The 72,089-nt window shown below is 42.4% G+C and overlaps 3 protein-coding genes across 4 annotated transcripts in view; 2 read left to right on the top strand and 1 right to left on the bottom strand.

Annotated features, from left to right (window-relative positions):
- Nucleotides 1-24,611: 24,611 nt before the first annotated feature.
- cdk12 (cyclin dependent kinase 12) lies at nucleotides 24,612-41,629 on the bottom strand. The gene is made up of 15 exons (XM_030793969.1): nucleotides 39,913-41,629; nucleotides 36,032-36,760; nucleotides 35,560-35,739; nucleotides 35,300-35,439; nucleotides 33,643-33,813; nucleotides 33,216-33,405; nucleotides 32,919-32,975; nucleotides 32,004-32,105; nucleotides 31,507-31,584; nucleotides 31,152-31,268; nucleotides 30,792-30,923; nucleotides 30,289-30,506; nucleotides 30,046-30,159; nucleotides 29,647-29,961; nucleotides 24,612-25,024 (listed from the first exon to the last, which is right to left on the bottom strand). The coding sequence occupies exons 1-15, from the start codon at nucleotides 41,154-41,156 to the stop codon at nucleotides 24,612-24,614; spliced, it is 4,200 nt and encodes a 1,399-aa protein (XP_030649829.1). The 5' UTR covers nucleotides 41,157-41,629.
- Nucleotides 41,630-46,844: 5,215 nt separating this feature from the next.
- On the top strand, nucleotides 46,845-60,636 carry fbxl20 (F-box and leucine-rich repeat protein 20). Of its 2 annotated transcripts, XM_030793595.1 has the most exons (15): nucleotides 46,845-47,092; nucleotides 50,483-50,544; nucleotides 51,222-51,276; nucleotides 51,755-51,829; nucleotides 52,071-52,165; nucleotides 52,743-52,811; nucleotides 53,058-53,153; nucleotides 54,730-54,856; nucleotides 55,102-55,176; nucleotides 56,036-56,166; nucleotides 56,903-56,963; nucleotides 57,160-57,204; nucleotides 57,621-57,677; nucleotides 58,174-58,386; nucleotides 58,699-60,636. In XM_030793595.1, exons 1-15 carry the CDS (start codon nucleotides 47,051-47,053, stop codon nucleotides 58,804-58,806), a joined length of 1,311 nt encoding a protein of 436 aa, XP_030649455.1. In that variant the 5' UTR covers nucleotides 46,845-47,050; the 3' UTR covers nucleotides 58,807-60,636. The 2 variants fall into 2 exon arrangements, with proteins under 2 accessions (XP_030649455.1, XP_030649456.1); XM_030793596.1 differs by lacking the exon at nucleotides 53,058-53,153.
- Nucleotides 60,637-66,256: 5,620 nt separating this feature from the next.
- Nucleotides 66,257-72,089, top strand: part of LOC115829804 (SH3 and cysteine-rich domain-containing protein 2-like) — a 16,568-nt gene continuing 10,735 nt past the window's right edge. The window contains exon 1 of the mRNA XM_030793968.1: nucleotides 66,257-66,346. Within this exon, the coding sequence (XP_030649828.1) occupies nucleotides 66,257-66,346 (90 nt within the window). The remainder of the gene's footprint in view (nucleotides 66,347-72,089) is intronic.

Raw genomic sequence — 72,089 nt, 5'->3', positions numbered from 1 at the left:
AAGAGAGCGAGACAGGCTCAGTTTCAGACATACCACACTCCTTGACCACGGGAGAGGATTTGGAAAGGATGACTGAAGACATTTCCATTCCACTGAGGCCTTCAATTATTCATTTTTGCCCAGAGGAAAGATATTCAAATCCATGATGTCACAATAGAAGTAAAAGCAAGATCACTACCTGAAAAGCCTGCATACATCTGCCTTGAATATAATGCCCTTTATTCAATGTTTATTTAATATTCCTCCTTCATGCACTTTATTCACTCAGTATTTTTTCATCCACATTTTTAATTACACAGTCTCTGTAGAGTAGGTCAAGTTTACATTTCACCACATGCTGTATCATTGTGTATGTGACGAGTAACCAATCTTGCATGTTGAAGCATCCACAAGGTTCTTCATCAACCATAAAGGAAAGCATCCAAGAAAGAGGTTGTAGCTGCTGAGTTCTGTGTGCAAGTTTGACCCATTGGTCATTTTGTTTGGCCTACGCCAGTTTATTGTTTGCATGACGGAGTTTTGGCTTATTCAAACTGTACATGTTGGCCTGTTGGCTGCTTTGACCTATTGGTCACTGATTGTCAAATACACTATATTGCCAAAAGTATGGGGATACTCCTTCAAATTAATGGATTTGGCTAGTCATCGTCATTGTATTAAAGAGACATCTCAATACTACAGCATGCAATGACATTCTAGGAAATTGTATGTCCAGTTTTGTTGGATCAACTCCATCTAGATGGTCATGGGTTTGAAAGTAAATTATAAACAAGCACAAATTGTCAGGCTTGGTGGAAGAGGCTGGATGCATGTGCAGGTCACTTGATTAAGGTCAAATAAGATTACAAAAATTTACAAACTGAAGAACTGGCAAATAGAATAGACACCCTCCACAGAATAGCAAACAACACAAGACAAAGAAACAGGAAAACCAAGGAGTATTTATGCAAAACTAAACGAGGCTTCATGAAGTAAAGACAGGTGAAAACTGAACTGAACTTAACGGGGCTAAACCAAAAAGAGACTAAAGGGACCAACAGGACTGAACCAAAACCCAAGTGTACAACAGAACCAAAACTGGCCACTAGAGGGAGAAGAAACGACAAAACACAAGAACAAAAGAGACAGGGCGTGACACAAATAAGTATGGCGTTCAGGTGTCCATATACTTTTGGCCATGTAACAGTAATAGCCCAGGGATTTTACAAGGAAAAAAAAATCTGTGGTTTAACATTCATGTTGTGTTTTCAGTTCGTTAATCGATCCATTGGCAAACGTAGGTACCTATGAGCGTAAATGACTACGAAACTAGAGGTAACAGCGCTTGTGATAAAGTTTCAACCTTAACAACATACAGATCAGTCAGATTTTAAGCTGACTTTTGCTATTTTACAGAACAAAGTTTGACGCCTTTATATGTGAAGAGAATTTGCTTGTTGTGTGTGCTCTTTTTTTCATTCTTTTCTTGAACAATAATTATACATTTCTTGAGAATGACAGACCGTGGAGACCAGGGAGCAAAATGGACAGTACAGACAATGCAGCACAACAAGCAGCACGATTCCAGCAGCTGGGGCATTTTAGTGTTGATGGTAAAGCGTTTTGTACAGATGTTGTAGGCATTGATACGCAACTGAAATGACTGTTACCCGCTAAAATGCCGTTTCGTGGTTTGCAAAAGATTATCCCGAGAGGGGAGACGTCAGTGCTGTCCAGACACCTCCACAAGCTGTTAACAATGCACGATTTGAAGTAGCTTGTGCATTGCTGCAGAGTAGAGATCAGTGGCATCAAACACTGCATGAAAGCAGTGCCATCAAAAAGATTTTCTTAATCAGAATCTATGCACATTCCATCAACACAGACACAAAGGTGTTGGAATTTACCATCAGTCTGTATCATGTACTTTAAAGCTATTACAAAGAGTCCTTAACACTGCTGAACAAGTTCAAACGAGGATGCTTTTTTTCATGGTTAAACATTTATTACACTAAAATCATTAAAGTCTTTCAGGCAGTTTTAAAGAAAATATCAAATGCTTAGCATTGTAAGGCAGAAAGCGTTCTGAATCTTGACAATGAGCATCCAAATTCTTGTATTTGACCATGGGGGTCATAAAGGCAGTAAAATTCTCTCGGATGTTCTCACAACAAAGGACTTGCATTGTATACAGTTACAGTAACCCCCACACCACCAACATGATTTACTTACTCATACAGATTGAGTGAAGTTGCTACAGTTTAAAACCTTATGAAAACCATTGGTTCTCGGGAATGCAGATGTGAGTGTTGTCCACTGATTAAATGCATTCCTTCTGCACTGTGAAGAGGGAACACCCAGGTATTCACAAAGTTTGTGAGGAATGACAGGCTGTTTCTTCATGTAAAATAGAATTGGGGTTTAAAATTCAATAAAGCTGCTTTATTTTAGGGGTTTAGTGAAGGCAGGTCATTTCTGACCCTTAGGACAAGGGGAGTTTACAGAATGTGAAGATTATAAGAATTACAGTTAGCGTTAGCCAACATTTGCAAAGTGGGAACGTTGTATCAGTTGATCAGGTAGTGCTTCCTTTATGAATATTAATGAGTGTTTACCTGCCACGCTACAAAATTCACGGTGGAGGGGAATCAACTATATTCGACGTGAATAGATAACTGTGTGTTCATGCTGGAAGTGGCCAGAGTGTCAAAGCGACTGGAAGTCATTCATTTTCCATGTGAGCCAGCGTCTCTCAATGATGTGGTGAGGAGCAATGTGCTGAGGAACGGCGTGTCTTGGGTGGTTTGGGCGCCAGAATAAAGTTGACGTTTGAAGTTGAAAAGTTGAAGTTGAAGTTTGGTTAACTGTATGGTAACGAGGTATGATGTGGTTCGACAGTAACCAGTCGGAATTTAGAAGTGCTCCACTCAAGAGAATTCTGGAGAACACTACCGTGTGAACTTTTGTTCCCACTAAACATTTGTTCCTAAGCAAAATGGGGGAAAAGTGAATAATTGCCGTGGCAAATTTTTCAGTTCTTTATGACGTGTCCCTGTTTGTGTATAGGGACAAAAAAAAAAAAGAGGAAGCATGGACCAAGTTGTCTGAAATTGTTGATGTTCCAGGTGAGTTGGTGAAGTTGTGAAAATAGGAGGGAATTGCATCCTAGCTTTGGCGCCATGTAGAAAAATTCAATTCAGATTCAATTAAATTATTGATATGTTGGCATGGAATTGTAACTAGTAAGAATGTAATTTCAGATATTTAGAATTGCACTGCAGGTATCTGAAATACAATTGTAACTAAAGTATTCTCGTACTAGTAACAATTATATTTGAGATATCTACAGTTCCATTTATAATTAGTCATAATTGAATTTTAGATATCAAAAAAGGAATTTCCACTAGTCACAATGTCATTGTAGATATCCTCAATGACATATCTGAAATGAATATGGTAACTTGGGCGACGTATCCAAAATGAATGTGGTCATTTGGGTGACATATCCGAAATGAAAATGGTAATTTGGGAGACAATGACAGGTGAAAATGGAGCGAGAAGGAATTTCTAATCCTGAGACTGCAGTTTCTACATTTGACACAACTTGTAATGTGGTAAATCGGGCCAGACAAGAGTTGTTGCAGAGTGGTAACAATGACATCCTTGTTCCTACAAGATGCCTGCTCCATTGATCCCGACATCAAATGTCTGGTAAGCTAATGGTAACGTCAATAGCTAGAGCTAGCCGTTAGCTAATATTATATTGGCTATATTGTTGAATATTCATGAGGTAGAAATAGCCTTTTTAAAAGTCGACTAATGGCTTTGTGGTGCTTAAATGATATGACGCCCACATATCCAAAATGGTTTGTTGATCTATGGGACATATTGGAAATAAAATCGTTGATATCAGAAATGGGAAATTACATTTCCAATAGTCACAATCCTTTTTCAACATGTGGAAATTCATTGTAGATATCTGTAATCGCTATTCTTACTAGTGAAAAAGGAATTACTGATACCTATAACTAAATTAAAGATATCTCTAACTCAGTTTCGACTGGTCAAATTGTAATTTCTGCATATGAAAATATATGGGGCCTGAGAGAGAGAAGGAGAAAAAGATTTCTGATGTCAGTTAAGACAAGAGAATATTTCCAGCTATATCCTAAATTATAAAACACATATACAAACATATTAGCTAGGGACCAGTATGAGTTCTTTGTTCTTCACTAGTTAGATGTTGTGTCAAACTTTTTACTATCCACTCCACCAACTCCAAACTTGACCGCCAGCTGACCAAATTAGGGCTCAACAGTATACTTCACATTTCGGCCAATAAGACGAAGCCTATTACTTGTCAGATAGATACATTATCAAGTGGGCACTGAGTTATCTCACTGAAAGTACCTTGACAACATTCTTGACAACAAGTTATACTCAACTCAAATCACATGTTCAAGAAACCAGCTATGTACCTTTTAAGAGATCTAAGCATGAGCTTAGTATGTACGATACTGACATTTGGCATTTAATTTTATTGAGGCAGTGTTTGTATTGAGGACAGTATTGAGGATAAGGGCAGACTAAATAAGAAAGTCTATCACTGCTAACTAAATGATATGAATTAAAAGATATTAACTCTATATGCATGGCTAGAACCAGGAATAAACTGGACGCAATCTAAAATAACAGCCAAGATCCACTGCTCACATTTCTTGAGAGGCAGGAAGGTGCATTTAGTTATAGATTTATCACATTTAAATGTCACATTTAAATTTACATTACATTTAAATGGTTTACAAAGTGTCTTTCCAACAGCCGTGACATTTTATTATTTAATTCTCAGATAAAGATATGTGGGATGATGACACTCTATGAATTTGTTGAATTAATCATTTTCATTTTGTTTCATGTTATTTTGTGGTTTGCTTTCTGACTGGACTTCAATGTTAATTGTGGTGCAACTTGAGTTGCTTTCTACAACTTTTCAGTTTCTCTCACAATAGTTTTGGTGACATTGTAGTAATCCCAACAATGTACAATGTTTATTTTAACAGATGTACAGGACACTGATCATTGTTATAACTGTGATAGCTGTATAGTTTATTTATATGAGAAAGTTGGAGGTAGCCTCTGTATAATGCACTGACCTTGCTGACAAAATGACCTTAAATGCTAACTATGTAAGATGCTAACGTAAACCGCAAGAGGTTAGCAAATGAGCAGTTAGGGGAGGGGTAAGAACGACCTGATAATTTTGTGCAATGAGTACAAATTGACATTTGTACACATTGCGCAAAACCCGATGAGACTGTGTTGTTCTAGCCCTACTTGAAGGTTATTGGCTTTCGCCAGATGAAATCTTCACTCAGGTTGAACAAGCGAACGTTCATTTCACATATTTTGCATCACTCACAGTTTTGCCGCCATTAACTCCACCCATTCACCTCCTGCCATTGACTTTTCATGCATTCACGTAGCTCATAAATTTCACTTCACATTCGGTTAAAACGCAGCTTGAGAGTAATCTTTAAATAACTTTGGCTTTTATTCTCAAAATTAAATTTCTCTTAATTATCACAATTTTGAGTCTATTCACAAAAACTTTGAGATTAAAGTTTGCTAAACCATTAAAGTTAAATCTCAAAACAATCTGAAAATCAGCTTGGTCTCAACTGCACCAGACAAAGTTATTACAGCTAAACAAGCAGCTAGCTAAGCATAATTATTGCTTGATGTGTTGACCGTGCTACATAATAGGATCAGAGTGTAATTACCATATAAAAGAGAAATAAGAGCACAAATCTTGTCAGGATGACAAAATGGTTAAAAATATTTTTAATTTTCTTTTTTATTATTGTTATTTATTTGTTTTTATTTCTTAAAAGAATCATTTAGTATTATTCTTTATTTTAAACAAATTGGTGTTTTCACAGACATCAATGTTAAATGTCAAAATAATTAATTTAGTAAAATACATGGAATAAAGTGGAAAAGAATGGAATAGGATAAATAATTTTTATCAATTTATAAGACAATATTTAGTGTCAGAAGTAAAATTGTCAGGGGGGGAAATATCATCATAAACTACGTAGGCTAAACCTACATAGGCTAGTTAGTTAGCTAGCTAGCTTAACCCAGATTCCTCTTAAATCAAACTGAGTTGTTTGTGTTTTTTAATTCTAACAGAATTTTGTTTTTCTCTCCCTGCACAATAATTTGTATATGAACGTGTATGCCTGTCTCCTGATGCTATTTGTAAGGGTGAAGTTTGTCTTGAAGACAGTTACCCCAAAGAGCCTTATGCTAATTTAACTGCTGATAACTGCTAACAAGCTAAACAATGTGGTGATAAGTTAACTATTAGCTCTGTCAGACAGTCAAATTTTTGCTTCTGGCATATTTTCCTCTAATTAGAGTGCTTAACCAAGGACATTAGTTTGTAATGGTTGATCTGGGTTTACACTAGGAAGAGGCTCAAAACTCACTTTTTACCATGGCTTTTCGTTACGCTTTCTCACAGTTTATTCGATAGCTTATTGATTACTGACTTTGGGTCAACATCATTTTGGTCGTCGGGGTAACATTGTTTCTACTAACGTTATTCATCCATCCGCACCCACAGCCAAATGAGCTTCCTCGTAACTCCGAAACATAGCAGATGCATGAAATCCAACACAAATTGTGAGACCACTCCAATGTTAATTCTAATGAGAGCACTGTCACCATCTGTAAGGGAGTGATGGGATTCCTGGGTGATTGTAATAAAATTGGCTCCGCCGCAGTAGCACTGTAGTGCAACGATGTTTATTTACAGTGCTATCCAAAACAGCCCAACAATGCAAAAATAAAAAAAACTGTGAAAAAGTTGGCAAAGCAAATAGACAAATCAAAACAAAAGTGCTCAAATTTACATATGCACAGACAATGTTTCCTATACCTGCCACACCAAGGTCCTACCATGACCAAGCTCTGAGTAAAACTGCGCTCTAGACACCCAGGGGCTCTCTTTCAATCATCTGCCCTGCCCCCGGCTCATACCATAGGTAAGGGTGTCAGGTAAAATACATTTCTTTTCCCCTCACTTCACCTCAGATATTTTTTAAAAAAACATATGTAATACACCCATCCAACCTCAATGATTATAACATAATAATGAGTCTAGTAAATTTTTTAAGTAAATTTTTTATTTCCATTTTCGTATCTTATAACACATTGCCATTATTTGCCCACCCCACAATGGTTGACGCTACAGTTTGCAGCGTGAAACTGCCGTACACCAAATGTACATAGAGTATCTTGTTTCCCGTGGCAGTAACTTGCGACTTAAATATAGAACAGGGTGTTCCTCTCCCATCTTCCCCTGAGACAACACCGCACCCAGACCTGCTGCTGAGGCATCTACGTGCCCTGGGAACCTTTGACTGAAGTCGGGGCTCTGCAGGACCGGTGAAGTGCAAAGGTGGGTTTTGAGAGCCGCAAATGCCCTTTCACAGTCCTCTGTCCACTTTACCGGATTCTTTGCTGCTTTAGCGGTCAGGTTGGTTAGGGGCACAGCAAGGGAGGTGAATTGCAGAATAAATCGCCGGTACCAGCCTACTAAGCCTAAAAATGACCTCACCTGCTTCTTGATACGTGGGCATGGACTATTCCGTATGGCCTCAACTTTGTCCACTTGAGGCCTAATTGTCCCTTGGTCCAACTGATACCCCAGATAGTGAGCTTCCTGCCTGGCCCAGACACACTTTTGCAGGTTCAGAGTCAGGCCAGCTCCATGGATGCGTCCCAGGACCCTTCGCAGATGCCAGAGATGCTCATCCCAGGTGGTGATATAGATAACAACGTCATCCAAGTATGCTGCACTGCAGTCCTCACAGCCTTGGAGCACCCGATCCATCAGCCGCTGGGAAATGGCAGCTGCTCCATGTAGACCAAACGGCATTGTGGTGAACTGGTACAGACCTAGTGGCATTCTAAAAGCAGTGTACTCTGTTGACCTCTGCTCCAAAGGGACCCGCCAGTAACCCCTGCATAGGTCTAAAGTGGTGATGAAGCGGGCTCTCCCAATGCGCTCCAGCAGGTCGTCAATGCGTGGCATTGGGTAGGCGTCAAATTGGGAGATGACATTAAGTTTACGGAAATCGATACAAACCCTCAGTGATCCATCTTTCTTTGGCACAATAACTATGGGGCTGCTCCATTCACTCATGGATGGCTGTATTACCCCCAAAGTCCTCATCATCTCAATATCCTTCTTTAATGGCTCTTCCAGCCTCTCTGGGATCCGGTAAGGCTGCTTGCGGATGGGAGTAGGGTCAGGGTGATTCACTTCATAAGTGACAGGTCCCATCTTACAGGTGATTGTGTAGGGTCCCTGCCACTTGGCCAACAGCTTGTTTGTTGATGAGGGTAGGAGAAGCAGAACCTTCTGCCAAGGCTGATACTCTTGATGTCTGGAATATTGATCATACCACCTTTTCTGAGCTTGTCCCACAATGTCCATCACAGTGCGTTGGAATGGTGTGGAGATAACAGGCAGAGACTGCAGAGGGGCTCTGTCGGACCTACGGACAGCTGTAGTTTTCTGACAGATGGGGCATGTAGTGCAGTGTTGTTGAACATCTGTGTACATGGAGGGCCAAAAAAATCTTGTATTGATTCGATGTCTTATGGTGTGCAAGATGTCCTAACCAAGGGATTGTGTGTGCTAAGTGTAGAATAAGTGGGCGACAGCATGTAGGTACAACTAATCGTCTGGTTTCTGATCCTTGTAAATACAAGGTGCCATTGTGAACTACATACTGCTCTGAGTAAAACTGCGCTCTAGACACCCAGGGGCTCTCTTTCAATCATCTGCCCCGCCCCCGGCTCATACCATAGGTAAGAGTGACAGGTAAAATACATTTCTTTTCCCCTCACTTCACCTCAGATATCTTTAAAAAACCACATTTAATACACCCATCCAACCTCAATGATTATAACATCATAATGAGTCTAGTAAATTTTTTAAGTAAATTTTTTATTTCCATTTTCTTATCTTATAACACATTGCCATTATTTTCCCACCCCACAATGGTTGACGCTACAGTTTGCAGCGTGAAACTGCCGTTCACCAAACCCACAAAAACTAATGGTAGATTTTTACCCAGTTTAGTCCTAAACAGCACCTGTCACCTGTAGCTTGTATAAAGTCAACCCAGAAGACAACAGACAAACACAGCACACATTTACAAAGACGACAGACAAAACTTCAAAGACAAATAACAGCTAAGTGATAATAAATGGGTTGTAACTGAATTGCTGTGTTATTGTGGATTTGTGATATGTATGCTAGTTTTAGATTTACGTACGAGTGATGGTAGATGGATTATGTAGTGGGCATGATTGTGTGTATGAAAATGGAGCACATTTAGCTGCTAGTTCTGTGCGTGCACTCCCAGACGCGGCTAAATTTTAACTGGGGAAAGGGAATGTAATAGGTCGGGGCTTAACCAAGAGTGCTGCCGCGGTTCCCGACAGAGCCCTCTGTCACACCATCACTGTGATGGTCGCTGTGTAGTTGGGCTTTGAACCTCTCATCTATTCTAGAGCCTGCATTTGTTTCTGGGTTATTCATTCTATTGTTGGACCAAACACCCTCCACAGTAGGATGTTCATAGTTTCATGTTCTTAAGAAATGCTCTTGCTGGTGTGTCACAGACAAATGCTGCAATTTCCACTTTGTGTAATTTAGACTGGTATATATGACGCCATCAGGTGCAATCCTTTCCATTTCTATGACAAAATCAGAGAGGAACTCGTTTGCATCTGATGGTTTTGAGTCTCCAGAGTAGAGTGCAAAAGCAAAAGGAATTCGGTTGAGGTCTTCCTCAATCTGTGTGAATGTGGGCCAAAATTGTTCGTTGCTGCTCTTGAAAAGTGGCATTCAATCAAGATTAATTTGGAGACAGAGTGTATGAACGCTCTTTACTGTGGGACTATCCTTCATCCTTGACTTTATACCATTAGCTAGTCCAAAATAGTGCACGGAGCCCCCTACATTTTTCTATTGTTTTATTCATGACTTATTTCTCTTTGTATCTTTCACTTGTATTACATCTGTTTATCGATGTACATCTTGTGCTTTAGAACTCATCTTTTTATTCTCATTTAATATTTTTCAGTAGGTAACTCGTGCTATATTAAAGAAGTAATTTTTTTTACCCTTTTTTTAAATTATTATTTTAATTAATTAAGAACCAGCACATGACACAGGTGGTGAAATTCACAAAAAAAAATGTATTCTTTTTAAAAATCTCTTGGTATACAGAGTGTGCTGGCACAGGGAGGTGGCGATGGACAGAAATCAGCATGACGGCGGTAGATGGCTATCAGTCATCCTGTGAAGAAGAATCAGCAACAGAGAAAAGAGATGGAGTCCATTAAATCTTATTCTGTTAATTAGACCCTTCTGTTTAAATACAGAGATGGTGAAATGTACCAAACCTTTCTCTCATAAAACAAGATGTACGCCGTACGCCGTCTCGTTCTAAGAATTCCCTCCAACCTCTCCTCCGTCACATCGCTGTCATCGATGGACAGCCATTGTGACGCTCCCTGATTGAAACAGTCGCTCACGTAGTGTCCTAGAAGAACAGTAGAATTTGTTGAGAAATTAGTCATATTTTGGGAACTGCGCGCATGTCTGTGTTACAGTGACAGGATTTCTGACAAAAAATGGACTGAAATAAAATGATGTTTTTGAACAAACGATTGTACAAACAACTCTAGTGCTTCTGTCAAATGTTTAGACACGAGATCAACTTTGTGAGCTAACCTTACAAGGAGAACATGATAGTACGTCACTTTTGACAAAATCTAGTGAGCGTGTGATCTTACCGTCATTGATGTAGCAACCAATGTGGCTCAGCACACTCACGAGGGAATACGTGGATCCCTCGTCAATCTGCAAAAAAAAAAAACGTAGACTATCCAGATTAAACAGAGATTACATTACTCTAGCAATGAACACGCACACAAACACGATGTCTAGCGTCAAGCTAAATGTCACGATTAGCTTTCCCTATCACTCTATCTTTGCCTATCACTGCCTTTTCTCCATCCTTCTCTCTTTCTTAGTGTCTCACCAGTTCATTTCTTTCTCTGCCTGGCTCCTCTGCTGTGAAAATAAAATAAATAAATAAAAAACACTGAAGGACTGAATGAGCTCTGCTTGTTTCATACTGTTCACACTGTGTAATTAAAGGTCTCTCTTGGTTTAACTGATAACACTGCACGCTGATGTCATGAAGTAGTCTCAGCTGAGTTGTGTGTGCTGTGTGTTTTACCTGTTGGGGGATCCTGTGACAGCTTATCGCCGTCCTTTGGATCTTTGGCGGAGTCGGATCCGCATCCCTTCGAATCCGTCGTCCCGGCGAGGGTCTTGTCAGCCCGGCTACAGTAACCACGAATCACATGACGTGTTAGACAATGTCCAGACTGAACATTGTCAAATACTACGTGACATTTTAAATATTAATTTAAACAGCCTGTTACCTCTGCCCTCCAATGCTAAGCTTCAGCACTGCAGGAATGACGATCTTGTCCCGCAGTTTCGTCAGAGTGTGACGAAACGGAGACACTCTGAACCGCTTCATATGCAGAATTAGCACTCTGTAGAAAGAGAGAGAAAAAAATCAAAGCACATGTGTATTACAGTTATCGCATTTCTGTTCTCTGAGATATGTTTCTTTAATGTTTTGCTGACGGGATCTAAGTTCCTTTAAACTGCAGTTAGGTCAGAATTCAAATATATACATATATAAGCTATTATATATAAGCTATAAAAAAAATCGATGTTAAGATAACACTTAAAATAGTGACTTTGTGGTAGCCTACCTAGGCAGTGAGATGAATTCCATCCTCAAACTGGCTAACTGACAGTTGCATTTCACACAACTGTACTCCACGTCTGATTCCTATAGCACACAAACGCATACGTCTTATTACTGACCTCATGCGGCAATTCAGTCCAATAATACAGTTTACAGTAGTTAATTTAGTCCAGAAAAGTTTCAGAGCAGGCTCTAACATATCTCTGTTGATTAGAGTCAAACACAGCCGTCTTTAAAGTGGACTGGAAAAAAAAAACTGCATTCGGTATTTGTTTTGTATTCATACTGTCCCACCAGTTTAAGGCTCCAATCTGTTAATCCACCTCTGATGAGGAGTCAGTTCACTTTCCATTCACACGACAATCTGTCACTGAAACTCAGAGCATTGTGTTAATGCACATGCAAAGAGTACTGGAAAGACAGCCGTAACCTAGACAACCTGCTGACATCATCTGTGTTTGGTTTACGTCAGAGGGGCTGACATTAGCACTGAACTCCAGTTAGTTCATCAAAACTGTCTACGCAGAATTAAAGGGAGAGACTGTTCTTCACTAGCCAGTTCTTACTGCAAGTTGTAAAACTACACAAGCTTGTACATGTAAGCCTCATACAGAAAGGCACATGAAATGACAGAGATGCTTACCTTGAAGAAGGCTCTCACGCTCTCCATCACTGAACCGCCAGGGATTAAATCAACAGACAGATTGTTGTACTCTGCAAATCTGTCTTTCTGAGTTCCACAGCTAACATATACACAAACATGCAACATTTATCCAGACAGAGAAACAGAGAGAGACATAAGTAGGCAGAATGTTTCAAAACAAGGTAGTTATAGTGGTTAGAGTTACACTTAAAAAAAAAACAGCTTTCTCTGTTCTTTTTTTTACCTGTGACATGTTGTAATGGTGAGGAGGTGGAAACTCAGATATGTTTCAACAGGGGACGTATAAACCCCGCCCCATGCCTCGCGCTTGGAGTTTCTCACGTCCGAAAACAGGAACAGACAGTATGTGAGAAACTCGTGGGCATCCTACCAAAAAAACAAAACAAAACAAAACAAAAAACAGTAAACACTGGCAAAAGCAAAAGCAGAGAATTATTTTAAAATCAGTTCAGTTTTGTTTGTAAGGTTGTGAGTCTACACGTTCATGTTCTCACATTCTGTTTGTTCGTTGTAAATTGTGGATTCAAAGCTGACACCGCTGCAATGAGCAGTTTTAGCTGGCCAACTTTGACACCATGCTCCTGTTTGTACCACGCGGTCCACAAATCCACAAAACACCTGCAGAAAAAGAAGACAGATTAGGGTGTGGAAGTAACAACACATGATTTTAAAAGATTTGTTTAATTACAAAATTAACCTCATTTACATCACCAATAAAAAAAAAACAGACAAACTCAAATCACACACACACACACACACATTTACCTGATCAGTCGGGCAGAGGGGTCATCCAGTAAACTGTCCACCTGATTGGACAGTTCACGGCAGAACGCTTCCAGACTGAACAGACACTGGAGCGTCGCGTTCACATAACACGTCCGCCCCAGATTAGGTAATCTGAAATGATAGACAATACACAAACATACTGTAAGTATTACATCCTGATGAAGACAGTATAGTATAAGTATGCACACAAACACAAAAGTTATCTTTCGTACCCGCAGTTCAGCAGATCCTTGTTTTGGGTGACCGGACGAGAGACCGGTGTCACGTCACTGACCGGGACATCCGGTCCCCTCCCAACCGTACAAGAATCAGCCCTGACAGAGAAAGAGACAAAGAAATGTACAACTACAGTCACACTGTTCCTCCTTCTACTTACAATATTTGAACCAAGCATGCTAAAAGAAAAAAAAAAAACTGATCTTATTAATCATAAAACCATAGGTATTACGTAAGACATTGACCCTGAGGCAATGTAAGCTCTAGTAATGTTTTCAATGACATACTGAGAGTTTCTACAAATCGATCTGGCACAGTTACGCGAGTAGCAGCTAGTCTCAGCTTAATAGAATGATTTTTGCATGAGGGCTATGTTCATTTAAAATATTACAAATTAATCATTCTTATAGTAAGCAATAGCACTAAACAAAGATGAGTAGCCTAAACAAACTTGCCATCGGGTCATGTTTTAGCGATGCTTTGTTATAACACGCTAATTGGCTGCTTATTGTTATAGCACACATTAAGACCACTTTGCGTGTGCCCGGTTTTACGTATTCATTCAAACAGAATAAGGCCTGAACAATATAAAGCAGTGGACCAATTCTGGTCTAGATGCGACATGTTGTTCACACCTTTTGACAAAACAAAACATTGGTTTGGTGTCAGTCTGTAAGGGCCTATATTTAGTCGGCAACTAAAAGGTTATAGCAGTTTTCAGTCTTACACTGAAGTTCTGGCAGTCTCCACATCGTTGACTCTGTCAGCCACCAGAGTCACCGAGCTTGCACTGGGGGTAGCAAACACACCAAATCATATAATGTCCTTTCATTCAAAAACACACAAACGGTTGCTTCACATTATTGCTGGACTTAAAGGCACGGATTATCTGTCTGTACAAATTCCTGACCTCTGCAACACATTTCTAATAAAGGGGAATTTGTCTTTGATGATACCTAACAGATCTTTATTACACAGTATATAACCATATAAGGATGTTTACCTCTCTGTTCCACTCTCCAGCTGCTGAGACACTGGAAGTGGGACGACCTTGTTTCGCTGCAAATGAAAAAAAAAACCCGACCAGTCATTAGAACAAAGAGTTTTGTTGTTTTAACACTTCCAAGCGACTTATAAGAAAAGGCAAAAGTTTCCCTTTGTGTTCCACCCGCAAAGGTATTTAGTAACTGTTGTAATGATCTGCTCTAGAGCTGAACTAGAGAACGGACGAACTCACCGAGTCCGACAGCTTAGCAAAAGCTAAGTTAGCGCTAAACTATCGCCTGATCGTATGCACATCTATCCAGTGACGGTCATTTAATCACTGCAATAACCCAGACTTTCCCGTAATCCTTATACTCTATTATATTCATGGAATAAGTTGTAAAACGGAACTAATACCTTAAAACATCGTTTCCTCTTGGACTTCGGTGTTTTTCGCTGTGGAAAACAACAAAACATGCGTGAACAGCAAAACATTGTGATTGTCTTTCAGATTCTCCTGTATGGGCTGCCAAATTCTTTTTTTTTTATGTCCTTACTAGCAAACCTTAGCTTTAGACTTCACTGGATGACGGATTGAACATAGGCTATATTTCGAGGACCATTTAAGGCTTCGAATGCTATTAGATCAGGTTGAAAAATGGAAGCCTCACTTCTGTCGCACAGAATTAATGTAAGAGATTCGGCGATGTAACGATCATGTTTTAGTTATTAAATGAGCTTAAGTGTGCTCAGCCAGAAATCAAGCCTCAGACTGTTCTCGAAAGCGTCCTTAGAGATAGATAAGAATTCCTGTAATATAATTTGTTTAAACAAAAGTATTTAAATTTGTGAAAAAATGAATCTATTTTGTCTGAAATGGACACGTAGATTACAAAATATTCTGTAAACATCAGCCGCTTTTGTCCTAAATGAAGAATCCAAAAATTTGGTTCCAAATAGTCAAAATTCACCCATGGTTATCTAGTAACTGCTGTACCGGTAATTCTGCTCAGGTGAACGGTCAACTCACGAAGTCGGACAGCTTAGCAAAAAAGTCAGCTAGCGCCAAACATGACCCGATTGCCTGCACATCTATTGAATGATGATCATTTGATCACTGCAATACCCTGGACTTTCCCGTAACCCTTATACTGTATTATTCATGAAATAAGTTGTAAAATGGAACTGATACCTTAAAACATCGTCTCCTCTTGGACTTCGGTGTTTTTCGCCGAGGAAAACAACAAAACATGTGTAAACAGCAAAACATCGTGATTGTCTTTCAGAGACTCCTGTGTTACCTGCCGCGCTGTTTCTAAAATGGTCAACCGCTGCAAGTAGCCGGTTTTTAGAACCTGTATGTTATTCTGTGATGCAGTTCCATTATGACGCCGTAACATAAGCATATCATAGTCGTTCTGTGTACGGTGAGCGGTGAGCATGTTAGCAGATCTTTATATCCAGATCCAAATCACATTGAATTAGGAAAACGATAGGCTTTATATGTATGATTTATTTTATAAGTAGTTCGTACCACCGGAGTTTAGCAGACAGAGCAGGTGGTCTGAAGACTTGACTTTGTCTTTGCAAGAATCGTGCGCTGGGTAGCCTATGGGTCGCCAAATTCTTTTTTTTTTTTTTTATCTCCTTACTAGTAAACCTTAGCTTTAGACTTCACTGGATGACGGATTGAACATATATTTCGAGGATTATTTAAGGCTTCAAATGCTATTAGTTCAGGTTTAAAATGGAAGCCTCACTCCTGTCGCACAGAATTAATGTAAGAGATTCGGCGATGTAACGATCATGATTTTGTCATTGAATGAGCGCTGGAACTTAAGTGCATGCGTCCGCACACACAGCCAGTAATCAAGCCTCAGACTGTGCTCGAGAGCGTAGTTAGAGATAGATAAGAATTCCTGTAATATAATTTGTTTTTTGTTTGTTTGTTTTGTTTTGTTTTTAAAGTAGTTAAATTTGTGAAAAAAATTAAGCTATTTTCTGTGTCTGAAATGGACACGTAGATTACAAAATATTCTGCAAACAGCAGCCGCTTTTGCCTAACATGAGGAATCCAAAAATTTGGTTCCAAATAGTCAAAATTCACCCATGGTTATTTAATAACCGTTGTATCGGTCTGCACTAGAGCCAAATCCTGCTCTGGAGAACAGTCGAACTAACCGAGTCCTACAGTTTAGCAAAAAAGTCAGTTAGCGCCAAATGATAGCCAGATCGATCGCCTGCACATCTATAGAGTGACAGTCATTTAATCACTGCAATACCCTGGACTTTCCCGTAACCCTTGTACTCTATTCTTCATGAAATAAGTTGTAAAACGGAACTGATACCTTAAAACATCGACTTCGGTGTTTTTCGCCGAGGAAAACAACAAAACATGCGTAAACAGCAAAACATCGTGTTTGTCTTTCAGACTCCTGTATAACCTGCCGCGCTGTTTCCCAAATGGGGGACATCCTAAAACGCTTAACGTGAAAAACGCTTAACGTGGCTTAATGTTCCTAAACAGCGATCAATGACCACCAAAGTTCTCTCACATATATCTTGTCATGAACACTTTCACATGTCAAAATATCAAAACCAAAATCTCAGGAATAGATTCCTTATGTTACGTTAAGCGTTTTTCCTCTCCGTTTGGTGTGGAAGGAAGCCATGTTCTGAGACAAATCTAACGTCAAGTGCTGGTCAAAGTATCTCACAAATTCCTTTGACCATCCCTTTGCAAATTTCGAGCAATGTGCCTCAAACTCATCTCTGTCAACTGAATCAATGAGTTTGTCAATTTGGTCTTTTAGCACTTTCACGTCGTCCCTTTTACCCCTGTGTTTTTTGACCTAGTGCTCCACATCGTGCAACACATGGTTCCTGCAGGACACTACACTAATGTTGGGAAACCTCGTCTTCAAGGCTCCGACATTTCCCTTCTCTCTGTCCACGGTGACCGGCACTGCCTTGAATTTTCTGGAACCCATCCCAAGTTTCCCCAGAATATCACCTAGAAACATTTCATGATGTTGCGTGAATTTGCGCTCATGCAGCATGAAACCAACGGGAAAGACAGGGTCATTAACCAGGGAAGTGTTTCTCATGGTGAGGTCAGAAACATAAAAGTCACCCATCTGAAAGGTTGTGTCATAGCTGAGCATTTGGGGGTAGCTGAAAGTAATGGCATCCTCCAAATTGGTGGGTGCCAAATCCAGAATATCTGGCATCCCAGCAAAAACTAGAAGGTCGGGAAAACTAGAAATGTCCCAGATAAAAACCTGGAAGCTGGTATGCCAGTTCATGAACACTGAACATTTCATCATGTGAAATTCTACGTGTACTTCTGCTGGCATACACTGTGTTTTGTACCTGTTTGAGATTGCGTGGGCTATTCACAGGCGTATGTTCCACATTGCCACTGCAGGCTTCAGACAAGGTGGCCCGGTATATGTTAGCTGGAGCTTGCACATGGTCATTGTAAAGGATGTCTGTGAAAACCTCTTTTTTTGAAGGAATAAAAACTCTTTCCTTTCTTGCATTCCCATGTTTCCTTGGCACATACACAGTCTCATCCTCCAGGTAGTGAATTAAATATAAATTTGGCGCCAAATTATCGTCATCACGATGCTGTACTAGACAGTACACATTTTTTCTAAATTCTGATGACATTTTGTCATACTGAGGTGTCCTAATATGGTAGTACAGTTTCATCACTCTTCCACCATTTTTTTTAATGTTGTGAAAATTTGACCCTTTCTGTTTCCACACCATTTGGTCAAAACGAAAGTCCATGTTAGTTCTGCCTCCCTTCAAACTCCTGTATAAGTAGACATCACCCCCCTTTGGCTCCAGGGGAGGTTCATTAGAAACGCAGCCTTTGTTGTTCTCAGCATTGCCAAGAATGGCCTACACTTCGGCCAGAGTGAACTCTGTCTCTTTATGCATAAAAGACATAACTTCAATAATTTCATACAAGGTTTATTACTTGTATGTATTGTGGTATTGCAATGAGATTTTATGAAAATTAAAAAAAAAAAAAAGGACAAAGGTGTTTGTTTTTTATTTGCAATACAATATTATGTTGTATATATGATATTAGAGTAGTCTAATAATAAAATTAAAATGTAATTTAGCCTTTAAAACGGCTACTGAGAGGTGAGCCTTTAGAAAGGCTGTTGGGTGATAGTATTTTGCACAGCTAGAATGTTAAGAATATTAACTATATAGAGAGATATAAAACTATAATATAATATATATATAACTGCAACTATCATGAATTGCAGTAATGACAAAATATTCTACTTATGTGGCCTTTAAAAAGGCTGTTGGGTTAATGTATAATTTGCACTGCTACGAAAAATGAATGTTAACTACAAGCTCCTGAATGCGCTGTCAATTGGATGACTGAGCTTTTGTACTACTGGCAAAGTCTTATAAGATGTTGGAAAAGTCCGTTATCTGGATTTCAAATGACAACATTTCTTTTTATTGGTCCGTTAGCATGCATTGATATCTGTGATTGGACAGCGAAGTGACCAAACATATTGGTCAGAGAAGTGACCAATCACCAAGGAGCCACTACCCCAGTTCACTTCCCCCGGGAGTTGCAATTCGTAATATTAGAAGATATATAGAAAATCTTTATTTATCAATTAGACTTTTTAAGATGGGAGAGAGCTAATAACAAGAAATATGTGAGAGCAATTTGATCGTAGTTTTTGCTGCATTAAGCCAGGTAGCTTTTTGTTTTGCCTATATATAGTAGGTGGCAATAAGGAGGACAGCGCTTACTGGCCTAACTACCATATTCCTTGGTTTTTAGTTTTGTTTTTTTGATAGTAAATAGTGCCCATGACGTGATATGTCAGGGCCATATTAAGCTTTGAAATAAAATTTGTAAAAATTTGGTGATCATTGATCGCTGTTCAGGTACATTATGCCACGTTAAGCTTTTTCCTTGGGCCTCAACGGAGAGGAAAACGCTTAACGTAAGGTAGCGAACAAATTCTTTGGATTTTGGTTTTGATATTTTGACATGTGAAAGTGTTCATGACAAGATATATGTGAGAGAACTTTGGTGGTCATTGATCGCTGTTTAGGTACATTAAGCCACGTTAAGCGTTTTTCACGTTAAGCGTTTTAGAATGTCCCCCCTTAGGGTTAACCGCTGTAGGTAGCCGGTTTTTACAACCTGTATGCTGTTCTGTGATGCAGTTCCATTATGACGCCGTAACATAATCATATCACAGTTGTTCTGTGTACTGTGAGCGATGAGCATGTTAGCAGATCTTTATATCCGGATCCAAATCACACTGAATTAGGAAAACGATAGGTTTTATATGTATGATTTATTTTATAAGGAATTCGTACCACCGAAGTTTGGCAGGTGGTCTGAAGACTTTTGTCTTTATCTTTACAAGAATCGTGCGCTGAGTAGCCCATGGGTCGCCAAATTCTTTTTTTTTTTTTTTTTTAACATAAGAGCCTGACATGTAAACACACCATTTATGCAGCAATCGAAAACAAACAAACAAACAGCCTCAGGGGCTGCTTTCACTGCATAAACAATAACAAGGCTGAGACAATGTGCATTGCAGTGCACATGATGTGAAACAAAAGCACACAGTCTAAAATACCCAAGCTAGAGATTTCAGGGAAACCTAATTATTTACAGTCCAGCGACTAAACATGGAGAGGCACGTGTAAATGGCACTTGTCAAATACGTACACTGTGCTCTTAACAAACTGTTTGCATCTCTGAACACTGGTCCCTCTCTTCAGAGCCCAGTGAGATGTATTGTCATATTTTCCTGCGTCTTGAGTAACAGAATGCAATCAAAGACCTCCTGCCATGGTCAAATGTTTGTTTGTTTTTTGTCTTTTTGTATGTTTGTCTCCCACAAGCCTCTGCAAGAGACCTAGTGCGACATACTACTGGATGTTGGGACCAGGTCCATACACCACCGACGACATCCCTGTAGGAAAACCCATCCATTTACCATAGCACCACTAAGAGACCAGGAGGAGACTTCTCTGACCGATGTTCTGGCTCTACCTCAGCACCTGGAGATAATGCAGATCCACATCACCCTGTTTTAGTCGTCTGAGAGGATGCGCACGGGCTGTCGAATCCCGTTGTGGGCTCGCCTCTCCTCGTTCTACCTCTTTACAAACACCTCGGAGCGCTTTTCAACTCTGCTGGTCGCCGATGTAAGAACGCTGTTATCCCTCCACCGCGGCAGTATCTTCTCCCCCCTGAGTGAGGTCTCCTTTGGAGCTTTCTGATGTCTATGAAAAGGGACAGGGAGTTCCGGTGCTCCCATAAATTCACTTTATGATTTCATCCAGGGGGGCCCCAGACCACAGACTATTGCAAATGACATCTTTTTACAGTGAGGCAAAGAGGCTAAGCATTCCTGGATGAAGGATTTTTCCTGCAGTATTCCACCGTTTCCACAAGAGGGTTTAACTTTAATGAAACGCTATGCCTGGAAAACTCGCTTTGGTCCTCATGACCTTGTCTAAAATTCTAAGATAGAACGATGCAGTAGAAGAGTGTGGCATAGATAAGTGGCAGTTTGAAAAGAAATGGGAACATGGGCCTAGTTATTTACAGAGTTGAGAGGCAAAGGAAGTTTGTCTCATCTGCAAACAGTCTGTGGCTCTCTTGAAGTTATGGAAATGGTTCTAATTCACAATATTAAAACTAGTGTCTGATCAAACCAATACTGACTAAAGTTGGTCACCTCCTTAAATGGGTGTTTGTACATGGAAGAGAGAATATAAAATTGAACTTTGCATGTCACTTCCCGTATATGCATGGATCTCCGAAATTTCTAGACTTTTTGGAACAAGGGACAAAAGACGCTGAATGAAAACATGGAATCGGAGAAAAAAAGACGACCGTTAAAGAACTCATTTCAGAGGAATCTGAAAAATCGAAACCTATCGCATTCCTGCCTCAGTATGAATCTTTTTTTTTTTTCCAGATGTTAATCTGTTTACATTGGACACATATATGGGACTTTGAACACCTGTGTTTCTATGAAAGCGTGTTAATGAATTGAGGCTTCCGTAAAATGTAAGTCACATCTGTAGAGATGGGTTTGACCAAACACCATCTTTGTGCTGCCTCATCCATAATTTAAGAACATTTTATTTTGTATGTCTGTGTTTTGATATCTTCATAAATGAGTCATGAGAAAACCTTGGCGGGAAACGTATGTACTAAAATTAAGTTCATAAGACCTTGGAACGTGTGTACTGTGTGTTTATGTACTTACCGTCCCAGTCTCTCAGAACCAGTGGCTGAGCTCCATAAACCTCATCCTCCATGGTCTGTTGCTGGAGAACTAAAATGTTTCTTTGTTTCATGGAAAACAGTGTAACAGCGATGTAGCCATTTTTTGTGTGAGTTAATCAACATAAATCGTTTTGTATTAAGAATTCATAACTATATAATCATTTGTATTAAAGTAAAGGAGTTAAGTTCTTCTTTTACAAGAAAAAAAAAGGTGATCTGTGAACGGAGGAAAAGAAGAGGTACTTTGAGTTCATCTCTTGTGCAGAGAGTCCAGACGGTCAGACGTTCAAGGTTACGCGGTGTGTGTGTGCCTTCTTTGTGTTCATTATTAATTTTGGCAGGGAAGAGAGTGATAAATATTGGTGACAGATCCTGATGACCTTAATCAAAAATATGGGCTGGACGGAAACCATGATATATTACAGAGCCGTCTGGGAAACTGCAAGGCGTGACCAGCAGGTGCACCCCTGCCTGAAAGAGGTTGAGAGAATACACACTCAGTGTCTGACATTGATAAGGAATTACTATAAAGATTGGCGCTTTGCGAACGTGGCTTCAGCCGCTCCCCGGGGCCGGCTTCTCTGAGCTCTAACATTAAACTTGCACTGCATCAGACTCTGAAAACTTTGATTGTCTCTTTTTTTTTTTAAAAGCAGGTAAACAGTGTGGCTAGGGGTTCTCGGCCATATCTGGCCCAGGCTGAGAATTCTCTCCCCACGCTGTCCAGTCAGCCAGACCAGCTGATGGAAAAAAAAAAAAAAAAAAATCTCTGCCCAGCGAATCAGAGAACAGTGTATGTTTAAATCTTTTTATGGGGGTCCCTTACTGAACATATCACATGTCCACACCTTAATCTTACTTCCCTGAAGTTCACGTCGTTGTCGAACACATCGTCGGCGTTCAGTGCACGGTTTACAAATAAGGAACGTGAGAATACGTGCATATAGACACACGGATTTTTAAACTTTGCTGATATTTAGAGATTATAAATTTCTCCTCTGTGAACATGTGTTCTGTGCACATGGTTCTCTTTGTAGGACGCCCAGATGTTTCTCAGGTGTTCTGCCCCTGTTTTCATGTGTGAGAGACTCCGTGGACAGGGCAAGGGGGCGTGGCTTATACGCGGCCTGTTGAAACATTATTTTAAGACTTTACAGTTTCCTGTTGTTAAGCCTGTTGAGTTTCAGACTCCTTAGCATCACAACATGTCACAGTTACAGAGGAAGCTGAAGCTGATGTGTAACCATCACCGTCATCACTGAGTAGTTTGTGTGAACATCTGTGTCTATTTCTGTATGTGTGTGTATCTGAGAGTGCACTAGGTATGCATGTGTGTGTGTGTGTGTGTGGGTGTGTGTGTGGGTGTGCTGTAGATGTTTTCCCTGATGGTTAAGTTTTGTAGAGTCAGAACGCCTTCACCAGACTCAGTTCCTCTGTCTCTCTGACATATTTAGTTAGTGTTTCCTTGTATAAGCTCATGTTAATATGACCAAATGACCATATATATATTTTTTTTTTCACCATCTGCTGATCATGGAGAACGTTGCAAGGCCGGAAAAGGTAAAGACGACACGTCAGAAATTCTCTCAGTTTCCTTTAATAAACTGACAAAGAAAAAAAAAAAAACCTTATTTACAAAATATCAGCTCATTTGACCATATTTAACCCAAAGCATATTTCATTCTCCAGGGCTCCAAAAAAAAAAAGCAGAGAGAACAGGTATAAGTTGAAAAAAAAAAAAAAAAAAGACATGTAATAAAGTCTGACTCGGATATTCACAGAGGGAACTGGTGTTGAACTGCGGGGAGTTGGACTGTGACGGTTTCTGCGTGTCGAGGTTAGAGCCCACAGTTTCCAAAGAAAACTGATCTATGAATTCACCTATGTATTTGTGTATGAGAACCGGATCAGCTTGTCGAAACAAATCGGGAGAGCTAGAGAGAGAGAGAGAGAGAGTGAGAGAGGGAGAGAGAGAAAGATGGAGGGAGGAGGAGAGGTACATCCTTTCAGATATGTGCTCTTGTCCTAGTGCTCCCTGGAAAAAAAACAAACAAACAAACAAACAAAAACAGTAAACAAAAACAGCCACATGCCAGAGGTTAAAGTTCATGAGGCAGGAGACACAAAGCAATAATAATCATTTTGCTCACGTTCTCTCTGACACGCGTACACTCTCTCTCTCTCTCTTTCACACCGTCGCAACAAACAGCTCCTCCTCCCTTTCACAGCAAACCCCGTTTGGGTCACAAGATGGTCCAACAATCGCAAACAGTCCCAGCTCTCACAGACAAAAAAAAAAAAAAAAAAATCACATAGGTTATGATGATACAGTTTCATAAACGCCGGAGGCAGAAAAAGCATGGCGAGCTTCTGAAATGACAGCTCTAAAAAATAGGGGACACGTTGCTGTCCTCATTATTCTACTCCACGCAGTCAACGAAAATAAACTGCTAAATAATGAGAACGCGAAGCTCCGCCCACAATTCATCGCCCCCCCCCCCCCCCCCCCCCGCCCCCCTCTTAAGGTGTTAGCGACCTACTCCGTCCCTCTCTCGCGCTCTCCTTCCATCCACTCTTTCTCCTTCTCTTCTTGTGGGGGGTTTCGACCTCTGGCTGACCATGTCGGTAAAAGACGAGATGGAGAGGGGCATGTGGAGGGAAAAAAAAAAAAGGAAAATGAGAAGGCGAGAAAAACATCTTGTAGGTTGTATACTGCAGTTCGGACCAGCTCTGCTGCTGTCCATCCTTCGTTCCTGTTTTTTCTTTTTTTTTAAATCAGTTTCTTTAGCTCCACTGGGCATCAGGCCTCATTGCTAGAGTGTCCTGGTGGCCCACCCTCGCTGGGTCCTGCCTGGGTGAAGCGAAAGTCCTGATCCCTCGGAAACTGGGCGCTGCTGGATGTAGCGTTAGCATTGTCGTGCCGCTGATGCTGAACGCCGGCAGGAGAGAGATTAGAAAGCGGACAGGAATTCTCTATTAGGTTGGCCTGGACGGGGGGCGCGGGCAAGGACGTGCCCGGGTTAGAGGTCTCTTGGTTGGGCTTGGGCTCGGTCGGGGAGGGCCTGCTTTCGGAAGCCTGCTGAGAGATGAGCTGCAGGAGGGCGGCCGCCATGCTGGAGTTCACGTCGTCTGTTTGGGTGAGGGAGGAGGTGGGGCCCGATGGAGATGGGGCAGATCGCTCAGAGGCTATGGCATTCCATTTTGATAAAACATCTGTAAGAGAAACCAGAAAGAGATAAGTTAAAATTAACACACACACACACACATAATGAGAGTATTTATGATACAACATTCCCCTCCTTCAAGCTGAAGTCATCAAAAATGTAGAGTAAGAGTAGACTTCAGTAAGCGACTCTAAAAGGAGACAGACAGCACAAAAAACTCCCTAAATTTAACAAATAAACACAAATGTACTCTCACTTCTGACTTTAAAAAAAAAAGAAAGAAAAAAGACTTTTTACGGTCTGTGTGAGATTTAGGGTCTGGTTAAATGAAAAAGAAACAACTTATATAAGTCTTATTTTATATAACGTTTATTTGAAATGTTTTGTGGATTTGCAAAGTATTGCAAATTTTGTTTTCTTTGTATTGCAGGTCTCCTGGCCTGAGATTGAAATGAAGTAATAAAAGTAAGAAATGCAAAGGAAAGCTCAGGGCCACTGAATCCATCACATTACGCTGATTAAAGTCAGAGCTTTAGAAATTAAGAGAAAGCGACAAAGCTAGGTAGTTGGCAGTACTGGGTGAACAGTATTCTTTAAGCATAGTTTCACCAAATCAGCTGAAATCCAAAACTATAGGGAAAACGCAATACGTATTACTTCTGCAATGCTTATTTCCACCACCAGATGGCGGACACATGGCGTTAAGAAAGAAACGTAGAGACGACATGAACTTTGTGCGTTGTGTTCTTATTCATTTAGACATTGAGCTTCATTCTGCCATGTCAAAGTTCTCTATATTGATTTACAAAATGTCAGAGGTCTAAGGCAAAGGGATGTGAAGCTAATCGAAAATATCAGCCCGGTCATAGAAATAACATGCATGATGACGTGCGTGCTATTTTCTACGTTAAATAAAAAAAAAACAACCAACGTAAAAACTGAGACTTTATGGAAAATCCGATAGACCAAGCCGTGACGCTGACGGAATCGATCGCCACATCTGAATTCTATGTCTCCGTAGTCTAAATTTCTCTCTCCCTCTCTTCATTATTACTATTATTATTATTATTATTCACCGTTTTACTTTTTTAAATGTTTTCTGATCGTAGTGATTGAGGAATTGGCTCAGCTTAGTTATTGGAACCTGTTTTAAAACGGCAGTTACATCACAATAACTTTCCGATTCTAATATGTTTCCCTATTAACTACCAACACTGATAAATGTAATTTTGTTTTTCTTACGGGTAAACGTCTCTGAAAAAACAAACAAACAGAAAAAGCATGGTTTTTTCGAGGTTTATAAGGCGACAAAATGTCCTCATATCCGTAATTATCCTCCTTCCTTGACGGCACTGATCTAAAACGTAAACACATGAAAGCAACGGGCAGTAACCTTATCTACTCAGTTTTGACGAGTGCATATTTTCAGTGTTTTATACTGATTATGAAACAGCAGACAGGAACTCCTGCTGTTATTTTGGGCACTTAAAAATAAAATAAAAAAAAAGACAGGAAATACATGGGGTACGCAACACTGGTATTACCGCACCTTATACTTACGAATACAGGCACATAAAGGACTGATTATGGTCTATTATTTATGTGAATTTGATGGAGCGCTGACACTACTTTAAAATGAGTGACATGTTTAAGAAGTTTTCAGTTACTTATGAGATGTGGTAACGTATACGATAAAAAAAAGTGAACAGCCTCAGTATCGATTAAAACAGATGGATAGCGAATGCAACTACACTGACGATGTTCATGTCACAAGTACCAGTATCTTAATCTGTTCTATGCTGCTACACTCAAGAGTACATTCTTGACTGACAGACAGGAAATTGCTGGGGGGGGGGGGGGCGAAGTTGGAGCGGGGGCAGAATAGTCTAGAATAGACTGATAAGACTTCTATTGTTTGAAGGTTTCACCGAGTAAAAATTCAGCTCAGTTTTAATCTCATGTTAATTGATAGAGGACAAGCCAAAAACGAGCTGTAAAGCCTAACCTGAGATCTTTCATTACTATTTAAAAAAAAACCCTGCTAGACAAAGTTCAGCACTGAACTTCAGTACTAGTTCAGTGAATATCTCTGCTGACTCTCAATGCAAAAATGACTCTAGGAGTACAGTTATGAGAGCACAACTGTATATTAACTCAGACTGGTATACTGTAAATTACAACACTAGTGCATTCAAGCTACACTAATTCATACTAAGTAATGTAGCTCAGTGTTCCTGTAATACAACATCTGAACTACAGGCTTGAACTGCTGAAAATGTACTTAAAATTTTACCAATTGGATTGACAGAAGTCATTTGACTACAAGCCTGCTGACTGGCTAATCTTTTACCTGTTCACTGTCCTGAGATCAGTTTGAGGTGCGGAGGTACAGACACATTTCAGGGGAGGGGACTGGAGGAAATAATCGATTTGAGAAAATTTTCAACCGTCCTCAAATGAATCCTGTGATCAATTAAATACAAGAAAGCAAGCAATCACAGTGTTATTTTAATGCTTAACAGGTTCTGTTCAATAATTTAACCTGCCTAGATCCTTAAAACGTTTCAGTCGAACTGTCGTTTTGGCGGACCGCAGACAGCCAGCTCTACAGACTACAGTCATTTCTAATGCGTCGCTATGGTAGTTTCTAAGGTAACGGAGGTTTCTACGGTGAACAGGCAGTGGTGATGGACAGTGGACTGTGACAGTCTGTGACGATGTGTAATGAAATCCCACGATGGAGGAATGGAGGAGTGGAATATAAAGAAAGCAAAAAAAAAAAAAAAAACAGAAAAAAATGAAGATAATTTTGATGGTCATTCTACAAAAAATAACAAAAAAAACAAACAGAACCAGATGTGTGTGTGAGGTTTAAACAAACACACACACACAAAAAAGAAAAGAAAAAAAAAAACCCAACAGAATAACAGAAAGAGTAGGACATGCAGGTGAGTCCTAAGGTTTATTTATAATTTATTAGAGGTTTTTGTTTCATAAAAAGGCTGACATTACAGACTGTGTTTTTGTTGTTGCTTTTCTTTTCTTTTTTTTTGTAGCAATACTTTTGTAACAATCCCACAAACCTGCTTTGCACAAGAAAAGAGAAAAAGAGGGCCAATGGGGGGGGGGGGGGGTAGAGACCACAAAGAACAAGAAAGACAGGAAGAGCAATGTCTGGAGAGAAGAGTGGAGATGCTTAGAAAAGAGGAACAGAGGTTTGTGAAAGAGGAAAAGAATAGCGAGAGAGAGAGCATGCGAGCAGGTCAAAGGTCAAATCTATTGTTTGCAGTAGACAGACTTACAGACTTTAGTCCATAGCCTCTTTTCACTGACATCTCCCATTCCATTAACTCCATCACATCCGTCTCACATTTACCACAAGGCTGCAAGCTGCAAACCTCGATGGAGTCAACTTTAAACTGTTTCATAGCTTGCGGAATCATTTCGTATCTTCTCATGACCAAACAAGTCTACTGGGAGATTTTCAGAAATCTAAAAGCGGCGGAGCCCGGTCCTGGAGGACCGCGGTCCTGCCGTTTTTTTTGTTTTCACCTCTTAACCGGATGTCCGTTTTTTTGCCGGGAAAACAAAGTGCGCGCGCGCTCTCAGAGGCCACGCGTTCTCGGTGGACGAGGAGAGCAGCAGGGTTTTGGACCTCGCGAGACCGGATTTGGGGAGACTCTGACTTAAAACGTCAAGAGGCGGCTGGCTGGCTTCAGCCGTCGCGTCGTGACTGTTACCTCTACGTTTCCGTGACAACAGAACACGGAACTGACGAGAAGGAAAGGTGAACGACGCTCGCTCGTTAGCTGGGAACGCTCACATGAAGAAACTGACACCAGCCGACGAGCAAAGACTTGTGATATTGTTCCCCAGGAAGTGTGGGAATAAACTAATTTATGACTAAGCGGGTCAACATTCTGACATCATATGTCTTTTTTTGGAGCGAGGGACCATGAGAAGAGAGAGAGAGAGAGAGAGGACTGGCGGCTGAAGTCTGTATTTCTGTCCACTGCTTTCTGTGACAAAGCTCTACGTCTGTTCCTCGTCCAGACTCACAATTTGTACTGAAGGTCGTGTGCCCTGAGCATCTGTCATGAGAGCAGAGGGATCCCACTCGACTTTCTGATTGGCTATTTTAGAGAGGGAGGGGCAGACCTAACAGACTTCATACATACACACACACACACACACACACACACACACACACACACACACATTCTGCCTGTCCTGTGAGAGAGTGAGACATGGGAGTTGAGGTGTTCGTTCGTGCGCTGATGAGAGTGTGTGGGTGGGTGTTGATGGCTGGTGGTGTTGTTCCCTGGTAAAATAAACTGAACATTCCCAAGAACCTTGTGACACTCAAAAAAAAAAAAAAAAATTAAAAATACTTGGGGGGCGGGGAGAGGGTGTGTTTCAATTATCTGAGGCATTCATTTATTATTTTTTTTTTCCTCTGTTTCTTTCACCTTGTTTAAATCTCACATTTTCTTTTCATGTAGCAAAAAAAAAAAATGAAAAGGAAAAATAAAACTCAGCAAAAAAATAATGTACACGCTTTTTTTTTGTTTTGTTTTTTTAGGTCGGGGGAGGAGCTTCTGTCACGCCGTCTTGGCTTTCCTCCGTAGCCAATTAGAACCCCCTCCACTAACCCCAATCACGCACCCTAGAGACTGAACTCAGACTTGCCCTTGCGATCGCTGCCGGCGACAGAGGCGGAGTTGCCGCGTGTCACCGCCTCTTCTGATTGGACGCCGTTGCTCTCGTCACCTTGCTCCGCCCCCTGAGTCTGCGCCTTTATGATCTGACCCAACAGAAGTGCGATGAGGCCGGCCTGGTCCTCCTGGCTCAGGGTCACATCCTGGGGAGGTTCAGGAGGCTGTGCGTTTGCTAGCGTGTGGGAGGCGGGTTCCTCTGGCGCCCTCTGGTGGCCGGAGGACTGAATGATGGTGGACAGGGACTGAGTGAGGTGTTCCAGTTGCTGTGCTGTTTCGGGTTCGGGATTGGCAGGGACAGCAGCAGAGGGGAGAGAGGTATGTGCGGATGAGGAGGTGGTCTCGGAAGAAGCGCCAAGGAGGTGCTCGGCCATCTGAGGGAGTGACAAACTGTCTGTCTGGCTTTGAAGAAGGTTCAACAGCACAGCCAACTCTGTCTGGTTCAACTGCTCCGCTGCAGCTCCTAAACCTGCACGTATATACGAAATGTGTTACATTTAAATGGATATATGAACCCAAAAGGTACATGCATTCAGCCCTGGGTACACACAAAACATCACAACAGCGTGACTACAGAACCTCGTCAGTCATGCCTGACCTGCGAGCTCATTGGCTGAGATGGCTGTTGAGGGCGGGCGTGATGAGGGAGGCGGTGGAGGGGGGCTGGGGGGCGGTCGGCTGTTCTCCCCGGCCTGGGGCGCGGCCGGGTCTTTGCGGGGCACTTTGGCAACAGGCACATCCTCGGACACCCCGCTTTGCCGTTGCCGCCGACGCTTCTTACTCCAGAGCTCGTGACAATCCTGCCAGTGAGGAAGACTGGGAGGACAGGAAGTCAAAGAAACGGAGCGAGAGGAAAAAAACGACAAAGAGCAGTTCTATCACTCAGTTATGCAACGCGATTCAAGCAACACGTGCACTCCCATTAACGGCACCAACCGGAAGTGTTAGTTAGATCATGTTAAGACCAGTGTCCGCATTTGCTCTTTTGGATCAAGTGACAGAGAGGTGACTGGATTAAATTCCCGATAAACCTATGACATTTCTGACTTATTAATGTGCCGTGTATGGAGAAGGTCGCGGGACGACGGCTTGGGGACTCACTCTGGAGGGGACATCTTTGTGGGCTCCACGTCACTTAGGAACTGGCTGTTGAGGGCCTGTTCGGCCGTGCAACGCCGCGCAGGGTCAAGGGTCAGCATTCGGTCCAGCAGGTCAAGAGCAGATGCCGGAAGACTGGGACAGACGCGGAGAGATATAAATAAGAGAGATATGAACGGGCGAGACCATTTAAAGAACTTCAAAAACAGCCTGGAGGACACTCTGAAAGAGGGCCAAGCTGACACGGCTGGGAGTGATCAGACTGAGCACTCACTGTTTGGCATGAAAACACACACACACACACACACATGCACGCACACACAGAGACACACACACACACACACGCTAAGAGAGAAACCGTACAAGGCGAACTCCTCTCGTAGACGTCTCCGGTACTGTTTCTTAGGCTTCATAGTGTTGAAGTAGGGCAGCTTAATAACATCAGGCCACACAGCTGGGCATGGACTACCACATAAACGACTGCCCCAGAGAGAGACAGAGAGAGAGAGAGAGTGTTAATCCACCGACTCCATCCACTCTACCTCCAAACTGAATGGCAAAATTCAGGATTAGCTTAAGTCATACATCAGTGTATTAGTTAAAGAAGAATGAAAAGTTCTGTTCATATTTTGCTAAGACGTGTCCATGTGGGGGGGGGGGGGAGAGACAGTATGACGAGAAGGGAAGATGGGCGGAGCTTTGGGAAGAGCTGCTATACCTGATTAGCTCAAGCTGCAGCAGCTCCTGGTTGGCCTGAAAAATGGGTTTCTTAGTGAAGAGCTCTCCAAGAATGCACCTGAACACAGAGACGAGAGTAAAACAGGGCTCACAGTAAAGGCATCGCGGGAGAGAGAAAGATCTGTGCCTGTCTGGTTTACCTCGATTAAGTCAAATTCAAAGACCAATCAAAGCTCTTTGTTTTGTGTTCCTCACCAATCACAGACGCTGTAAGCCTGCACGTAGCATATTTCACTCAAGATCACTGTTATTTTAATGCATTTGAAGAAACTACTCCATCCAAAAGCAAAAAAAAAATCAGCCAGAACTGTGACTGATCGACTGATCACACAAAAGCGTCACGCAATTCCTTTGTCCTCTGCTGGCGTCAGTTATCGTCTCAGCTGTTTTATCTTATTTCATCAGCTCTGCAATGCGTCTGTGGTAGAGGTGTGTGTGTGTGTGTGTGTTTCGGCGTTACGTGCGTGCGTTTCATACCCGCAGCTCCAGACGTCGATGGCTGGGGAGTATCTCTCCTCGCCAAGCAGCAGCTCAGGTGGGCGGTACCACAGAGTGATCACCTTATTGGTGTAAGGCCGACTGGGCGGAGCAACACACAAACACACACAAAAAGAAGTCACGATTACTTCACAAACCCCCCCGTGTGACCACACATCAGTGCCATAACTGAAATAAATCAACAGCCAACACACCCACACTACCAGAACATATCTGATCTTATGTTAGCAACATGTGCCCAAGTTAACAAAGTTATTACACCCCCAGGGGAAACCCCTCAACGTTAAAAACTGCACAAACTCTTGATTGTTCGCCGATAAATTTACTCCGAAAGGCTGCAGTGTCATCTTACCTTGTTTCCTCTTGTTTGCATACGGCGATAAGCACTTTATTTGTGTGCGTACATTTCACCCTGTTAACAAGTTAAGCATGCATTTCTCCCCACGACATGTGTGTTATATGTCGTCCTGTTCTCAAACCACGTGTATATCTGCTCCAGTCCTTTACTCTGCAGTGAATCCTCGTTCGTATGTGGTTCTACTCTTGGTTAAGGGTGGGTCAGCGGTTGAGACAGCTACGATCGCAAGTGTAATCAGACTCTGTTTTTACTCTGTGCTCATCCTAGGAATGAGTACGGTGCCATGGAAACCACAGAGCTTTTTTTTAAACACTGAATCTTTGACTCAGGGAATCTGAATAGAGGCGCACTCATCAGACGTCCAGAAATTAGAGACGAGAGACGACAGAGTAAGGGCCGGGACTGTAACATCAGCAATAAGACCTTCATTCGGTACAAACAAAAAAAGAACAAAAACCAAAACGAAAGGAAAACAGCTGTTCGTGGTAATGATGGAGAGTAGTGGTTGGGAGTTATTTAGACGGTCATAGACTCACCTTTCCTCCGAGTTGTACAGGCGAGCCAACCCAAAGTCAGCAAGCTTAATCTGACCGCTGAGAGAGAGAGAGACAGTCAGAGAGAGACAGAGAGAGAGAAAGAGAGAGACAGAGAGAGAGAGAGCGAGAGAGAGGAAAGGTGGAAGGCAGAGATAAAGAGGACATTGTTTAAAACCTGAGTATGGGATATTAAAAGATGTCTTTGTGTAGAGAGTTTTAAGTACTGTGTGTGTGCGTGTATGACTGTATATTAGTGAGAGTGAGAGAGAGAGAGAGAGAGAGAGAGAGAGACGGTACCTGTTGTTCAGTAGGATATTGGAGCATTTAATATCTCTGTGCAGAAAGTTCTTTTTGTGGCAGTAGTCCAGTCCCTCCATTAACTGCCGCATGAAGCTTTGCACGTGCTCATGGGAAAATGACACCAGTCCAGACTCCAGAAGTCCCATCAGATCATGGTCCATATACTCAAAAACCAGGTAAAAGGCACCTGAGCGCGCGCACACACACACGCAACACACACACACACATAAACTAATTAGTATGTCTTCATATGAACTGTAAAAATGAAGTTGCACTTTAAGACAACTATAATATAAGAAAGAAAAATCAAAACTAAGTTCGTATGTTTGGAGATGACGCGCTGATCTGACTCATTGGTCGGACTGCGCGTCTGACACGTTGACCGAGGGGCCGCGGAGGAAGGGCGTCGCCCCGCCGCGTTCACCTTTGTCCTTTTTGAAGTCGAGGGCGTCCTGTTTGTCGGTGACTATCTCCTTCATGTTCACCACGCTGCGGTGGTTCAGCTGCCTCAGGATCTTAATCTCCCTGATGGCAGTGATGGGAAAACCTTCCTTCTCGTTATCCAGACGCACTTTTTTAAGGGCCACCAGTTCACCTGCCGGACAAGACAACAAAATTATTACGATGATGATGATGATGATGATGAGGAAAGTTCTTTTTGGAAAAAAAAAAAAAAAAAAAATTCTGCAGATAATTATTATTTTCACGAGGAATGACAGTCAAAAAAAAATCACAAACTACAGCACCAGATAAAAGACTGTGACCAGCTAAAGAAAAGCCTGTTTAAAAAAACCCAATCATTCATCTCAACATCAGAGTTTTGTTTTCAATAAAGCAGTATGACAGTCAAACAGTGACTGACACTGAAATATCAGCTACTTTTAGCAATAAGGTCATTTATTGCACATCACCACATTTAAATTTCCATCTACTGAGGTCTGAGAACAACTGTGGTGATGTCTTCTAGCACACACACACACACACACAGAGGCTTAAACTGAGCAGAATGACTCGTCTTTACTTGAAGAACTCCACCTTTGTAGCGAGAGGATGGTTACTGTTCGTTATTGTTTGTACGAGAGAAGTCAGTATCAATACTGCCCATCGACGGCGCAGTTGTGTCAAGCATTTACTAAAGTGAATTATTTAACACGCTGACTCGTAGCGAGGAATCCAATGACGTAGGTAAGTAGTCTATATGAGCAGTTAGCTTTAGTCTATTTCAATGCCGTGGCCTCAGACCCGTCTCTGCTATCAAACAGTGCTGTGAGAGAAGGTGGCTGACACGGGCTTTTTCAGCATGCAGCCAACTCTGTGCCTTTTGGGACCTATAACAGCGAACAGCCCCGCGCGAGGACGAGGCTATACGTCAAATTACTCTGCGGACGAGGAGACGAGGAGCGTCCCTTTACGCTGGGACGGTCAGAGATGTTACACGCAGGCTAAGACGTGCCCTGACGACTCGTGTGTTTTAGCTCTGGGCTCCCTTCAGCTGGATTAAAAGGATTCGTTTTACCGAGCGTTTTACCGAGATTGCGTTTCGCTGTGGTCGTCTCTGTGCGCGCCGGTTCACACGCCGGTCGATCCCTTTCTCACCTCAGAGAGTTATGACGAACCTTTTATACTTTTATTCTCCCATAACTAACCTCTCCAGAATTTTAGATCATTTTAGAATCAAGCCTAATTTTAGCACACCCAATGTGTTTATCCAATTGCTTACAACATCAGCCGAATGAAACTGTGTCAATTCGCCATTTATTATAGCAGTTATAAATGCTAGTGTGTGTGTGTGTGTGTGTGCGTGCGTACGCACATGCATACATCTTTACATATATTTTTTTTTCTTTTCCTGACTAAACGTTTCTCTGATCAGTTTTACTGTGTGTGGGGATCTGACTCACTATTTGATGGAATGACTCCACGGTGGACTGAGAGAGTGGGTGTATGTGGATAATTGCTTAATAAAACATATACACCTTCGCATAATTCTCGTGTTTTCCCCCCTCCCTTTACTGACGCTCTCCACCACGCAGACACACACACACACACACACACACACACACACACACACACAGACCTACCTGTGTCTTTGTCCTTGGCCTTGTAAACCTGGCCGTAGGTGCCCTCTCCAATGATCCCAATGATATCAAACTTATCCACACAACGCTTCCCCCAGTCACTCTGCGTCTGCTTCCTCTCCCCATACCGTGGACAACAAAACCTGAACACACACACACACACACACACACGCGCGCGCAAAGCTCAGGTTCAAATATCATACCACAGGCATCCTCATGAAACCACATGACAAGTAGAAAACAGAGAGGGTGACCGCACTCACTTTGGTCTCTTTTTGTAGGTGGGCTGTACAGGGGGCGGAGCTTCTTGAACGGGAGACTGGGGAGGGGAGGGGTCTCCACCAGGAAGCACGGGAGGGAGGGGCAAATCGCTCAGCAGGGGCCGAGATCGGACCTCCCTCTCTTTCCTCGACAACTTTTGAGGAGGCGTGTTCTTCTTTGGACTAAGAGAGACAGAATAAACATAAACAATCCTCAAGGGTTCATTTCTCTCACACGACACATATATTAACATGTTTACGAGTTCAAGTTTAAGTTTATTTAAAGCCCAATATCACTGTTTACAGTCGCAAAGGGCTTTCCATGTCACGAGTCACAGCAAAAGAGTATCCCTGTCTGTTTATGAATTTAATCGACTTAAAGTACAACGCGCAATGCGTCCAACAAGCTGAAAAAAGATTCTTAAGATGGTAAAACGAGTAAATTGTGCGTGACGTGTTGGGTGCCGTGACTCACCTGTCTCGACATTCTCCCAACAGTACCGGTGGCAGGGGGAGGGGTGGAAGCGTGGAGGTCTTGATTGGCTGACGGGCTGGGCTGTGCGTGTGTTTGAAGGCGGGGCTTTTGGGCTGAGATGGAAGGGGAGCGGGCGGGCCCAGACACGGTTGGGGAGGAGGTGGGAGCGGAGCCGAGTGAGAGGGAGGGAGAGGAGGGGGAGACGAGAGAGGGAGAGGGGGAGGGGAATTGAGCGGGAGGGGCGGGGGGGAGGTCAGAGGTAACGGAGGCGGGGAGGTGAGGGGAAGAGGCGGGGGCGGAGCTACGCCCGTGTCCTCTGCATGGGTTGTGTCCTGAGGAGGGGAAGGCGGTCTTTGGGGTTCCGTGGGTGGGGCGCTCTCTTTCAACAGAGAATCGCCGGAAACTTCCGATTCTGCCTCACGTGGACGTGAAGAGGACTTGGTGGGCGTGGTCACGCGGCGAGAGAGGGGGGAGGAGCCGCGGGCGGCGGCCGCCGCCGCAGCAGCAGCGGCCGCCTGACGCTCCTTCTTTCTGCGGGTAAGCTCCGCCCCAAGGCTAGAGGTGATTGGCAGGCGCGAGGAAGAGGGAGAGCGGCTGGTTGGTCGACTGCTGTGCGAGGCCCCGCCCCCACCTCCACCCGTTGAATGTTTCTTACTACGCGACCGCGAAGAGGAGCGTCGAGAGGAAGAAGAGTAAGGAGGGGAGCGACTTCGGGAGCGAGCTGAACGTCTGTAGAAAGAAAAAGAGGAATAAGGAGACGAGAAAGGAGGGATTAGTGTTAATTTACCCATCCGTAATGACACATTACTCTCCCAGTTTCTGGGAGCAAAGAAACAAAGCACCAGTCAACTAACGAGACAGCGGCGTTCAGACTAAACAGCGAGCTTCACATACCGTCAAATATTAAATCAAGCTAATAAGCCTCGTAAAAAACGTACCACAGGCTTTCATAAACAGAACAACACTTCAATCCACTCCAATTTCTAATAAGATGAAAGAGTACCAGAGCTTCTCCAAGCTTTACACCCACACACAGACACATACAGTCACACACAACACTCACACACACCCACACACACACACACACACACATCAGCCAGACGCTTACACAAACGGTCGCTGCTAACACTGGCATAGCCTTAAACAACACGAGATAAGCAAATATACATTCTTCGCGTTTTGATTGTTACTCAGCGAAAAAGCAGTACATTACCTTGTTTAAAGGGTAAATCCTCCAAAAGCAATTTTTGCCTAATTAAATTCCTCACAGCGAGTACTTTCGCAATCCAAAAGGTTTACGTCAAGCAGAATTTGCCAGAATTAGTTTATTAGTTTAGTTTATCCATTTCTTACGTAAGAGGGGAGGACAAGTTTCAAAAACCCTTTCCGCTGAAAGTCAAAGGTCAAGCCCAGACCCTGTGTAATGCAATGGCTATTAAAATAATCTGACTAATGTCCTTCTCAGAATCAAGGGACCATAAACATTTGGTCAGGCCAAAGGTCAAGTGAACCGTTGTCATCTTTCCCATGAGATATGGGCTACGTGCTAATGACACAAAAAAGAAGACCAAAAATAACTTGTTTCCACGGCACTTCTGAACACCTAACACTGAACAGTCCAGGTGACCACGGGAGTCATAGACGGGTTCCAGGTGGACGTTTGTTGGCTTTTGTCACCGTGAGAAGCTTTTGACGGCTTTCACAGAAGGAGTAAAAAACAGATTCTATGCCAACATGTTTGTCCCACTGTTGTCCCTTCACGCTAAATACGCCTGATTCATTCATCTGTGCTGTCCGCTGTTTTCTCGAATCAGTAACGTACAGGAGCAGGTATAAATCATTTAATAAAGATCATTTTGACTCTTCTCCTTGCCTGCCCTTTGTTTATGAGATCTATTCCAGAGGACATCATTCCCCAGGCAGGGACATAGTGCGTAGCTTACTGTGTGTTTAAACATAAATGGATTTGATGGATTTGCAGTTTGACTTTCTGAACTGCGGCGGTCAAAGTTGAAGAGTTGGCCAATATTCTAGAAAATTCTAGTGAACTGTTACGCTCTTACAATCTCCTTTTTTCCTGTCTTAGTCACACTCTCGCACACACACACACACACACACACACACAGGCTGTAACAGTAAGTCTCCCAAAGAAGAGCAAGGTTACAGAACCATCTATGAATTGATATACTGTTCTCATCCACTAACAGGTATCAAAAGTAACAAAGATTTTTATCCATTGAGGGGATTGCATTTACTCTGTCTCTGAAATATGAAAGTAACAGCCCTTCGTTTAAGTGGTTGCTATGACAGTGGTTGCTAGGTTTGCCACTATGCTCTACTGGTAGTACTGTAACATCGCCTTGGTGACCAATAACAGATGCGTCCCCGGACGACACTTCCAATTACCCAGTACTGCTGACACAGCCCAGGTGTGGTAAGCCGATTATGTTTATAAGGTCGGCAATGGCTGACCGCAACAGTACAACTCATGCATCCTTTTCAACGGTGAAGAATTACTGGCCTCAGGCAGCTCAAACACCCACAAATCACACACAAACACAAACACACGCATACGTAGCATTGACCTCAGGCATAAACCAAAAATAGAGCAGAATTCGTCAGATGGACAAAATGCCCACAAATTTTCACCAGATTTAAAAAGATACCAACGAATAAGAAAAGCATTCCAACAATTCTTGAGGATTTGTGTTCATGCATGTGAACGAGGTTACTTCACACTCAAAAAAGTCAAAGAGTCAAAATGACTGATTAAAATCATCTCACTTTGAGCATGTGAGAGTCCTATCGCTACAAAGTTACTGCTAACAAATCCTTTCCCACCAAAGGAAAACCTATAATCAGGCACCAAAAAAATTCAGACTGTATGGTGACGTCCTCGACTCTCAAACAGAGAGGGTTTGACTCCTCAGGGAGTGTTCTGCCTCCCCCACTCATAGCAGAATTGTTTCGGGAGAGAGGCTGCTCCATCAAAAAGGGAGACACTAACCAGGAATCCTCAACATATACACAATACACAACACACAGACACACACATTAGTAAAATCCCCTGATGGTTACAGTTGAATCAGTTTGGAGGATCTGTCATGTTATTAACTGTAACACTGTATAGACAATGGCATCCCCAGACCAGGAATTCTGTGACATCACAAGTTATTAGAAGAACTGACTGGTTTGAGGATATACAAAGCATGACCTCCATTCCCTGGTTAATGTGGGATGGGAAGACAGTCCATGAAAAGTGATATGTTATCTCTCTTAGAGTGACACTGGCTATCACTGATGTAGAGTTCAAGCATGGACACAGATGAGAAGATCTATTCCCCATGTAGACAATCAAATGAATATCAAAACAGAGCAGACATACACAGCAAAGCGCAAACTACGCTGGAAGAAGAAAGACAAACAGAGAACGAGACGAATCGAATGACCGTCACCCAACAGCGGATGACAAGTCGCTGTCACGTGGAAATGACAGGTGGACTTGCTCTCTCTCTCTCTCTCTCTCTCGCAGTGACCCCTTCCCAGCTGACCAAATCCCAAACACAAAAACATCACACACGAATCGTGGGGGGGGGGGGTGGACAGACTAGAAATGTCACTTGTCTTCTGTGACCATCTCACACCAGAAAATTAAAGTGGACCAGTGTCAGAGAGTATACAGGCCAATAGAAAGGCAAAGACAGCTGTTCTGTGTGTCTGGGGATGAGAGATACCTCAAATTTCTTGGTATGAGTGAACAGAGCGCTACTTGAGTGTAGTCCTATTGTGTGTCTGTGTGTGTGAGAGAGAGAGCGCGTGTGTGTGAGTGTGAGAGAGAGACAGTGCGCACGTGTGTGTGCTTGCATGGCTGTCACACTCACCGGGACAGTGGGCTGGTGCTGGATGAGCGGCGGTTGCCATAGGGACTGCTGGGTGAGCGTTTCCGGGACGCGTAGGGGCTGATGTCCCTCTCGTAACTGGAGGACCTCTGTCTGCCGTAGGGGCTGGACGACCGCTGCCTGCTCCGACGGGGAAGGTCTCGATACGGGCTGGGGCTCTGAACCGCCCCCCTGCGCCTCGACGAGTAGCCGTCCTCCCCCTCCATTCCATATCCGCCCCCCCCTGTGGTCGGACTGTCACCCCCACCTCGCCTGGGGCTTGGAGACAAGGTGGAGGCCTGGCCTTTGCGACGTGGGCTCCCGCGAGAAGACGTCTTGCCCTTGGGGCTGGATTTGCGGCTCTTGGAGGCCTTGCGATGGCTCCGCTCTGAGCGTTCTCCTTTCGAGGAGGAGCCGTGGCCCTCCTCTCGTCCATCCCTCCTTTGCTTCTCCTTGTGGGATTTGCTACGCCCGCCGCTGCTGTCCTTGCTGCGTGAGGAGGAGGAGGTGGATGATGAAGTACTGCTTCCCAAACTAACCCCAGGCTGGGACACAGTGGATGGGAGCGAGGGGTCTCCCCCACGCTTTCCACTTGACTCCCCCTCTGGTCGTTTAAGAGGGACAGAGGAATGTCCCACAGATGAGGAGAGCTTGTCTTTGCTTTTTCCCTCTCTGTCTCCCCTCTCACGGTCCTTGTTGCTCTTTTTCTTGCTATTCCCACCCCCCTCCCCTGATTCTCTTACTCTGTGTGGATCTTTAGACTTTTTCCGAGAATGCCGGTGCTTATGAGTCCGGCTCTCCTTTGCACCACCGGCCCCTCCCCCGTCCACCTTACCGTAGTCGGACGGCTCTAACCGTTGAGTGTCTCTTCTCTCCGCCGGTTTCGTGACGGCGGGCGGGTCAGAGAAAGTGTCCGAGTCGGAGCTGATGTCGTCATATTCAACAAGTGGTTTGATGGCGCCGACTGCCGGAGGAGCAGCGGAACTCGACGCAGGGACGACGGTGGTCTCCGACGCGGACTCTCGGCCATGTTTCGATGACTTCTGCCGTTTGTGCTTGTATGAGGAGGAAATGGACAAGCCCGCTGATTTGGGCTGATGCTTGCCGTCTTTGCTCGTCATGTTACCGGCGGAAGAGGGGAGCACGCCCGAGCCGCTGCTGCCGCTAGCTGCCTGTGAGTGCTGAATAGAGCTAACGCTGGATTCCGGCTTCCTCTTGGTCCCATGTTGGCGGTCTGATCCAGGCATACCTCACGTCAGCGACGGTCCCTCTCCCAGGCGCGGACCTCTGCAGCCGAGACAATACATTAACAGCAGAAATAGATACTCCAAAGCAACCGGTAAAGAAGTGTAGATATGGTTGTAAAAGTCACAAAACACACAAAAAACAACTCTGCCCACGTTTAGTCCTCACGGTTTATCCCGAGTTCATTCCTGTCAGGTCAAGATGCATGTCTTAAGAAAACAAAATACAAACGACAAAATCGGACCAAAAATACGATTTTAACTGATAGCTGTCAGTCCGTTGGGCTAGCTTTACTAGCAGTTTGCAGAGGCATCAATCAACTAGACGGAGCATTGTGTGCTCTTTCTCGTCGTCTCTATTTGGCTAGCTAATGCTATTAAGCTAGCTCTTTCGTGAAAAACAAAAAGGAAAAAAGATTGAAGTCCCCCTTTCAGTTTTCTATCCTTGCCCGGCACCAGGTTTTTGGATAGGTGCTTTGATTCCTGGAATTTACGAGTTTTGAGCTTAGAAACAAATAGAGTCCACCATGAATGGGCAATATCGTTTCTCAGACTAATAATGAAAACTTCACCCGATTGGTACTATTTACATGTTCGTTTATGCTCTTTATCGCTTTGTAGTTTTATATTTGTCAGAAATTATAGTATATTCGTGTGAAGAATTTGTTCCAGTTTATTATAATAGCTCTGGGAAGCAACCAGGCCAATAGTTAGGGCGATGTTCGTGGATTTAAGAACATCCACGGCCCTTGTTCTCTGAGGAGTCGATAGCGGCCATTGTGGCTAATGTTGAACGCCCCCTATGTCTACTCACTTATCAGTCCTTCAGAGCAAAGAGCCGAGACCATAGACATACACTACATAGAGCAGACATCACGCATTACTTCGTGTGCATTAGACCTAAGCCGTCCCCAAGAAAAAACAGATGTCCTGTTGTTGTCTTGTTGATATGTATATCGTTAGAAAAATTAGTGAGCGTTCACCAAAATTTTGTGCACTGGTCTAAGATCAAATATATAACCATAACATAAATTCTTTCAATGCTACGCTGATCTAGTCATGCTATTTCTATGGCAGAGGTCCTGTCAGTCTTCAGAGGAACTAGGCAACAGCCAATCCAAAAAGACGAATGTATCCCGCCCTTGGAGCTCCGCAGTTGCCTTCACTTGCCTGAAGAGGGCCTGGAAAACATGAACTTTCTGCAACCTTGCGAGTTAACAACAACTAGTAAAACTTTAGGCCTGAATAAAAAAATCTAATAAACTTCTTCTAAAAAACAAATTATCAGTAAAAGACAACGCTACCGATGCATAAGTTCTTCTCATTTTATTGTGATAAATAGGTTCATTCCAAATGTCCCCATTCCAAACAATGTCTCTTGTCAAATTAATGTCATATAGTTCAATATACTGTATTAATCGATATGTCAATAGCTCAGTCATACTACAGCATTTCCAATAATGTGGTTATTACTTACACTATGTGAGACTGCGTAAGAAAACACTTTTGCGCATGGCAGATTGAGAATCTAACTAGCCTCTAGCCTAACATTTAGGTTTAAATTCTGCAAGGTAAATTTTGCCGATAAACTACCCAATTTAGCTGTGACCAAACCTTCACTGTAAATTGTACCTGACGTGGGTCAACTATATGCTGCGTTCGACCAGAAATTAAGGCTGCTAACTTGATTTAACGTTCACAGTGAGCTATCGTTACCGTTAAGCTAGCAGAACAACTAGTGAAAGCTAACCAGCCAGTTCGTCTCACACCTCAGAAGCCATTAGCTAAAGTAGCTTTCAAAACATTAAACACTAGATATCACAATTGTAGATTTCACCTTCGTAAGTCTTCATCAGTGGCGAGCGGTGCTGAACGGATCGGTTAAATGTAGCAAGCTTACAAAAGTACCAAATGAACGGTACAGTTGCTAACAAATATCACTTCCATGTTTTCTTTCTCGGCGCAGATTTATGACGCAGTCATAAACGCGACATATGGAAGAGTACATAGGAATATTGGACCTATGTGCGTCCCACTGTCTCAAAAACATACACACTTTTCTTCTTTACTCTCTACTTTTTGACTAAATTCAGTTCACCAAAATATTTTACACGATTCCTTCAACAGTTTTAAAAGGACTTTTCCTCTCCCAGGGTTCTCTAATTTGGGGGAATAAAGCAAGAACATGCAGATTATTTCAGTCCTAGATGATGTGTCTGGGTCATAAATTCAAGTTATTCAGAGTAAATACATTAGTCAGTTAAATATATATCTTTTCTTCTCTGTGAGGAAAAGGGAGTCAGATCATTTGATTGCATTCATACTACTTCTTGCTTAATTTGACTTCCTTTTAGATCTAGTTCCCTTTATATAGCAGCTTTCTCTGTTTGTTTTATCATACAGGTAATGATTACAAAGATTAAACACAAATTGTCACCAGTACACTTGCGTTCTTCCACTGTAATAAATAGAGGTTATGTATCTGTGCCAATATCTATCTATCTATCTATCTATCTATCTATCTATCTATCTATCTATCTATCTATCTATCTGTCTGTCTGTCTGTCTGTCTTTCTATCTACCTGCCCACCAATCTATTTTTGATAAGGGATTCAGCCTCCATTTCTTCCATTTCTGCCTGTTGACTTCATAATTAACATTGTGCCACAGGCTTATTCAGAGTTAAGCAGTCAGATTACTGGCTGGAGATGGAGGCAATTGGAAATTTATGACAAAGCAAAATCGACGCAACTAGTTCAATACCTTTGGAGTAATAATAATAAGCTCTGCTGTGTCAATATATGATTCCTTTAAGGTATCAGATGCGTGAGCAAAATGCTCAGCCTTTGAAGTGCAGCTTGCACAATACAGCTGCATCACAAAGTCGACACACCTTTCCAAATGTTTCATGTTACACGTGAACCAGTGATTTGATTGCAAAAATCAGACCAAGAGTTTGCACGTTTTGAAACAAAAGGCACATGTGAAATCGAATGGAATGCCTATTAATCGGTTAAATGTGGTTTCTCTAATGGAATTAGGGCTAACAGAGCCAGAAGACACCACACGAATGGCTCCGACTGAAACATCCAAATTAGCAGAGAAATGTTAATTCAGTGATTCCTAAGTCTGTTACAGTAAATAACTTCTTCCAAACAGTTTCCTCTAACCACTCCTCAATGTCAATATTTGGAGGCATTGATTGCCTGCACGGGATACGACCACTATCCTAGTGGTGAGTCACATGATTAAATTCTGACTAACGGTAAGATGAAAGAGAAGCTTAAGTCAAATAGAAGTCTCAAAACCTAAGTACAGCTGATTGGCCTCCTACTCCTAAAGCTACCAATGAAAACGTGGCATTGTTGTTAATATATGTGTACTGTGCAAACAGGTGAATTGTCGTGAACAAATATTTGCGTCTCTCTTCTCAACTATTTGAGTAATTTGCCTGGGTTAAGAGATGGTTTTCATTAGGCGTGAGGGAAACACTGGAGGTTTATGTCCAGATATATGAATAAATTAATGGGGTTATATTAGAGTACTGGTAAGCCGTGTGTCACACTCCAGCTTAGTCAACTGAAATAACCATAATGAATCTCTCTTTAAAAACTTCAGATTCTGTACTATAACCACAGGCAGGATGACGAGAACATGATGAAGATTCTGTACTATAACCACAGGCAGGATGACGAGAACATGATGAAGATTCTGTACTATAACCACAGGCAGGAAGACGAGAACATGATGAAGATTCTGTACTATAACCACAGGCAGGAAGACGAGAACATGATGAAGATTCTGTACTATAACCACATGCAGGAAGACGAGAACATGATGAAGATTCTGTACTATAACCACAGGCAGGAGGACGAGAACATGATGAAGAGGCACAGGACAAAGGAAAAAAACTTGATGAAGTGGCAGAGCACATACATAAAGAAAAAGAAGAACCATTGCAAATGTTTTTATGATATTGATGACGATGATTGTCATAGTAATACTCTATGGATTTGTATTTATATCACTCCATATGTCATTTTTAGATAGATAACATAGATAGTAGACATGTAATAGCCTCCAAGCTAACTGCCAGTTGTAGCCAACTAACCGATATCTTGAAATAAAATAAATCTAATGAGACAAGAACAACTTTAAACAAGCAAGACAAGACACAGGTATAATACCAGCAAAGTGTCACCACAGGAATCTCTCTAGAATTAACAAGCACATTTTGACAGTTTACTTTTTAATTACCTTTCTTTGCTTAGATTCAGTGAATAAGTAACCTACTGGGATCCATATAAACCAAGTAGCAATTATCTACACGGTGCAAGGCTGTAAGGCACCAAGCAATTCATTGGTATGGTGGCTCAATGTGACTGATCACTGTGTTACACTGTGTTACATAAATGTTACACAAGTTTATAAAATATTATGACTTACATAACAAACTACATCTTTGACATGATATTCTGGTAGCCTGATAAATGAACTCTTTTGCTTTCTAGCATTTAAAAGCAATGAAAATAAAATAAGACTGTCGATCAAATTTGTCACGCAAATTTGAATCTTGGAATCCTGGTTATTTATTCAGTTACTTCGTTTTCCACCTTTTTCCCAACGTGCAAACCGCTAACTGTTAATTTGCTGTTAAATTACAATAGAAACACTTTTGGAGAACGTATAAAAACATTTCTGTTGCAGCTCTCTTAGTATTTGTGATCATGGGGATTGACTTTTTTTACTATAAACGAAGCCCGAATATACTGTAGGAAATAGGTGGAAGCTCATTGTTTATCGAGGTAACCTTACTCCATGCTTGTTTATCCCGCGACAATGACGTAGAGAAGTACATGAATTCTTATGTGTTGATTGGCTGCACGTGATTTGGGGGCGGTACAGAGCATAGGCGGAAGCATGAGCACGACACAGAAACCAAAAGTTGTTATATTGTATTAGGTCGTTGCAGTAGTTCTTACACAATTGAGAGTATTCACACACTTCCACTGAGAAATTCATGCATATTGTGTTTTATAGGGAATATTCTGTATCACACATTTATAACAACCCGAGGTAAAAACAAAACAAAACAAAAAAACACCATGGCCCAATAACTGTTAAAAACAAGTGTGGTAACTAATACGCACAAATATCTTCTGCCTGCATAGGTCTAATCAAACATGGAGCCGATCAAACAGACTAAGCTTAGTTTTCTTCTCAAGTAACGCTGTAGCATACACACCAAATATTGTGTGTGTGTCATAAGGCAAACTAAACCCCGTGATAAAATAATCTTCATAAGCTAGAGGCCTATCGTGTGAAACATATTTGGTCAAGGACAGTTGACACAAAACATAAAATGAAGCTTGATTTTCCATGTAAGATGCCGTATGTCGAAGACAGACCTCTAAATATTCGTTTAAACTGAGGCTTGTACAACGACGTTCATTTGCATTATGACATTAATCCGGCCTAATGTTTTAACCTAAACGCCGTATAATGGTTGCATGGAAATATGTAGGCCTGTTCAAAATGTATGTTTTTGATGTTTATACTTAAGAGAGGTAATGCTGTAGGGTAAACACACTCAAAATTCTTTTTCTAGATAAAGGGGGAGGCACGGGGAAGGAGGGGTAAAGTGAGCTACAGCAGGAGAAGATAAGAGTACGAGTCGTTCATGGTTGAGGCTTTGCTATCGAGGGCTTGTGCATCTGTTTCACTGTCTGAAAAACAATGAAGACCAGCGGGTCAGCTACCGAAAACACGGTAGCATGAACATCACGGAAAGGGTTCGCGAGGCAAGAACTGATATCGACACGTTTCTGCTTTTTTGTTTTTTTAACAACCGAATTCGCAATCCTCACTGACCGAGTCGGGTATAACCACCGTTCGCAATGGGGAAGGAGGTGAACGGGGTTTCACGGAGTCGTTTTGACGTGAGTTTTTTGTCACAAATGTGACACCAGAAACAATTCATGGGTTGAGTGACATTAATTTTTGCTTTATTTTCTAATTTGTTTGCCGGTAATTCCGCTCTGTTTTGCACATCCGTGTGTTACAAGTCTCGAATAACCGTAGAGCTTCCGCAGTTAATGTTTCGGATTAGGTCAAAATACGGTACTGTTTTTCTGTTTGTGTTTCGAATCAACAACTTTTGAAACCCGGACGTGTGGATTGTAGATTAGATGTAGATTTTAATGTATTTCTATTGGTCGCCGTGAGTTTCATCGTCGTTGATGGGGAAGAAAATTCACATTTTTTGTCAGGCAGACTGCTTCTTTGTGCAGTCAAAACAAAGACCAGGGCACATAGACATGTATAGGCAACTTGGCTACAAACGTGGCATTTCGCCTGTTTATCTCTTTATATACATGCAATATTATATAGGCCTCTTACAAGGCTTACTTTGAGCGAATGATCGGACGGATTTCTCAGGGGGCTGGTTGTCTCGAATCATGGGACTAGTGTGAACCCTTATGGCCGCGACCGATGCTGGGCCCGTGGGCTTGCAGTAGAATGCGTTCGGCGTAACTCTTGGCCCGTGTACTAACATTGGCATTGAACGTATACCCTACACCAATGATACCTGCAACAAAAATAACATAATATTTAGTCATCACTTAGGAAAATCGTTTGAAGAATCGTCACTGTTTTGTTGTCATATAGTTCTTTGACGTTTATTCTTTTCGTAGACGCTGTTGCGATCGTAATTCACAACGTTGTGAAACTTTGCTTCCCCACAAACGCAACTGAATGCACCAAATTCTTTACTATTACAAGGCTCATAACACGTCACTCAGAGACTAAATGTCGTTTATATTGGTGTGTCGTGTCATTGATGTCTGTTCTGAGTGCTGGGGTTGTTGTTTAATCCCCTGTTCGGCGGCGTGGGATTTGTGTGGGTTATTTATTTTTAACGGTGCAACAGCTGACTGTAGCGCAGATCAGGGCCCTACCCTCTGGCCTGGGATCCCGACAGCTGCGGTACATACGTGATCAGAGCCCTATTAGCCAGTAACAATAGACACTAACGCCGAAGACTGTGAAATCATTCAATAACAGTGGTTGTCAATCTTTTATCACCTTTCTATTTTGTTACAGAGGCAACAATATCGAAAGTGTGCTCTGTTAGTAAGCGCATACACACATAGTTGCCCCCTCAAACAGGGGACGCCTTCTAAAGTGTTCCCTATGTTGTTTAGTTGCGCTGACAACCGATTAACCTCAATGCGCAGGTTTATTGTTTAATGACGCATGGAACTCATTACTCTGGTTACATGTCATTACTGGCAATGTAATAAGTGTGCCTTGCGATTTTTTAAACGTATAGATTAATTTAGCTATGTCGAAAGGTTAATGATATTGTCCTTTATCTCATTTCTGCATGGTGGCAGACAGACGCAGTGACCGTCACTCAGCGCATCGATCACGTAGTTTACGCAGACTCCCAGTACGCGACATAGACCACAGTAGACAACAACAACATTTTGGCGCAGCGTTAGTTTTAAAACACAGTGTACCCGGGATAGTGTTTAATTCGCCCCTACAAACAGTTTGTCTGTACTGGCATCGTCTTTTTAAATGGTTATATGAAGCACACAAAGAACGGATATAGCCTAGTCTGGCCGCGTGCCCGGATTATTTGTCCGGTTGAGTAGATACGTGAAAGGATAGCTGGTGGCGACGGGTTGAATTTGCCTCGGATCAGACACCAGATAGCTGCATATTGTATAGACGTTGATTTTAACCGATGGTTTTAAACCTGCTTGCACGCGTGGGTTTCTGCGTCTGTGTTGTAGGAGTCAGAGCTCTCTGAGAGCCAGACATGTGTACTGTTGACCCAACACTTTATCATCCTCCTTTGGCACTGTATAAGAATTATATTGCCGTCAATATGCGCTCGCGGCGCGTATTAATGTGAATTTGGCACCTGTATATGTGTGTATCTTATGTAATATGTGTTGGGGAATGTCTCTCACACTGTCTAATTCACAAGCCAAATGTAATTAGCTTTGTCCTCATAACATAGGTATTAGATTAAATTAGGTATAAGTTTATGGGTCATACGTTATTTGCGTCCTAGTGCTTTTTCACGGCTATAAAGAAGTTTCCATGTACGTATAAGGAATATAGTTTCCCAAATTGACAGATGAATAGAGCCGGTCTTCTCTGTTCAAATCCTCTTAATGGCGTTTAACCTCCATCTCTGTGACATATCTAAAGCATGATACATTGAGCCAACTAAAACTGGTATCAAGTTCTTTTTCACAGACTTAAATATATTGTATATCAATAACAAATATTTTGGCCATGTCAGGCTATTTTTTTTTTCTTTAGACAATGATGCCCAAAGAGCTACAAGTCTTTCTTTTCTGTGTTTTGGAGACCATGCCTAAGGGTATAACCGCATTGCCCTGTATAGGGATTTTCAGCCTTCTGCCCCCTGGTTAACAGTTTGAACACAAAAGGGGAAAAAAACAAACGCAAGCATTGAACAAGCAACCCTTTGTTAGCACTGACCTCTAAGCTATCCTGCCTTTTTCCAGTGGAATAAAGGGAGTTAAAGACCACAACCTCATGTGAACCTGAACAATTTTTTAACATTAGATTTTTTTTTTTTCTTTAGAGCTGTTTTAATTGTGTGGTAAATTGACAGCTTCTAATTGTTGTTTAACACTCAGGCAACTAATATTGGGCCCCTTTAAATAAACGTGAGAGTAAATAAGAGCCGGAATTGCGAAACACACACACACACGCACGCACACGCACACACGTCATTTGTAGAGACAAAAAAACAAGGAAAAATGTGTAATGTCTCTTTGATTTCATTGAAAGTCTTTCTGTCTCGCCTCTTTCATTACTTCTTGTTTCTCGTATTTCTCCGTATTCTTACGACTGTCTCTTTTTCCCCCACGCCTCTTATCTACTTCTCTTTCGGTCATTGTTGATTCATGTTGATTCATGAGGTCTTACCTCATCACTGTATCTCCCCTTTTTTTTTTCTATCCTTTACTTGTGTCCTAACCACACACACACATATACACACACACACACACTCCCCCCACCCACTTCTGTGAGTGTCTGTGATGACCCTGTGTGAACTGATGACACACTGCGATGGCCTATCCTTGCCTTGCTTCATTGTCGTCATCATCATCATCTCTCTCTCTTTATCTCTCTCACTCTCACTCTCACTCTCACTCTCACTCTCACTCACACACCCTGTCACACTTGTACACACCACCTTCCCACAGGTTTAATTATGCCTTATATATATATATAATATAAATATGTATAATATAAATATGGTTTTCTTATTCCCACAGATGTTTTCAAACAGCGATGAGGCTGTCATCAATAAGAAGCTGCCAAAGGAACTGTTGCTACGGTGAGTGTCTCTCTCTCTCTGTCTCTCTGTCTCTCTCTCTCTGTCTGTCTTTCCCTCTCTCTTTCTCTCTGTCTCTCATTCTCCTTGTCCTTTCTTCTCAATCCATAATAAAACTCAGATGCTGTCTGCCAGGACAGTGAAAGACTCAAATCGATTGAGAAGGGGCGGGGGGGAATTCTAAAGTTCCTGAGCAAACAGAAAACAGAGGCCATAATTCAAGCCCTGGACTTGCCTGAGGAGTGTAAGGGGCAGACAGTGCTGACTGCGTGGGGGCCTTGGGCTGGCACAAGAGCCTGATTTACTGCCAGCTAACAGGCTAAGTGCCTTACAGGCTAGCAGCCTTACAGCCTTAGGCCTGAACTGTATAGCAAGAGACTTCTGAGATCCGAGTGAACTTTGAGCAGAGTTTTAGCTTGATGTTATCATCATCCAGTGTGCTTTACAGAGGGAGTGCTCAAGAATGTCACAGTTCACTGCAATTTGCCTGTAATTGCCAACCTAGCTGAACTGGTACTTAAACACACACACAAATAAATATACACACACAGAAACATATGCACATTCTTTTTTTCTCTTTTGAGGATAAAGCCACTTTGGTTGTCAGATGGTGAGACAGAAATTAGGACAATCGTGGTGGAAAGGGTGGTGATATATATTGTTTTGGGTTTCTTTTCCAGAATCTTCTCTTTCCTGGATGTTGTGACACTTTGCCGTTGTGCCCAAGTCTCTCGGGTGAGTTGCGGTGTGAGTGTGTTTTGATAATTAGTAAATTCAGTGCATTAGTACACACACACACACACACACACACAGACACGCAAGTGAGTATGCGTCGTCTGCTGTGAATGGGAGTGAGAGGTTGTGACCTCACTAGCGCTCTGTCTTGCTCTTGGTGTGTGACTGTGTGTGTGTGTGTGTGCGCGTGAGTGACTGTGTGTGTGTGTGTGTAGGTGATGCTGAACTCGTGAGCCCTCTCCCATTGTTAGACTATGTGTGTGTGCGCGCATGTGTTTTTGTGCCTGCGTTTTCATACACGCGTTTTCATGCGTGTTTTTCATGAGTGTATGTCTGCGTAAGTGTTTGATGGTGAACACATGAGCCCTCTTTCAGTATTTGATATATTGATTGTGTGCGTGTGTGTGTGTGTGTGTGTGTGTGTGTGTGTGTATGTAATGCTGATGATGAACTCATGCCCTCTCTCTCTGTCTCTTAGTCATGGAATGTGTTAGCTCTGGATGGCAGTAACTGGCAGCGCATCGACCTCTTTGACTTCCAGAGGGATATTGAGGTCAGGAAAACACACACACATACACACACACACAGTCACACGCAAACCCTCCTTGTTCAGCTGCTACCATCCAAATTCATTTTTCGCAAATCAATAGGTCAAGTATACTATCATACATTATATATATATATATATAGCACACTGTGCAGTTCATTTTCCATTACTAAAATAATTAATCACTGTGTGTTCCGTATGTGAAAAATAAAAATGTGTTATTTGTGTGTTTGTGCTTCTGTGGCAGGGTCGTGTGGTGGAAAACATTTCAAAACGCTGCGGAGGTTTCTTAAGAAAACTAAGTCTTAGAGGTTGTCTTGGAGTAGGAGACAGCGCACTCAGGTGAGAGAGAATAAGAGAGAGAGAGAGAGTGAGAGAAAAGATGAGAGAGAGAGAGAGTTGGAGGGAGTACGGGAATGTGGGAGGGTGCATTGGCGAGCACGGCGCACGCACAAAACTCTGCCCGGTGTAGATAAGGAAAATTTTGAGAAAAGCCAAAAATTAGGATTTAAGCATCCTATCCCCTCCACGGGCCTTTCCGGAACGCCGGCCTGTCTTCGCTAAAAGCCATTTCGCTTTGAGCGCGGCGAAAACGCTTACAGGTCTAACTTTCCCAAAGCTGTTTTCATAAAGCATCTCAGCTCATTTGCCGGCATATTTCGCTAAGGTTCATTAAACATCTCATCTAAAGATTCGTCATTTTAATGGGCAGACGCGGCCCCTTTTGTTATATGCAGGGTTACCCATGGTAGATTTTAATTGATTGGTGTTGCTATGACAGAGAGGCAGAAGTGTGTGTGTGTGTGTGTGTGTGTGTGTGTGTAATGGGGTACAGAATGCTCTTTGTCACTTTGTTCTTTAACAGTAGGAACTACCACATCCTTAACTGTTCTTATGTGTATTGATTTGTTCACCACAGAACATTTGCCCAGAACTGCAGGAACATAGAGCTTCTTAGTCTCAACGGCTGTACCAAGATCACTGACAGGTGTGTGTGTGTGTGTACGTGTGTGTGTTATTTAATACATCTTTTTTGTGTTTGTGCTTTGTATTCTGATATGCTCTTACGGTGTAATTTAATCTATGATTGACGTAATGAGAGTGCAGTTTTATTACAAATGTACAATAATTGTTTCCTAACCTCTGACCCCACCCCCAATCTCTCTCTCTCTTCTCTCTCTCTCTCTCTCTCTCTCTCTCTCTCTCTCTCTCTCTCTCTCTCTTCTCTCTGTAGCACATGTAATAGCCTCAGTAAATTCTGTCCCAAACTGAAACATCTGGACTTAGCCTCCTGCACCTCAATCACAAACCTGTCACTCAAAGCACTCAGGTGAGTGACTGCTCACACACACACACACATGCGCACGCACACACACACACACACACACACACACACACACACACACACACACAGACACACACTCTGTGCATGCTGGGCTCCAGCTGCTCTGGGCAAGATCAATAAGATCAGTTTGTGTTACTAAGAAACCACATGGTCCCCAACCTTGGTCAAGTATCCTTAAGGAAACATTGAGGAAAAATTTAAAAACACACCCCTCCCAACTCGTACCCGAAGTTGCCGAATTTCGCTCTCGGACCGGGGCGCCCGCATCGCGCCCTGTCTCGTAATTTAGAGCGAAGGGCACGTTTTTCTCATTTATTTTAAAGAAAAAAAAATCTTTTATGAGAAACATTTCGCGCGTTCTCATTTGACAGCTAACGGGAAACACGTTCACAGCTACGTCACGGGGTCGAAGTCATAAAGGACGATTCGGTCTCCATGCTTCGTATGACCGCGACCGTAAAGTCCCCTCTATGCGTCGGGCGATATGCACAAAACTCTGGTTTTATAACGTTCCGTCAAAGGATCCTACAAGCACTGTGTGTAGCCAAGAGTTTCTCATGGCTTTAGGTGAAAGTGCAAGCTGCAAATGCCCATAAACTAAAATGACCCGTTTTACTTTGAAGCAAATGTTTTGTTTCTAAATGGCTGTTTGCATGCCTTTTGGTACATCTGGCTTCATGTCGAGTCCTTGTTACATCAGTGTGTTAGTTCAGATGAGGTAGAGTAGGCAATGTTTTTTCTGCAAAGACGTGGCTACAATCAGGTTGGGGAGGTGGGGGAGATGGGGGAGCTGGGGGGGCGGTTGAAAGGCTGCTCCGTTTAGTCCTAAGTAGATCAAATAACTCCACGGTTAAACTCATTTTCTGACTTCTTTAACAGCTCACTTCATACCCTTGCTTTGTGTTGAGGGTAATTTGGCCTTGAAAAAAAGAAGGAGAAAAAAACATTTACTTTAATGTGTGAAGAGGACATTTCTCACATTTTCTCTCATAACTGTCTTAGTTTATTGTTCTTAATGTTGTGAAAATGTACTCTCATATCTGATGGTCCAGCAGTCACTTTGAACCTATTATTTAGTGAACTGAAACTTCCAGAAATGATCCACAAAGTCCCCTAACTCACCTTTCAAATGTCACATTGAAAAGCCATTGACGGCAGTTAAGGACGGAGTTAAAAGACGTACGTGACAGCTTTTTTTAAAAAAAAAAATTAAGGATACAAGCTTCTTAAAGGTTACCCTAACATGATATAGAGAGAGAGACTAGCCTTTCACGCTAGCCCAGTTAATATTTAAATGACTAAGTATATTAGGTTAACAGTTCTTAAAAATGACTGCACTTCAACCAACCACAAATTTGTGCCAAATCTCTGTTGCAGCAGGTTATACTTCATTTTATTTACAAGAGATGAACGTGAATTTTGAACTTTGTGAAGAACTGGTAAAGAGATACAGTAACCAAAAGACATGTTGTTGTTTTTTCTTTCTGCCCTCCTGTTCTTTTTCCCCTGTTGTTGTTGTTTTTTTGTTGTTGTTTTTTTTTTTTTCCCCCGCCTTGCGCAGTGAGGGTTGTCCTTTGCTGGAACAGTTGAATATCTCGTGGTGTGATCAGGTGACCAAAGATGGCGTTCAGGCTCTGGTTCGCTGCTGCCCGGGACTCAAGGGCCTGTTCCTAAAAGGCTGCACGCAGGTACGGTCAAAGGTCATCAGGGCCAGAGCTGACACAAACTGCCTAACTCTGCCTTCTGTGTGTGTGTGTGTGTGTGTGTGTGTGTGTGTGTGTGTGAGTGAGAGTGCGTGTGTGTTTGTGTGTTAGACCTGAGTTTTTCTCTTTTTCTGTCCCTGTCTCTCTCCCTGTCTCTCTCTCTCGCTCGCTCGCTCGCTCTCTCTCTCTCTCTCTCACTCGCTCTCTCCCTCTCTTTCTCTCTCTGTCAGCTGGAAGATGAAGCCCTGAAGCACATTGGAACACATTGTCCAGACCTGGTCACTCTTAACCTGCAAACTTGTTCAGTAAGACACACACACACACACACACACACAAAGGTATACAAACAGGTTTATGTGCAGGAGCGGCAGTGGAAGATCGAGAAAGGGGGAGCGAGAGAGAGTGATAGAGACTAAATGTCCTTTTTTATAACCTATATAGTTAGTGTGGTGTGAAGGCAGGATTAAATGACACATTCGTTTTCCTGTCTTCTTTTAGCCTCTGCATCGTAATTGCATCCTCCCCCCCCCCGCCCCGTTTCATTCCTCCCCTTCATCCTTCACTTTTTTTTTCTTTAAACTTCTCCTTCGGGCCCCTCCCCTCCTTGTTTATCTTTTCTCTTTCTCGCAGTGGCGCATTATTCACTCCTTCTCTCTGTCCACCCCCCCACCCCCCCAAATGCAGAAACTTGGCTTATTATTTGTTAAAATTTGAGGATGATAACAGACGTGTGGAGGGAGGCCAACAGGAACCAGGCAATCAAATATTTTGGGGGGGGGGGGGTTCGGCCTCTAGCGGGGTTGTTTACAGTTTTTTTTTCTGTTGAATTATTTTTTTCTGTTTGTCGTAGTCTGTCATAATAATTTTGTCAGCAGTGTCCCATTGTCAGTCCTTAGGGTCTTCAGATACACTCTGTAGCAGGGGGATTTCTACTGGCCCAGACTGCAAACTACAAACCGTAGAATAAACCCAGCTCCTGACAGAACCTTCCATGCTAACATCAAGGATTTTACGGATATTTACACACTGTGTACTCAGTATTATGTACTAGCTAACTAAATAATTGAATTAAATAGTGTTATTAATGGTATTCAGAATGTTGGAATAGTACATCATTTGTGTGTGTGTGTGTGTGTGTGTGTGTGTGTGTTTCCTCTTGAGCAGCAGATCACAGATGAGGGTTTGATAACCATTTGTAGAGGTTGTCACCGCCTGCAGTCTCTGTGTGTGTCCGGCTGCGCTAACATCACTGACGCTATTCTCAACGCCCTGGGTCAAAACTGCCCCCGCCTCAGGTACCCCCCCCGTACACGCACACACACACATGCGCGCGCACACGCATAGACGCGCACACACACACACACACACACACACACAGATACATGCACACAGCGGGCCTGCGGCAAAAATGGAAATGTAACCGGTGCCATGTGCACACACGCACGCACGCAAGTACACATACATGTGCAGATTAATATTTCCTTATTACAAATATTACCTGCACAGAAGAGACGGAATCCTGGATCACGTGACCTCTGTCTTTTACCTTCTGGATTGTAAATCCAAAATGAACCTCATCAAAGAGAATTAAAATAAAATCCGCCATTAGATTTCACATCTTTAAGACCATCACATGTTAGCACCTCATATTTTTAACTATTTGGCCAATGTCAGATTTATTTTCAGATACCAATCAAATATTACAAATATACATAACAAAGGTAGCCGAACATAAGTGAGTGACCCTTAATCATTATATAAGCCACGCCCACCTATTCCAAACTAATCCTCATCATTGGTTATAGTCAGTAGGTCGTTTGTTATTTTTTAACAGGGGGGATGGTCCAATGGTCACTGACACTACTCTATAGAGTATACAGGGGGATGGCAGGTTAACAAGGGGGCATGCATTTTGGTCATTTTGCTAACAAGGGGGTGGTACCCCCCCCCCCCCCCGCCCCCATCCCCCTACAGATCGCCTACCGGTTATCGTAGTACATTCAAACTAATTCATTTCTCTGTCTTTCTCAGAATATTAGAAGTAGCTCGCTGTTCTCAACTCACAGATGTAGGCTTCACCACATTAGCAAGGGTGAGTAACCAAGACACACACACACACACATGCACACACACACACTCTCTCCCTCTCTCTCCTCTAACCATTTTAAGAGACAGAAAGAGGGAAATATGTCTTTATTATTTCAGTGTATGTCTTCTCTCTTATTTTTTTTCTATCTGTTGTTTCTTTTTTTCTTATTCTGTTTCTCTTTGGCGCCTTTTTTTTCCAGAATTGTCATGAGCTGGAAAAGATGGATTTAGAAGAGTGTGTTCAGGTGAGCTCACCAAAGTGATGAATAATTGTGTGTGCACACATAGGCACACAATTTTTTTTTTTTTTTGGCTTAACCTGCAAATGTCATTGCAAAGTTCATTTCATAGTTCAGAAGTTTTGCTCTTACGCCTGAATTTTCTGTCAAATAGCACTGAAATATGATTATTACATACATTTTTCACCTTTTTCCTCATGTGACCTCTTTGCAGTCTTTTTTGAAAACTGGCAAAAGTCTTGTCATTCCAACACTCTGCAAGTAACTGTGCAATCTGGTCTCTCTCTGGCTCTGTCTGTCTGTCTGTCTGTCTGTCTGTCTGTCTGTCTGTCTGTGTCTATCCCCACCTCTCTACACTTTTCTACACTCTACACTTTTCTTTCTTCCTTTCTTCCTTTCTTTCTTTCCCTCTCCTCCTCTAGATTACAGATGCTACACTTATCCAGCTGTCCATACACTGCCCTCGTCTACAAGTTTTGGTGAGTGGTAGTTAGATTAACACACTGTCTTTGAACAGTAGTTAGATTAACACACTGTCTTTGAACAGTAGTTAGATTAACGCACTGTCTTTGAACAGTAGTTAGATTAACGCACTGTCTTTGAACAGTAGTTAGATTAACGCACTGTCTTTGAACAGTAGTTAGATTAACGCACTGTCTTTGAACAGTAGTTAGATTAACACACTGTCTTTGAACAGTAGTTAGATTAACACACTGTCTTTGAACAGTAGTTAGATTAACGCACTGTCTTTGAACAGTAGTTAGATTAACGCACTGTCTTTGAACAGTAGTTAGTTTAATGCACTGTCTTTGAACAGCAGTTGGCCGCTTTTAACTAGGTCTTTTAACCACTGTCAGGTCTTTAAACTGTAGTTAGACGTTATGGAGATGCAGTCATTGTCTGTGAATGGTTTTGGTTTTGTTATCATTTGGCCCCGGTGCGTTAACGTTAAAATCATGTGACACGAACACGCAGAGTTTGTCTCACTGTGAGCTGATAACCGACGACGGGATACGGCACCTGGGCAGCGGCCCCTGTGCCCACGACCGACTGGAGGTCATCGAGCTGGACAACTGCCCCCTCATCACAGACGCTTCACTGGAACATCTCAAGACCTGCCACAGCCTGGACCGCATCGAGCTCTATGACTGCCAACAGATCACCCGTGCCGGCATCAAACGGCTCCGAGTCAGTCTTCAGATTCACCTTCATATCCACATCCACACGCACACATACCTGTAAACAGATGAAGCAAAAATAACATGATTATGATTATTACGATTATTATTATTATTATTATTATTATTATTATTATTATTATTAACCGTATAATGTGCTACAGACATTGTGGTTAACTTTAATACATATGTAATCATTTCCAGCTTCATTAAGGCAAACTGTTATTGCCGTTGTATTTTAGATTTTATATGGGTTTCACAGAAGAGCACAGAATGTGGTGTTGCAAGTAGGTTCTAGATCTTTCTGTCTTTTTCTTCACAGACTCACTTGCCCAATATTAAAGTCCATGCCTACTTCGCGCCCGTGACCCCGCCCCCATCCGTTGGTGGGAGTCGCCAAAGGTTTTGCCGCTGCTGCATTCTGCTATGATGTAACGACAAACCCCACCCCCCTCCTCTGAACCCAAAACCATCCCTATCCTCTCAACCCACCCAAAACCTCCCAGGAGAACCTGCCGGTGGGTCACCTATCGGAGCTCTTGAGACAGAAAGAGGGAGACAAAAGGCCTCATTTCCCTCCAAAACACACACCCAAACACACACTGACTTGCACATTTAGACATGTGTTCACTTGCTTTCTTCAACACCACTACATTCCTGGCATCTCCCTGGCTGTGTTCAGGACATATTTTGGTTTAGTAAAAGTTTACAGAACTCTTATTCACCAATTAATGTTTTTTTTTTTTTTCTTCAAATAAGACGCACTCACACACATGCACACAAGATAATGAGCAGTTTGCTTGTCTCTGCACTTGGGGCAAGAACGGTTTTCTCTGAAGCAGGATTTGGATAACTATAAGCCAAAAGTTAAAACTGTCCAATAGGATTGTTCTTACTGCTAATTGTTTTTAACATTTGCCTTATTGCTGTCTGATTTGGAAATCCTGCTGTAATAATGAGAATGTAATATTTATTCATGTATGCAAATTTTGGTCTATTGAGTAGAGAGATTTGTGATGCAAAACGATTATAATTTAGTCCAGTGCTCAATTGAGCCGATATATTTAAAATGCATTAATACAAAACTGATGACCACTACCGTAGACTAAATCACCGTGGCGACAAATCGTCACGGTAACCACTGTCTTGTGATAGATCACCACTGAAAAAGCTTCAGAGGTGACCTGAGAATTAGAATTCAAAAACTACCTCTGCGGAGTTGCGTACTTTGAAACGTAAATTCACTCTCCAGGTCACAGAATCTGAACACAGCCCGGGTGACACCCACTGCAGTTACACTGCCTGTCCCAGTGCCCTTACACACGCACACACACAAACACACACACACACACAAACACACTGATTTTAGGATTTGTGCTGAAGTCTTTGGAGGGAGACTTTGACCTGTTCCCTTAAAAAAATGACACCCCCACCCCAGCAATCTTCAAGCCCCTGCAAATATTTAACCAACATACGTCGGAAATGGACATAACACACATATACAGACACTCTCTCTCTCTCTCTCTCTCTCTCTTGCTCTGTCTCTCTCTTTCCTCACCATCCCTCCCCCCTCCCCCTTTAAATTGCAATCAGAGGCTTGGTTGTATCTAAAAGAGAAAGTTGACTATTTTTCTAAAGCATTGAACAGACTTAATTGCAGGGGACTGGGGAAGATGCCAAAAGATGCATGTTACAAATCTAGTTTTTTTTTGTTGTTGATTTTTTTTTGTTGTTGTTAAATCGACATCTATATATGGAACGTGCTATGATGGGAGGGGCCTGGACCACGGATGGCCAATGAGCAGTGAGAGAGGACGGAACCCGCATATAGAAAAGCCTCACGCTTTTGTCTGATGATGACAAAACTGAACTCTGACAGGGCTCACCACACTGAGGTGTGTGTGTGTGTGTGTTTACGTACGTGAACGTGTACGTGTGCGTGTGTATGTGTGCGTGTGAGAGAGAGAGAGAACGAGAGCAAAAACTGTCGAGGAGTGTAGCTTCACTTCATCAGCATGAAGTGGGCGGATCAGAAAGTCCTTGTGGCCCATTCAGACTGATCATCATTTAGATAAAAAAAAAACTAAATAAACTTGTTACAGTGAATAGTTCTGGAATGACGGACCGGATCATAAAGGGTGGGGGGGAAAAAAAACAAAAAACAGCTGATCCTGAAAACAATCAAAGTGTTGTCGTTTTTCTCAGTTTTTTTTCTTTCTTTCTTTCAGTTCTGGTTAGGTACGTTCTGATTTGTTATACTTTTCTCTGTTCTTGTTTGTTTTTGTTTTTTTTTTTTGTTTTTTTTTTTGCGTCTGTGAACGTTCTGATCGTGTGAACTGATAATCTAGGAAGGGGGGGAAAAAGTGTGTGTGTGTGTAATCTAGGAAGGGGAAAAAGTGTGTGCGTGTGTGCGTAATCTAGGGGGGGAAAAAAAAGGAAAGTGGGCGCAGTGAAAAAGAACGTTTGAGGTTCTGCTAGTTTTATGTTGTCCGATTGTGGTGATGTGTATTCTCACTATTGTATGAACTTCATAAAACATTGACTCTCCTTACCTCTTTCCACCCCTGTGTGTGTGTGGATGGGGGTGTGTGTGTGGATGGGTGTGTGTGTGTGTGTGTGTGTGTGTGTGTGTTGGGTGGGTCTACACATATGGTCAGAATAGAGATTTGACTTCAGTGTACAGTGGTATGATTTTTGTAAAGGATTAGGAAATGTCTGAAGGTGGTGGCAGTAGGTCAGTTTCTACTGTATTATTGTTGTTGTTGGTTTGGTTTCTGTGGGAACCTAAACAATGGGAAGAATAAGCGGTTTGAAAGCAGACCTCATGTTCAGCTTATGAACACGCGCACCCACACACACACCCGTACGCACGCTAATACACATAATTCCTTCACTTGCCTCATGCCTAGTGATGAACACACACAGACACGCACACCCAAATGTCCAGTCAGTCATTACAAACCAGAAACCAGAACCCAAACTTTGACTCAGTAATACACACACCCACACACACACCCGTTAAGTTTGCGTCGTGTAGTCCTGTTCCCTAGATTCTCATATGACATCCATCATGTTTATGTTCAGGGCCTGAAGCCTCTCTGTGATACCCATCCTGACCCCTGACCCTTCCGTCTCCTAGCAACTCTGTGTCTGTTGTTATCTGTGTACACGTAAACAGTGGCCGTTTTGTTTGCACGCAGTTTTCACCTGCACATTGCGTATATCGGGCTGGTTTGGATCTGGATCAGTCTTGGGCCATGAGTAAATTCTGGAAGGACGAACGGAGCGACCGTGAAGTGTATTCTGGGTAGATGAGAACCTTGGGGATTACGACTTCGATTTTGACAATGACTGTAGTTGTTATAATTACTGTAAATCTTTTCCTTTTTTTTTTCTTTTTTACAATTAACCGATATAAATGAATATGTACGTATGAAATAAATATATAACTATATTATTAAGACATGTCTGTTTCGTATGTTGTCATGGTGTGTGTGTATGTGTGTAAGAGAATGTTTGTGAGGAGTATGTGAAAGAGTCTTGGAACACAATGTTGGAACTTAATTCATTCATAGTGAAACTTAAGAATGTTCTGGAAACCCCCAAGGTGTTCATATATCTCCCAATTACCTTATTCAGTGCATCTGATTCAGCTTCAGTGGTGTGTAGGTGTGTAGTGATGTCGCAAGTTCACACCCCCCCCCCCCCCCATAGTTGTGCTTCCGTGTTCTTCAGTTTCATTTTTTAAGTTGTCTACCAAAAATTGTTGAAAGGCATGTGCATGTTTAGAAAAACAAAGCCATACCAAATTATAGGATAATTACAGTTGTCAGAAACAGTTTGTTATTTTGGAAATGCAGCAGCAAAGATACAAGTGTACGGCTGTGAAAACACAGACTGAAAAATTACAGATGAATAGCATTTTGAATGAACATTTGTTGCTTAGAGTAATAACTTGGAGCTAAAGTTTTAGTTCAGTCGCAATATTTTAGATTTAATGCACTGCATTTAAGTGCTAAATCCTGATGTGCTCTTACACTACCACTAGATGGCGCTGACTAGCAACGTCAGAGAGGTTGCCATGGGAATGTGGCATATGCCAGGAGTACAACTACTTAGACTCTGAAAGACACGGGGTATGAATCCAGCAATAGATCTGGTACCGTCTCTTAATTACAAACACTTCATCTAAACAGCTGATTCTAAACCGATGCGCATAGCTTTGTGTGAAAGATTTGCGCGAGAAACGTTTTAAAAAAAAAATTATTTCCAAGCTTCACTCAGGAATCAGGGTGTCTGTTTGCTCTGCTCGGCAATCTGGACGTGTGGCCAGAGTCCAGTTCAGTTTTAATTAACATGTCTTGTTCAGACAGATCTCGGAACTACCAGGGGGTTATTCAAAACCGACCGAACAGTTGATTAAGCATTTTGAATCCTAAACCGCTAAAATGAATTTATTTGGTTTTGGCGCTTTAATCGATAATTAAACGATCACACAATAGGTTCTGTGTCTGCGGCGTATTCATGAAACGGCTCATTGCGTGCAGAATACTCTAATTTGAAATTGAAATGTAGAGTGCAGTGCTGGTTAAATGCACGTCATGTGGTCCATTATACCAAATGATCCCGACTCTAACCTTGGACCAGTGGACAACTAATTTTATCTCATTAAATGGGCTAATATATTTCTTTAAAAACTAGACAATGCCCAGAAATCTCAGGGTAAAGCACTCTGTGTGTGTGTGTGTGTGTGTGTGTGTGTTTGAGAGAGAGAGAGAATGACAGAAGCCCAGCAGAGAGAAGAGAAGACTGGCTTGGAGATTTTAGACAGCACCATGACGACCATGGCCTGCCAGCGTGATGTCACCAAATGTGGACAAAGCTGTCTGCACATCACCAGAGCTGTTTTTGTCCTGACTTTTCCCACTATTTTTCTCCCCTCCCCCTCCCTCTTCTCCCTGTTGTGTTAAGGTGAACACTTATTTTTAATGACCTCTTCTGTGTTTTCCTATTCAGAATTCATGTTTTTATCCTTCATTTTTGCTCTGAATTGATTCTGAATGTTTGCATATCTTGATATCTGCCGTCGGGGGTAAAGAGCAAACTGTGGATTGAGAATGATACGTGAACTCAACTTGAACCTCGTGTTTTTTTAAGATGTGACCGCGTTCATGTGATTGTGTATGTATGTACGGGACTGAGAGACAGGCTTTGTGTGTGTGTGTGTGTGTGTGTGTGTGGGGGGGGGGGGGGGTGGGGTGTGTGTAAAACTGGCCACTTTACAATCTGAAGCCGCAAGCCAGTAACTCTCACACTGAATTTCAGTGTGTTTACTTTCATAAGAGCACAGAACACCACACGTCTGTCATCCACCCCCACCCCACCCCCACCCTGAGTCTTTTCATCTCCCTCTCCCTCTCTCTCTGCTCTGTTCTCTCTTCCTTCTCTGCACTTGCTCTCTCACTATGCGTGTGTATGTTCGATATGAGGATTTGCTAAAGTAATGGTATTCATGCTTTAGACACACACAGAGACAGAGGGACGTTAGCAGTCTTTTGGACTGTATCTTAAAATGCTCTGCTATGCATGTACGTATGTGTGAGAGAGAGCTGGAGAGAGACAAATAAGATGAAATTTTGTGTACATGCGGTACGTTTTCTCTCTCTCTCTCTCACACACACACACACATATTCACACAGACATTCACTCACTCTTTCAGTCTCTGAGTATGAAAACAAAATTGTAGTCATGGCCATCCTTTGAGCAATGCAAACTGCTATGTTCCACATCTACAACATACTTACAATTCACAGCCTCATAGAATATATCCCTCTCATCCTTTTGGCCTCTCTCTCTGTCTGGCACAAACACACACACACACACACACACACACAAGGAAATGGGGCATTGTGTCCCAGAGGGTCCATGCTGTTGTTCTGATAAAAAGCATTTTTAAAGACTGTAAATAATGAATGAACTTACCTCTATGATTGCTAAGCTATGCAGTGCTTATCTAAAGCAGGTCTATTTTCCATTTCCACTTCACACAGAGAGAAAAATGTTCCAGAGAAATGATGCATGTGTGTGAGACTGAGAGAGAGAGAGGGAGAGAGAGATTGTTTACTATCCAGAGTATTTGTATGTTGTGTGTGTGTGTGTGTGTGGGGGGGGGGGTTTGTCATTTGTCTGTAATGGTGCGTGTTTTGCGCCTGACTACTGACGCAGACAACCCTCAAACTCAACTGAATATCGATAATGATAATAATAATAATACAAAAATGCACTCATCAGACCGTGTTGTACATTTGACCAGTCCGTTATTCCATCTAAAAAGGAGTAATTTCCCAAAGCATTCATGAATAAAATGAGGAAGGAGCAGGGAATTAACTTGGCGTCGGTCACTCTGCTATTGCATATCCGTTCAAAGACTACTATTTACCAATTTCTCTTTCTGCCCCCGAGGTTGTTTGGCGGCAATTTGTAACTCCCTACAGACCTAGAGTGGTGAACAGAAGCTGATGTGCGTGCCAGGTGTACTCTCACGCGCAGACAGAGTCCAGTCTCTCCATGCAGTCTCACGCGCTGCGGCACTAACACAAAAGAAACTTGGCTGTCTACACACTTGCTGACGTAAAACAGGGAAGAAAATATATGATGGGGGAGGGGGGGGGTTCTTTCTTATTAATATTATTATTTTGGAGAAGGCAACTCTTGAGAAATTAACATTTTATCATCGATCCTTAACACAAAAGCCATCCACAAGTCTCGCCATACACAATCCGAGGCAACTCGTCTGACCTGCCACATCACGAAGAGACAAAAGAGAGACAGCCTCTTGAGAGAGAACAGTGGCACCCTGGCGATGCTATAACAGAGAGAGTAGACTATAGAAAGTTTCGATAATATTCTAGAGCTACTGATTCACCTTCCGACCTGAGGCAGTTTAAATCTTCAGTCATCCTAACGCGTTCACCCAACGTTACCCATTTTAATCAAATGTCCGCGCCTCAACTCTCTCGGCTCGGTTAATTGTCCTATTTTTAGAGACCAGCATTTTGTCGTAAAACAACATTTGTTCACACGGATTATCTGAAACAAAATGCTTTGTGCCTAGTTTAATCGACCTAACAGAACGCATGGACAATCTTACACCCGGGGTGCGCCTCTCCATACTCCAATTACTGTTGAAACTGTATTATGCGTCCCCGCTCCTGTAAGCGTGACGCGTTGCCTCTAATAGCTCCAATCCCGCATCCCTGGAGTTGATATTAGCATATACGAACCTTTACCATCCAATTAGGTGGCTTGGATGCAGAGGAAGGCGTGACTGACCAAGCTAATATATACATGGCTTGAACCGTGTACTCACGCCTGCAATCTGTAACGTGGGGAGAAGGTGATGTTTGCAAGTTTTCTGCTGCATTAATCGAAAAACACGAGAAAAAAAAACATATTTGCACACTGAATGCAGAATAGTACTGGGTTTGATCTGCGTTTTGGCTAGCCCCCTGAGAGACAGAAGTGGCTCCTAAAACACAGTCCTGGGATTGGACACCACTACGAGCAGGAACGGTGGAGGAGTTTACTGCACAGTGTGGGTGAAATCTCCTGGAAATACGTCCGTTGAAGCAACCAAGACATTGGAAGATCATCTATGACCTCGAATGGTTACGATTTCATGCCGCAGGCACTAGGGTCTGGGGGTCTGCGGGCGAATAACTTCCTTGACCTAACAGAGTGATTCTACACAGGTAATCGGTACTCCAGAAATACCTTTGGGTACTTAGTTTTCTATTGTGAAAGGGGCAGAGACAAGAGGAATATAAGTACAAATCGGATATCTAAGCCTAGTGCACAGAGACCTTCCCCTGGTGCTGATGATGACAGAAAACAGCGAGATGGAAAGCGAGCAGCAGCCCCGCGAGCTCCAGCGGTCACCTAGCACCATGTCAATCGCACCTGCCTCTAAGGTAAGAAAAACCGAACCGGCTTTAATGATATAGACACACCTGGCCCCGCAATATTTGAAAAATTAAATTGTGTATGTCAGCTCACGGCCACCAAAAAGCCGATGGCTCACCATACGCGCAAACTACTCTTCTGTATTTATTTTAACACAAGAATGGACTGTTCCGTGCCACAGCATTTCCAGCGAAATTCTGAACGACAGTTGACCATTTTAGAACTAAAGGACTTTAAAAAGTCTGCGTTTAAGAAAGGTTTAGAGAGGAAAACGTGCAAGCAACGCCGTCTTGCATTCCCCATGGAGTATGTTATGGGTCATCCATAGTCTAAAGATAGCAATGCTAAGACCTTAAAAATGTGATTTCGGTTAATGGATGAAATCAGTTTTGAAATAGAAGATTAACACTGGACTTGATATATGCTTTTACCTCTGACTTGGGCGCGCCTTAGTGGTCAGCAGTTTAATTCAATGGCTGCGCGCTCTCTTTGCGTCATCAATGATAGCACTTACGTCATTTCTACAGCGAAAATGGTTAAAAATGACGTTAGAAATCTGCTACTTGTGCATGCATGTCGTGAAACTTGATCTGATTAATAGGTAGAGTTAAAGCGAGACTGTCGTTTTTGTGCTGAAACATTTTTGAAAGTAAGCCACTACTTAACCAGTGCGTTCGCGAACGCTCACGTGAATGAATGTGTGTGCATCATGATGTATGTGCGTGCGGGCGATCGCGCGCGTGCGCTTGTGTGCGTGCGGTTTTGAATTGAGTCATAGGGAAAGGGTGTGGGTTACTGGTCTTTATTGAATGTGAAATTGTCTTAAGTCTGTATCAGCTGATTGCTCAGAAAACTATATAAAGCTGTTTAACACTGTGACAATCATTTAACACTGACACAGGAGAACAAACATATGTTTGGGTATATGATGTGTGTGTGCATGTGTGTGTAACGTAGTAAGCCTCTCTTCTCATTTGTAAACATGAGTTTCAGCGTTTGTGTATTACCATCTCAATGTCTTGACCCTGACAATAGCCCTCATGTTCCCTTTTTCCCTCCCTCCTTCTCTAATGCTCTCTCTCTCTCTCTCTCTCTCTCTCTCTCTCTCTCTCTCTCTGTCTGTCTCTCTCCCCTCAAAAGACAAACACAGGCAACCTGAAATTTGGTTGCCTGCTCTGCTTCAATGTCTCCTGCTCTCACAGGGGGGCATATGGACAATGAATAACAAGATGTTTGCACATTCTTTTCCCTCCCTCTCTCTCTCTCTCTCTCTCTCTCTCTCTCTCACTCTCTCTCTCTCTCTCACTCTCTCTCTCTCTCACTCTCTCTTTCTGTCTCTCTCTCACTCTCTCTCTCTGTCTCTCTGTGCATCTATGTGTCTTGGCCTTTTAGAACATATCACTCGAACTCTTCTTTTTTTTGTCTGTTTCCAATTTCACTGAGGTAATTCCAGCTTAGAGACATCAGGCAATTTTTACTCATTCAAGTAAAGTCTGTTGTGTGACTGTGTGTATTGATTTTATTTTATTTCACAGACCTTGTTTAGCTGAATTAAGTTGACTGCAGGTTTTAAAAGGGGTCATCACTTCTGTTGCGTGTTGCATTAAAGGCATTAAGTCAAGGTTAAAGAGAGAGTCAGAGTCACTGAGGCTTTTACAGACTTAAGGGACACACACACACACACACACACACACACACACACACACAGAGTAAGCGAGAGAGAGAGAGATACACATCAAAAGGTGTGGAGTCAATAGGTTTAAGTCAGTACTCAAAAGGTTCTGATGTTTACGTCTATTGGGTGTATTGAGTGTCTGCAGGAATTAAGCACACACACACACACACACACACTCACATATATACACATACACAACTAATATATGCTTTCATAAGCTCAGTGGGCTGATGTCTGTCAAAATATAATGTTCCCTGAGTTCCACACAATTGATTTTATACCAGGCAGGGAGTTAGAGAGAGCGGAGAGAGAGACAGAGAGAGAGAGATGGGGCAGAGGGAGAGAGAGAGATGGGGGGTAGAGAGAGAGAGAGAGAGAGACAGAGAGAGGGAGAGAGAGAGATGGGGGGATAGAGAGAGAGAGACAGAGAGAGGGAGAGAGAGATGGGGCAGAGAGAGGGAGAGAGAGAGATGGGGGGTAGAGAGAGAGAGACAGAGAGAGGGAGAGAGAGATGGGGCAGAGAGAGACAGACAGACAGAGAGAGCGAGAGAGAGAACAGTGGTGTGCTGCTCTGGACATTGTGCTCCAGTGTAATAATACTTTAATAGTCATTTGTGAATACGATAAACAAATATTTCTAATTAACTTTATTACGTCACCCACGCAGTATATTAAAATATTTTGAACATAGGCGTTTTGTTATTATACATGTAACATTATTAAGCAATGTCATTGTTTTGCATTTTCTCGGAAAACAAATGAAAAAAAAAAAAGAATGCGGGGAAAAGAGAGAGATTGCGAGCGAGAGAAAGAGAGAGAGCGCGAGAACAGGAGAACGGTCGTGCTGATGTCACACGTCCGATTAACGATCTTGTTGTTCAGTTCACTCAAAAGCACACAAACATTCACGCAACACACAAAGTGTGGAAAAACTAGAAGAAGATAAAATTAGAAACATACATTTTTGCTCCTATCTTTACTGCTGGGGGGGCTGGGCAGTGACTGCGGTAACAGACAGGTCACAAAAAGTCAAGACAAACGCTCTGTTTTTGCCCCATTTCCAAATTCTCTCCTTCTCTCCATCAGAAACCGTGACGTAGAGAGACTGACTGATAAACTGTCTTTTATCTCAGAGGACGCTTTGTGTCTGTCTTGTTGATCATTTGCAGAGATAAGCATACCATACAAAAGCAGCTGACATATACACACTTTGATGTGTGTGTGTGTGTGTGTGTGTGTGTGTGTGAGAACTGGTAGTCCTCCTTTCATCTACATTTGATTGACAGATTGATTGACATTTTCTACAATAGAAGGCAGTACCCTAATATTTAATATGTTAACAGTGGCATTTGAATATTTCCATGCCTGTATGACATTACATTTCTACTTGTTAATAGATCGTTATAATGAACTTGTGCAAAAACCAACTGTCCCCATACCAAATGTATTCACGCCATCTGTGTGTAAGCCTGTATGTTGTGGCTTTAATTTGCACGGGTCCTGTGTTCTTTGTGACTGTATGTGAGAGAGAATTAAACTCTCTCTCCCGTTCTTCCCATTTGTCATCGTTATTTTAATAAACTGTCAGCCTTCCCTACAGGAATGCTTACCTTTTAGGTTACACAACCCTAATTTTGTTCTCTCTTTCTGTCTCTCTCTCTCTCTCTCTGCCTTTCTCTCTCTCTCTGCCTTTCTCTCTCTCTGCCTTTCTCTCTCTCTCTCTCTCTCTCTCTCTCTCTCTCTCTGCCTTTCTCTCTCTCTCTCTCTCTCTCTCTCAACATCAGTCCTTTCTGTCTGTTCATTGTGTGTTCACATTTGCCTTTAATGTTTGTGGTGTCTGTAGCTACTAAAAAGTTTTGTTTTCTTTTTTTTGTTTGCTACTATTGGGTGTTAGCTAATCCCGACAGCATGTTTTAAAATGAAAAGCAATGCTTTTGGTTGCTTAAAGAATTGTTTTTTTGTTTGTTTTTTTACTCTACTTCCCTCGGCTAACTTTGTTGTACACGTTTCTTCGGACTTTTTTTTTTTTTAAAAATATGGATGAGCCACACTGCACATTTTCCATCAAAAATGTTGAGTGCATTTTTTTTGCCGGAGCTGCAATATAAAGAACGACAATGTTCAACAAACAATTTATCCGTTTGGCCCCGAAGATGTTTTCCGAACATGACTGAGGAAGCTTAGTCTCAACTGGGTAAAAAAACAAAACAAAAACAAAAACAAAACACGTTACCGCACAAAATGACGCTTTGATGCTAAATGAACTTGATTCGCACGGACAAGAAATACACATCTAGATAAACCTTGCTTAATTTACTGTTGTTGCCAGGACGATGACCCGTTTCAGACACATTGGGGCCACACTTCTAATTACGCTCATCAATTCTGCATCAGTTCTGCCAGGTCTGCTCCCCGCTGACTGTGTGTAAGAAAGGAAATGGTCTTTCTGTCTCTGGGTCTCTGTATGCATCTAACTCACACACTTTCTCGTGCGACCCTTTTCAGACGGACGGCTGAAGTTAGGCTCTTGAGCTTGGGGGATGATGATTTATGACGCACACACGCGCACACACACACACACACACACACACACACGTTCGGATGATTCATAACACACACATATACACACATAAATGAAAGGCCTGACTGAATCACGCTGAGTCTAAATGATACTCTGTTACACAAGAAAAAATCAAATTTTTTCTATTAAACTATTAATCACGATATTTTTACTGTGCTGAGAGTGGTGTGTGTGTGTGTGAGAGAGAGAGGGAGTGGGTAGTAAAAGAGTGTTTGAGTGTACATGTGTTTGTGATATGCCACACACATATAGTCTCATGAATCAAAGTGACTTCATGTTCTTTGTGGTGACTCTCTCTATTCCAGCTGAACTTAAAGTCTCTCCTCAGAGAACTAATTCGTGCTGCTGCAAGAAGATAAGTTTCCATAGAGACTTCCTCACATGGCAGTCAGTCAGTCAGTCTCTCTCTCTCTCTCTCTCTCTCTCTCTCTCTCCCTCTCTGTCTCTCTCTCTCAAACAGACACACACACACACACATACCATGTATGTTAACCTTGTATGTATAAACAGCGTGTGATTTAACATGAGGACATTTGAGAATAGAGCTTGAGATATTCTTTTGGGAAGGAGCGTGCGTCTGTGTGTTTTTGTGTGTCTGTGTGTTTTTGTGTGTGTGTGTGCGTGTGCGTGACTGTTTATGATGAGTTGACTGACCTCTGAAAATTGACTACATGAAACACTCTGGACTGTCTCAGTTAACCTTTTCTGTTTGGCACCAACCCTTCACTTATACCTCATTACATGTATTGACTGCTATATGAGAAACACATAAGCTCACACACACACACACACACACACACACACACACACACACAAACACTGAGAGGCTTTGGGAGAGACAGGGGCATATATTAACCTTGTGTGTTTGACATGGCCCTCATAAAAGATGTATTGCTACAGACACACACTCACACACACACACATACTTTATCCCTCTCCTATGCAACCAATGTGTAAAGCTGCCTGCTGACACACCTGCCCCCCCCCCCCTCTGCTGTCTCTGTATCTGATTGGCTAAATGACCTCATGCTTCAACATGACAGCCAGTGTACCCAATGGCATGACTGCATGAGGGGTTGAGCGACTTCGGTCTTTTCACCCCTTCGATTAGCCTCTGACAAGCCAACGGTACCGTAATGATCTAAGGACTCTCTATAAAGAGTGAACTGCGTGTCATCAGTGACGGAGCGGAAGCGATGAAACCGGCACCTACACACAGGCCCCTGACAGCCGCTGGCCGCTGAGCAGTAGGGGACAGGTACACACGCCAGCTACAGTGAACAAGAACAAGTCGCTTCCCACAGACCCCGGGTTCTGTTTGCCAAGTGCCGAGCAGTTTGGACTCAAACGCTGAATCAGATGTAGGACACAGCTTGGTGCCATGTGTGTTTTCTTTGTAAATGAAATTGAATGATATTTTTATGCAACTTACGCCAACCTTACTTTTTTCTTCTTCACTGCTGTCTCTCCAGGTGGTTCAGTCGTGGGAGTGATA

This window comes from Chanos chanos, chromosome 16, assembly GCF_902362185.1.
Source record: "Chanos chanos chromosome 16, fChaCha1.1, whole genome shotgun sequence".
NCBI classification, from domain to species: Eukaryota; Metazoa; Chordata; class Actinopteri; order Gonorynchiformes; family Chanidae; genus Chanos; species Chanos chanos.
The sequence above is the reverse complement of the archived record's forward strand: the minus strand, read 5'-3'. Positions and strand labels throughout refer to the sequence as shown.

Excerpts from the sequence above, each read along its gene's own strand:
- cdk12 (XM_030793969.1), bottom strand. The coding sequence starts at position 41,156 with ATGCCTGGATCAGACCGCCAACATGGGACCAAGAGGAAGCCGGAATCC. Across the intron at positions 36,761-39,912 it reads AGCACCAGCCCACTGTCCCG|ACGTTCAGCTCGCTCCCGAA; the intron begins GTGAGTGTGACA and ends TTCTTTCTACAG. Across the intron at positions 30,160-30,288 it reads CTCAGCCAATGAGCTCGCAG|GTTTAGGAGCTGCAGCGGAG; the intron begins GTCAGGCATGAC and ends ATATACGTGCAG.
- fbxl20 (XM_030793595.1), top strand. The coding sequence starts at position 47,051 with ATGGGGAAGGAGGTGAACGGGGTTTCACGGAGTCGTTTTGAC. Across the intron at positions 52,812-53,057 it reads TGTACCAAGATCACTGACAG|CACATGTAATAGCCTCAGTA; the intron begins GTGTGTGTGTGT and ends TTCTCTCTGTAG. Across the intron at positions 57,678-58,173 it reads GCCCTCGTCTACAAGTTTTG|AGTTTGTCTCACTGTGAGCT; the intron begins GTGAGTGGTAGT and ends ACGAACACGCAG.